The sequence below is a fragment of the Manis pentadactyla genome, chromosome 12 (genome assembly GCF_030020395.1).
Source record: "Manis pentadactyla isolate mManPen7 chromosome 12, mManPen7.hap1, whole genome shotgun sequence".
Lineage (NCBI taxonomy): Eukaryota > Metazoa > Chordata > Mammalia > Pholidota > Manidae > Manis > Manis pentadactyla.
The window spans coordinates 15,759,201-15,831,289 of record NC_080030.1 but is presented as its reverse complement, the minus strand read 5'-3'; the positions used below and the strand labels follow the sequence as shown (position 1 = coordinate 15,831,289).

Here is a 72,089-nt window from a genome sequence, read left to right as displayed (position 1 = left end):
AATGAGTTTGGGAGTATTCCCTCCTCTTCTATTTTTTGGAAAACTTTAAGGAGAATGGGTGTTATGTCTTCTCTGTGTGTTTGATAAAATTCTGAGGTAAATCTATCTGGCCAGGGGGTTTTGTTCTATGGTAGTGTTTTGATTACCGCTTCAATTTCATTGCTGGTAATTGGTCTGTTTAGATTTTCTGTTTCTTTCTGGGGCAGTCTTGGTATGTTGTACTTTTCTAGGAAGTTGTCCATTTCTCCGAGGTTTTCCAGCTTGTTAACATATAGGTTTTCATAGTACTCTCTAATAATTCTTTGTATTTCTGTGGGTTCTGTCATGATTTTTCCTTTCTTGTTTCTGATTCTGTTGCTGTGTGTTGACTCTCTTTTTCTCTTAATAAGTCTGGCTAGAGGCTTATCTGTTTTGTTTATTTTCTTGAAGAATCAGCTCTTGGTTTCATTGATTTTTTTCTATTGTTTTATTCTTCTAAATTTTATTTACATCCTCTCTGATCTTTATTATGCTCCTCTGTCTGCTGACCTTAGGCCTCATTTGTTCTTCTTTTTCCAATTTCTATAATTGTGACAGTAGACTATTCATTTGGCATTTTTCTATCTTCTTTAAATATGCCTGGATTGCTATATACTTTCCTCTTAAGACTGCTTTTGCTGCATCCCACAGAAATTGGGACTTTGTGTTGTTGTTGTCATTTGTTTCCATATATTGCTGGATCTCCATTTTAATTTGGTCGTTGATCCATGGTTTGAGGTGAGTCTCTTGTAAGCAGCATATGGATGGGTCTAGCTTTTTTATCCTTTCCATTACTCTGTGACTTTTGATTGGTGCATTCACTTCATTTACATTTAGTGTGATTATTGAAAGATATGTACTTACTGCCATTGCAGGCTTTAGATTTGTGGTTACTAAAGGTTCAAGTTTAGCTTATTTACTACCTTACTGTCTGACTTAACTCGCTTATTGAGCTGTTATAAACACAGTCTGATGATATTTTTTTTTCCCTTCCTTTTACTCCTCCTCCCTTCTCCATATTTTGGTTGTTTTGTTCTGTGCTCTTTTTCGGAGTGCTTCCATCTAGAGCAGCCCTTATAAGATACCCTGTAGAGGTGGTTGTGGGAGGCAAATTCTCTCAACTTTTGCTTGTCTGGGAATTGTTTAATCCCTTCTACATATTTAAATGTTAATCGTGCTGGATACAGTGTTCTTGGATCAAGACCCTTCTGTTTCATTGCATTAAATATATCATGCCATTCTCTTATGGCCTGTAAGGTTTCTGTTGAGAAGTCTGATGATAGCCTGATGGGTTTTCCTTTGTAGGTGACCTTTTTTCTCTCTCTTGCTTCCTTTAACACTCTGTCCTTCTCCTTGATCTTTGCCATTTTACTTATTATGTGTCTTGGTGTTGTCCTCTTTGGTCCCGTCTCTCAGGAGTTCTGTGTGCCTCTGTAGTGTGAGCAACTATTTCCTTCCCAGTTTGGGGATGTTATCAGCAATTATTTCTTCAAAGACACTTTCTACCCTTTTTCGCTCTCTTCTTTCCCTGGTACCCCTATAATGCAGATATTGTTCCTTTTGGATTGGTCCCACAGTTCTCTTAATATTGTTTCATTCCTGGAGATTCTTTTTTCTCTCTATATCAGCTTCTATGTGTTTCTGTTCTCTAGTTTCTATTCCATCAATGGCCTCTTGCATCTTATCCTTTCTGCTTATAAATCCTTATAGAGTTTGTTTCACTTCTGTAATATTCCTCTGGACGTCTGTAATCTCCCTCCAGACTTCATCTGTTAGCTCCTGCATATATCTCTGTAGCTCTGTCAGCATCTTTATGATTTTATTTTGAATTCTTTTTTAGGGAGACAGGTTAGGTCTGCCTCTGCACATCTTTTCTCAGGTGTTGTTTGAACTATCTTGGACTATACTAAATTTTTTGCCTTTTCATGGTGATAGCAGTGGCTGTAGGCAGGTTGCAGGTGTGTCAGCTGGGAGAAGAAAGTCCTTTCCTGCTTGCTGGATGCCTTTCCCTTCTCCGCTGCCTGTGACAGTAACCCACATTCCTGCAGCAGCCACCAGGTTAGTCCACTAAGCTGCTTTGTGCATGGTCTCCATCAGAGCAGCATGGAGCCCTGCGGGGAGTGGCAGGCATGCCAGGTGCGCTCCTCCATGCTAGAAGCACTTCTGCCAGGAAGCTGTGTAGCAGCAGCGGCCACTGGGTCTGTCTCAGGTGGCTGTGCGTTGGGCTGGGATTCCAGTCGGGTGCTGCGTGTGTGACTGCTCCCTCTGGCTCCACTGCAGGTGCACACGGGGCTCTTCCACACAGGCCTCTACTGGGCTCCTATGGCTTCACTGCCAGCAGTGCATGCGAGCTGCACCTGGGCTGTTCGCTTGTGCTGCTGCGGGCTCACACATGCCTCTCCTGGTCCTGTCTGGCGCTGTTGGTGCATAGATCTGCTCCGGTCCCTTACGGCTACTCCACCCCGGGTGCGCGCTGTCATGAGGGGCTTCAGAGTTGTACTGCCTCACCGGGGTTTAGGGTGCCTAAGTTTCCACATTATTACCAGCTGCTGGCTAAGTGTGCTGGCACAACTTCATCCAGTTATGGGGTCCCAGTCTGTTTAAGACTTGCAGAAAGCACTTGCTTTTCTTTTGTCTCAGGGTCGCTGGTTGCAGGGACCTGCCCACAGGTTTTGCTTTTCCGTTTCTCTAAAATTCAGCACTCCGTGCACCTTGTGTCTGCGTTCAGGGTGCGGAATCCTAGAACTGGTTGTTTAGCAGTCCTGGGCTTTCACTCCTTCCCCATTCAGACTCCTTTCTTCCCGTCGGATATTGGGGTGGGGGAGCGTTCGGTTCCCACCTGGCCACAGCTTGTATATTACCCCTTTTTTGTGATGTTATGTTCTCACAGATGTAGATATATCCTGACAGTTGTACTGCATCCACTGGTGTCTCTTTTAGGAATAGTTCTACTTATTGTATTTTCATAAATATATATGTTTTGGGGAGGAGATTTCCTTCCCGTGATCACTCCTATCAGATTCTTGATACTCTACATCAAGACCAAATTCCCCTTAAATTATTTGGTCCTTTGAATGCATTTGATGATGATAAACTCACATTTTAACGTATGTTAACTAAAAGGTTTTAATTTTTAATTAAGACATATGAAATTTAAAAGTCAGTGTAGGGGAAATTAAAGTTCCTATGGCCAGTCCTCACTTGAACCTAAACTACTTATGATATACTTGACCAACTGCCTAGCTACTGGTTCCACACCTGTAGGCAATAAGTCATACTGACTGAGTCACCATAGAAAGAGGTCTGCCCAGTGCCCTGGCAAGATACAGAGGTGGAGAAGCATTGCAGACCTGCACACTGTTGGAAGAAGTTTCTCAATCTATTGCCAGGAGAATAAAGCTGAGTAATAAATGCTTTTACCCCAACAATGTTCCACTGTCATTTCTCGGTCTTGCGGAAGTCCTAGGGAAACTTCCCATGGCTGAATCCCCATGAGGGACAGCCAGAAAGAGGAGTACATAACTTGGTTCAGCCACTATGAAAAACAGTTTGGATATTTCTCAAAAAAATAAAAATAAAAATAACATATGCCCCAGTCAATTCTACTTCTGGGAGTTTATCCAAAAAAACAAAATCACCAATTCAAAAAGGTACATGTGTTCTTATGTTTATCACAGCATCACTTACAATAGGTAAAATATGGAAGCAACATATGTGTCCATTGATAGATGAATGGCTAAAGAAGTGGTGGTACTACATGTACACAATGGAATGTTACTCAACCATGAGAATGAATGAAATCTTGCAATTTGCAACAACACAGGTAAACCTAGAGCATATTATGCTACATGAAAAAATTCAGACACTGACAGAGAAATGCCATATGATTTCACTTATCTGTGGAATCTAAAAACTAGAACAAATGAACAAATAAAACAGAAATGGACTCTATAAATACAGAGAACAATCTGGTGATTGTCATGGGGACAGTTAGTGTGAGGACAGTCAAAACAGGTTAAGGGGATAAAAAGGTACAAACTTTCAGTTATAAAATAAAAAAGTCATGGGATAAATAGTACAGCATAAGGAATATAGTCAACAATATTGTTATATCTTTGTATGTTTACAGACGGTAGCTACACTGCTCGTGGCGACCACTTAGTAATGCATATAATTCTCAATGTGCTGCTGTACACCTGAAACCAATGTGATACATTGTATATCAAGTATATTTTAATAAAGAAAAGAAAATAATTACAGGTGCGATTCCACTCAAAAAGTAGAAGTCTCAGACCCTGCAAAGGACACCTACTTTTCCTATGACTCTGTTCCATTACTACTAACAAATAGTCAGAGATGGGGAACACACGGACTCATTTGGCTAATTGTGAGTTCTGAGTATTGAGCCTGAAAACCCACATAGCTGTAAATAACCTTTCAGGTTGCTGGTCCCAGGACAGGTCTGCATGTGTGACTTCTCTCCTCAGAGTCACTGTCTGAATCAAGGGGTCCCTGCCAGTCCTGAAAACAGAGCACCAGCCACCAGCTACACCCAGGCACCAGAAGGGCCTTGGTTCATCTCTCCTTTGTCATGTCCCAGCACAGAGGCAGTTCTGTCCACTGAGTGCCACTGGGGGTACTGGCTACACGGGGGTGGGGTGGGGACGCATGTACGTGTCATCAGGAGAAGCAGGCAGCTGGAGCGGCCAGATGGGAGGGTGCCAGTATGCAGCCTCAGCGCAGACAGTCATGACGTGTATGTCCTTGCCTCTGCTCCTGGGCATCAGCTTGCATTCGGTGTCCTGCCTCACTCCCACACTGTTCCCAGCCCTTACAGGCATCTCTCTCACCATACTGAGAAATCAGTCCCTCTCAGCTCTCTCCTAAGGATGCCGGTGTGATCATGAGGGTGATGACAAAGGAGAACGAGGCCAGGTGAGCGTGGATGTGACACCGTAGCTCTTGAGAAGATTCCCAAGGGCCAGGCTGTGAATGGAGTGCTCTGTGTTATCTGTGTACTCACCCCTAAGGTATATGTGCCCTGTTATTATTCTTCCAGAGAGGATGAAGGGATGACAGACTGTCAGTGTAACTGTTGCTGATCATGAGAGAGAATGGGATGAAGCCGGGCTGGAGTCAAAGAGTCGGGCTGGAGATGCAGGGCGCCCAGCCAGTGGCCATCCCTTGCCAATGAAACCCGCCATTTCACTTCTCTGCTTACTCCACAAAGACGACCTCTGCCCACCATGCTCTTCTCTTTGGAGGTCACTGGCAGGCCTCTGTGGGTTTAGAAGGTGGCACTTGCTGCATATAGTATAGGAAAGATCACTGAGATGGCCAGGCGGGATTGCAGGCGGGATTGGCTCATGAATTTAGGGCAGATCTCTCTCATGCACACCTGCTCCTGGATTTCGCCTAGGCTGTCCACTTCCTCCTCTGTTCTCTCAGTTAGCACTCCACCATGTCAAAGGGAAACAGAGGTCAGTTTGTCCAGTTCACTGCACACTCAGGAAACCACAACCTATGGGAAAATGCCCATAATTGGGTTACTGGTTAACAGCTGTGAACCTCGGGTTTAATCTTTCTAAATTTAACACAGTAAAGAAGTTAACTGCATGCGCCTCTGTTATATAATTTTTAGTGCTATCTACCATGCTTATTAACTACTTACACGAAGCAAGTTCTTATTATCACTGTCTCCACATTGTCTTCTCAGTTGATTCCTAGTTGATACCATTGAGGAAGGACTAAATAGATGATTAATAGTACCTATGTGATTAAATAAGTGACGGATGCATACACCAGGCAAAAAATATAGGGATTATTATTCTTAATAGTGAATACACATATCTTTATCGCATTCATCCAAAGTATATGGTGATCAGATGGGGGGCTTCATTTTTAATGGACATCTGACAAAACATTTTCTTTTTTTCCCTGGACAAATGGTTACTGAGTACTTGGAGGGAAATGACTGAGTCACATTCATTTCTGATTCCCCAGAGCTCACATCATCTTTGGAACAACTCTGGCAACAACAATAACAAAAAGTTAAATACTGAATAAATCCTTCCTTGGTTCACAGAAACAGAACATAGTACTTACGGATTGCATACACTGCTTCTCTCCTGCTTTTCTCTTTATTTCAGGGGTGACCCTCAGGACAAGAGCAGCAGTGAAATGGTACTGGTTTGTGTCTATGCCAGGAAACCAAAGACTAATGACAACTCGTGAGGGTAACTCGTACATCAAATAAACACCTTCGGATTATAAACATGTTACTTTAATTGAGAATGCAGATAATATAGTTCCATTGTATTTGAATGACAGAAGGCTGCTTCTTTCATTAAAACATCCTTTAACTGGAATGATTCTTTATCCTTGAGGGGGAAGAACACTTAGGTGTTTCCTTAAAAATGCAGGCTTGTACTTTTATGGTATTCTTATGGATTGCTCATTTATCCCTAAATGTCCTCTTTTCTTCTGATATTCTACATCTCAGTTTCTCTAACATAAGTGTGTATAAAAGGGGTGAGTAAACTCAGAAACCAGTAAGGAAACAGGGCTAGAAAAATTGTATTTCATACACTGAGCAATACTGCTGAAGGGACCGGAGAATGTGCCCACGCGTGTGGACAATTTACTTGTGAACTGCTGGCACCCGAGCCATGGACACAGGCCCAGGTACCCACTTACCTGTTTCTTTTTTACCAGCACTCTTCTTTTTCAAAAGGTGTCCAAGCTCCACAGAACCACAAAACCTAACACATGTCTCAGAATTCCTCCTCCTGGGCCTCTCAGATGATTGGGAATGGCAGCCTGTGCTCTTCGGGCTGTTCCTGTCCATGTACCTGGTCACCGTGCTTGGAAACCTGCTCATCATCCTGGCTCACGGCTCTGACCCCCACCTCCACACCCCCATGTACTTCTTCCTCTGCAACCTGTCCTTGGCTGACCTCGGTTTCACCTTCACCACGATCCCCAAGTTGATAGTGGACATTCGAACTCACAGTGGAGTCATCTCCTATGCAGGCTGCCTGATGCAGATGTCTTTTAAATGTTTTTTGGATGTTTGGACAGTCTTCTCTAGGCCGTGATGGCCTAAGACCAGCTGGTGGCCATCTGCCATGCCCTGCACTACATGGCCATCATGAACCCCTGCCTCTGTGGCTTGTTGGTGTCGGTATCATTTTTCACCAGCCTTCTGGTCTCCCAGATGCACAATTCGATCATCTCCCAGCTCACCTATTTCAAGGATGTGGAAATTGCTCATTTCTTCTGTGACCCTTCTCAACTCCTCAAATTCACCTGTGCCGACACCTCCACCAATAACATAGTCATGTATCTTGTTGGTGCCATCTCTGGGTTTCTCCCTATCTCCGGGATCCTGTTTTCTTACTACAAAATTGTCTCCTCCGTTCTGAGAGTCCCCTCAGCAGGTGGGAAGCACAAAGCCTTCTCCACCTGTGGCTCTCACCTGTCAGTCGTGTGCTTATTTTACAGCACTGGTCTTGGCATGTACCTCAATTCGGCTGTTTCACTTTCTCCCAGGAACGATGCGGTGGCCTCAGTGGTGTACACTGTGGTCACCCCCGTGCTGAACCCCTTCATCTACAGCCTGAGGAATACGGATATCAAAGTGGCTATGTGGAAGCCCTTCAGCAAAAGGGTCTAATCTCAGCCCTCATGCCATTAATTTGGAACATGCATTTTAAAATGCAGAAAGCCAAAAACCTACACCTGCCAGTTATTTCTCACTCATCACATCATTCTGGCAGAGCATGTGGTTTCCACCTCATCTTGCTTAAAATCTGAACATTGCTTCCATTGGTATATCTTAAATGGGACTGGGGCTGTTTCAAAATTCCTGCGTGATGGAATCCCATTATTTGCGTGGGTACTTTGGTGGATTTTCACTGGTGATCCAAGCATCCCGGGAAGATGAATGACTGTCTTTTCATATGTTTAAAGTCTGCACCTGTCCAGCAGCTCTTGTATATTTTCCATACATGTTGCTCCTTCATAAATCTCGGTATGGAGGTTACGTGTGAAGATGCATTTGCTTGTTTCAGCCTTGGTTCTTCCTGGAATCATTTGGGAAACTTCTCGGTACTGGTAGCTGAACTTCACCACCAGAGGTTCCTGATTTCATTGGACTGGAGTGTGGCCTGAGCATGAGGAGTTTTAAAAGCATCCAAATGGTTCCAGTGTGGAACTGACTTTGAGACCTACTGATTGATGTAAGTCTGATCATTTCTGCAATGGTGGCTTGGATGCCTTAGGATACCAAGCAGTGTCCCAACTGCCCAGGGACAAATGCTGAAGAACTGAACAAGATCAGAGCTCTCAGGGGGAAGACATGAAGGGCCTAATCAACAGTGTGTTTTTCCCATTATTCCTGATAATGATTTTCAACTATCTTCTATTTAATCCATACAGCAGGAAATAGGTTCTGGTTATGAATCTACAGTCTCTACAAGGAGGCGGAGCCAAGATGGTGGCGTGAGTAGAGCAGCGGAAATCTCCTTCCAAAACCACATATATCGATGAAAATATAACAAAGACAACTCTTCCTAGAATAAAGACCAGAGGACACAGGACAACATCCAGACCACATCCACGCCTGTGAGAACCCAGTGCCTCGCAAAGGGGGTAAGATACAAGCCCCAGCCGGCGGGACTGAGCGCCCCTCCCCCTAGCTCCTGGCGGGAGAAGAGCAGGCAGAGCGGGAGGGAGAGGGTGCCCAGGGCTGCTGAACACCCAGCCCCAGCCATCCAGACCAGAGCACAGACACAGTGTGTGCGCAGGGCCCTGGATACTAGGGAAACAGGGCAGCAAGAATGGTGAGAGGGTACCGGAGGCCTGGCACCGGAGAACAAAAGAAAAGTGAGCAGCCAATTTTTTTTTGTTGTTGTTGTTGTTTTGTTTTGGCGAGCACTTTTTGGTAGTCTTAAAGGGATAGGGACCCCAATACTAGGGAAACAGGGCAGCAAGATTGGTGAGCAGATGCCTGAGGATGGTGCCGGAGAATAAAGAAAAATGAGCGCCATTTATTATTTATTTAGTTATTTCTGTTTTTTAATTTTTTTTTTTGTGATCGTTGATTTGTTTTGTTTGGTGCTTTCTGGAAGTCTTAAAGGAGCAGGGCAGGACACTTGATCCAGAGGTAGGGAATCTGGGGATCTCTGGGCAACCTAAACCCCAGGGCTGCAGGGAGCATGGAAACCGCTTATGGAGATAGATAACCTCCCGGATTCTCCCCCTCCAACACAACTCCACCACTTTGGAGCAGCAGACCTAGCCAGGCCACGCCCACAGCAACAGCGGAGATAAACTCCATAGCAGCCGGGCAGGAAGCAGGAACCCTGTCTGCGCGCAGCTGCCCAGCACAAGCCACTAGAGGTCGCTGTTCTCCCAGGAGAGGAGGGCCACAAACCAACAAGAAGGGAAGTTCTTCCAGCCGTCACTCGTCCCAGCTCTGCAAACCATTCCTATAACCATGAAAAGACAAAATTACAGGCAAACCAAGATAACAGAGACTACAGAGAAGGAGACAGACCTAACCAGTCTTCCTGATGAAGAATTCAAAATAAAAATAATAAACATGCTGACAGAGATACAGAGAAATATGCAAGAGATATGGGATGAAGTCCGGACGGAGATCACAGATGACAGAAAGGAGATTACAGAAATAAAACAAACTCTGGAAGGGTTTATAAGCAGAATGGATAAGATGCAAGAGGCCATTGATGGAATTGAAACCAGAGAACAGGAACGCATATAAGCTGACATAGAGAGAGATGAAAGGATCTCCAGGAATGAAACAATATTAAGAGAACTGTGTGACTAATCCAAAAGGAACAATATCCGTATTATAGGGGTACCAGAAGAAGAAGAGAGAGGAAAAGGGATAGAAAGTGTCTTTGAAGAAATAATTGCTGAAAACATCCACAAATTTGGGGAGGAAATAATCGAACAGACCACGGGAATACACAGAACTCCCAACAGAAAGGATCCAAGGAGGACAACACCAAGATACGTAATATTTAAAATGACAAAGAACAAGGACAAGGAAAGAGTTTTAAAGGCAGCTAGAGAGAAAAAGGTCGCCTTTAAAGGAAAACCCATCAGGCTAACATCAGCCTTCTCAACAGAAACCCTACAGGCCACAAGAGAATGCCATGATATATTCAATGCAATGAAACAGAAGGGCCTTGAACCAAGGATACTGTATCCAGCACGAACAGCATTTAAATATGATATCAGGATTAAACAATTTCCAGACAAACAAAAGCTGAGGGAATTTGCTTCCCACAAACCACCTTTACAGGACATCTTACAGGGACTGATCTAGATGGGAGCACTCCTAGAAAGAGCACAGAACAAAACACCCAACATATGAAGAATGGAGGAGGAGGAATAAGAAGGGAGAGAAGAAAAGAATCTCCAGACAGTGTATATAACAGCTCAATAAGCGAGCTAAGTTAGGCAGTAAGATACTAAAGAGGCTAACCTTGAACCTTCGGTAACCACGAATTTAAAAGCCTGCAATGGCAATAAGTACATAACTTTCAATAGTCACCCTAAATGTAAATGAACTGAATGCACCAAACAAAAGACACAGAGTAACAGAATGGATAAAAAAGCAAGACCCATGTACATGCTGCTTACAAGAAACTCACCTCAAACCCAAAGACATGTACAGATTAAAGGTCAAGGGATGGAATACATATTTCAGGCAAACAACAGCGAGAAGAAAGCAGGGGTTGCAGTACTAATATCAGACAAAATAGACTTCAAAACAAAGAAAGTAACAAGAGATAAAGAAGGACACTACATAATGATAAAGGGCTTAGTCCTCAAGAGTATATAACCATTCTAAATATATATGTACCCAACGCAGGAGCACCAGCATATGTGAAACAAATACTAACAGAACTAAAGGGGGAAATAGACTGCAATGCATTCATTCTAGGAGACTTCAACACACCACTCACCCCAAAGGATAGATCCCCCGGGCAGAAACTAAGTAAGGACACGGAAGCACTGAACAACACAGTAGAGCAGATGGACCTATTAGACATCTATAGAACTCTACATCCAAAAGCAGCGGGATATACATTCTTCTCAAGTGCACATGGAACATTCTCCAGAATAGAGCACATACTAGGCCACAAAAAGAGCCTCAGCAAAATTCAAAATATTGAAATCCTACCAACCAACTTTTCAGACCACAAAGGTATAAAACAAGAAATAAATTCAAAAAGAAAACAAAAAGAATCACAAACACATGGAGGCTTAACAACATGCTCCTAAATAATAAATGGATCAACGAACAAACTAAAATTGAGAACAAGGAATATATAGAAACAAATGACAACAATGACACAAAGCCCCATCTTCTGTGGGACGCAGTGAAAGCAGTCTTAATTGGAAATGATATGGCGATCCAGGTACACTTGAAGAAACAAGAACAATCCCAAATGAATAGTCTAACATCACAATTATCGAAATTGGAAAAATAAGAACAAATGAGGCCTAAAGTCAGCAGAAGGAGGGAAATAAAGATCAGAGATGAAATAAATAAAATTGAAAAGAATAAAACAATAGCAAAAATCAATGAAACCTAGAGCTGATTCTTTGAAAAAATAAACTAAATATATAAGCCTCTAGCCAAACTTATTAAGAGAAAAAGAGAATCAAGACAAATCAACAGAATCCCAAATGAGAATGGAAAAATCACGACAGACTCCACATAAATACAAAGAATTACTAAAGACTACTATGAAAACCTATATGCTAACAAGCTGGAAAACCTAGAAGAAATGGACAACTTCCTAGAAAAATAAAACCTTTCAAGACTGACCAAGGAAGAAACACAAAAGTTAAACAAACCAATTACGAGCAAAGAAATTGAAACGGTAATCAAAAACCTACCCAAGAACAAAACACCCGGGCCAGATGTATTTACCACGGAATTTTATCAGACATACAGAGAAGACATAATACCCATCCTCCTTAAAGTTTACTGAAAAACAGAAGAGGAGGGAATACTCCCAAACTCATTCTATGAAGCCAACTTCACCCTAATAACAAAACCAGGCAAAGACCCCAGCCAAAAAAGAAAATTACAGACCAATATAACTGATATTGAATGAAGATGCAAAAATACTTAATAAAATATTAGCAAACCGAATACAAAAGTATATCAAAAGGATCATACACCATGATCAAGTGGGATTCATCCCAGGGATGCAAGGATGGTACAACATTCGAAAATCCATCAACATAATCCTCCACATCAACAAAAAGAAAGTCAAAAAACACATGATTATCTCCATAGATGCTGAAAAACCATTTGACAAAATTCAACATCCATTTATGATAAAAACTCTCAGCAAAATGGGAATAGAGGGCAAGTACCTCAACATAATAAATGCCATATATCATAAACCCTCAGCCAACATTATACTGAACAGCGAGAAGCTGAAAGCTTTTCCTTTGAGATCGGGTACTAGACAGGGATGCCCATTCTCCCTACTGCTATTTAACGTAGTACTGGAGATCCTAGCCAGGGCAATCGACAAAACAAAGAAATACAAGGAATCCAGATTGGTAAAGTAGAAGTTAAACTGTGACTATTTGCAGATGGCATGATATTGTACATAAAAAACCCTAAAGACTCCACCCCAAAACTACTAGAAATGATATCAGAATACATCAAGCTTGCAGGATACAAAATTAACACTTAGAAATCTGTAGCTTTCCTATACACTAACAATGAACCAACAGAAAGAGAAATCAGGAAAACAATTACATACACAATTGCATCAAAAAGAATAAAATACCTAGGAATAAATCTAACCAAAGAAGTGAATGACCTATACTCTGAAAACTACAAGTCACTCTTAAGAGAAATTAAAGGGGACACCAGCAAATGGAAACTCATCCCATGCTCATGGCTAGGAAGAATTAATATCGTCAAAACGGCATCCTGCCCAAAGCAATATACAGATTTGATGCAATCCCTATCAAATTACCAGCAACATTCTTCAATGAACTGGAACAAATAATTCAAAAATTCATATGGAAACACCAAAGGCGCCGAATAGCCAAAGCAATCCTGAAAAAGAAGAATGAAGTAGGGGGGATCTCACTCCCCAGTTTCAAGCTCTACTGTAAAGCCATAGTAATCAAGACAGTTTGGTACTGGCACAAGAACAGAGCCACAGACCAGTGGAACAGACTAGAGACTCCAGACATTAACCCAAACATATATGGTCAATTAATATTTGATAAAGGAACCATGGATATACAGTGGCAAAATGACAGTCTATTCAACAGACGGTGCTGGCAAAATTGGACAGCTACATGTAGCAGAATGAAACTGGACCATTGTATAACCCCATATACAAAAGTAAATTCAAAATGTATCAAAGACCTGAATGTAAGCCAGGAAACCATTAAACTTGTGGGGAAAAAAACATAGGCAAAAACCTCCTAGACATAAACATGAGTGACCTCTTCATGAACATATCTCCCCGGGCAAGGAAAACTACAGCAAAAATGAACAAGTGGGACTATATTAAGCTGAAAAGCTTCTGTACAGCAAAAGATACCATCAATAGATCAAAAAAATATCCTACAGTATGGGAGAATATATTTTTAAATGACAGATATGTTAGGCTTGACGTCCAAAATATATAAAGAGCTCACACGCCTCAACAAACAAAAATCAAAAAACCCAATTAAAAAATGGGCAGAGGAACTGAACAGACAGTTCTCCAAAAAAGAAATACAGATGGCCAACAGACACATGAAAAGATGCTCCACATCTCTAATTATCAGAGAAATGCAAATTAAAACTACAATAAGGTATCACCTCACACCAGTAAGAATGGCTGCCATCCAAAAGACAAACAACAACAGATGTTGGCGAGGCTGTAGAGAAAGGGGTACCCTTCTACACTGCTGGTGGGAATGTAAACTAGTTCATCCATTGTGGAAAGCAGTATGGAGGTTCACCAAAATGCTCAAAACAGACTTACCATTTGACCCAGGAATTCCACCTCTAGGAATTTTCCCTAAGAACACAGCAATCAAGTTTGAGAAAGACCAATGCACCCCTATGTTTATTGCAGCACTATTTACAATAGCCAAGAATTGGAAAAATCCTAAATGTCCATCAGTAGATTAATGGATAAAGAAGATGTGGTACATATACACAATGGAATACTACTCAGCCAAAAGAAGTGAGCAAATCCAACCATTTGCAGCAACATGGATGGAGCTGGAGGGTATTATTCTCAGAGAAATAAGCCAAGTGGAGAAAGAGAATTACCAAATAATTTCACTCATCTGTGGAGTATAAGAACAAAGGAAAAACTGAAGGAACAAAACAGCAGCGGAATCTCAGAACCCAAGAATGGACTAACAGGTACCAAAGGGAAAGGGACTGGGGAGGATGGGTGGGTAGGGAGGGATAAGGTGTGGGAGGAATAAGGGGGTTATTAATATCAGCATGCATAAGGGTGGTGGGAGAAAGGGGAGGGCTGTACAACACAGAGAAGACAAGTAGTGATTCTACAATATTTAGCTATGCTGATGGACAGTGACTTTAAAGGGGTTTATAATGAGGACCTGGTATAGGGGAGAGCCTAGTAAACATAATATTCTTCATGTAAGTGTAGATTAAAGATAACAGAAAAGAAAGAAAGAAAGAAAAGGGGGATTACTCCATGATAGGTAAAACTAACTGTAAATCAACGATTAATGCATGCTTTAAATATCCTTAACATTGATCACTTAAAGGGTGTCAGATGATCGGCTATGGAGGTACACTTTCTGATAATATTCCTTTCTCTTAAAAAAGAAAAAAGCAGTTCCTGTGTGGTGACCTCCAATGATTTCTACACAATGGTATAAAGGGCATATCAAAGTGTGGGCAAAGGGTCTGTTTGTGTTTATACAGAGGATCAAAGCCTAATTTGGCTACACAGAAAATGAACTAAGATACGATATGAAGAAGAACTTCCAACATCAACACTCTCTGGAAGAGTCATACCAGAAGATGATCATGAAAAAACCTCAACAAAGATCCACACGATGCTGCAGTTGTAGCTGCTTTCATTCCACCGGTTCCTGGACTTGCCATGGGAATGAAGAAGGAGATATCTAAGCTGGCCTGTGCATACAGTAAAACAACAAATTTGACTGTATCTACACTGTTGGAACTCAACCAAGAATTAGGAGAAGTGCAAGTTGTAGCGCTCCAAAATCTTGCATCTACAGACTATCTACTGTTAAAAGAACATATGGGATGTGAACAGTTCCCAGGAATGGGCTGTTTTAATTTGTCTGATTTCTCTCAGACTGTTCATGTACAATTGGACAATATTCATCATATCACAGACAAATTTTCACAAATGCTTAGGGTGCCTAACTGATTTTCTTGGCCTCACTGGTGATGGCTGGTAACTATAGATCTGCTTTGGTTATGTAACTTTATTCCTATGATGTTAATGTGTGTGTGCAATTTAATTAGTAGCTTAAAAGCTATACATGCTTAAATTACTCTACAACAAGATATGTCAAAGAAATAATCAGTCTTCCCATGTTTTCTTCCGTGTGCTACTTCTGTAGCTTTTCTTCTTCCTTCCTAATTACAACCCTTAAATAGAATTCGTGCCTCATATCGAATTTACCAGGTATCATAATTTCTCCAAGTGCTAAAGATACCTCAAGACAAATGCTGGGCATCGAAGCCACAGGGCATAAATCTGCAAAGAAGTAAAAAGCTAACCTTTTCAAACAATATGGCTTATCTCTCACTTACCAACTTTACATCTCCCTGTATGGCCCCAGAAGATGACTGGTTAGCCAGAGACGGGTAAGATTCCTCAAGGGAGGAACAACCTAACACAGGCACAGTTACAGGCGGTCCATCAGGTGAGAAATTGGGGATCAACAGAGGTGAAGCTTAGAACCTCTCCCCCCCTGTTTTGATAGAAATCTTCTGCATCTGTGGATGTTTTATTGCCCTTGTATAGCTTGGATTAACACATAGTCTACAGGCACACACCTGATCATCTACATTTGCTCTCTTACAACACTAAACTAAGTTTTCTACCTTTACCTTACATCTACCTACCACTTCAGCATTTTATTAAAAATAATAATAATAATAATAATAAAGGGAGAAATGTGGGATCCACATATAAATCAAGTATAAAAATCAAATGAATATTCATATTTGACCTGATTGTTTATAGTTCATAATGTGTGATCAAAACCGAAAGTTTCTGTGATAACTGCCCTTGCACTGTTCACCATGTAAGAACTTGTTCGTTATACTTTAGAAGATTGGAGACTGTTGAGAATTAGGCTTGGGGTTGATTAATGATTGCGCATTGAGTCCCCTATACAGAATTTTATTGTTGTTAACAACGATTTGATCAATAAATATAAGATATGCTCTCTCAAAAAAGAAAACCTCACATTCTATACTTTGATTTCTGGTGCTGGGGTGAGGCTCTTGAAATCACTGCTGTATTTTCCATCTTGATTCATCTTAGGTACTTTCAAAAGTGGTCAGTAAAATCGCGATGCCTTAAGAGAATACAGTCAATGGTTCTGTAATATCTTTATATGTTGATGGAGATTAATTACACTAGTGGGTGATTTTTTACTAATGTAGGAAACTATCATATCACTATGTTGTATATTTGAAACCAACATAATAGTATATTAAGTATACTTTAATGAAAAATATATTTAAAAACTCACTATGTCCTAAAAGCTCAAGTTATCCCTTAACATCATTTAAGCTCTTGGCATGGCAGAATGCTTAACGACATCTTGGATTTAACAGATCATATGTGTACATGGTAAGAAAACTGTAAATATCAATACAATTCTTATCATCTATTCTGAGTCTGACATACTTTAGATAAATTATTTGAACACCGTGAATACTTTATCTCGAATGCCTGCCTGGCCATTACATTTCATGTGTACATGATGAGGCCATGGCCAGGTCAAGGGCAGGGACTATCATTTATCCATATATTAAAAATAGCACAGTAAGGGGTAGAGATTACGCACATTGCTACTCTATACAACACTGAATAAATCATTCACCTTATCATAAGAAAAAGTGGAAACAATTTGACGTCTTTTCATATTTTTTTTTCTAATTCTCCAAATCCCTTCCCTTCATAGGCCTTTCTAAGAAATTCATGGTTTGTCTGTGTTTATTACCAGGACCCTCAAATTGAATCTGTTTTTCCTTAATAGAAACGGCAAGATGAAGCCTCAGAATAAAAGGTGGGCTTTGAAAACTTCCACATACAATAAAGGAATATAAAAGTGAGGACAGTAATTTCTGAATTACACACCACACACCAAATGTGAGAAGATTCCTATTTCCTTCAAAGATACTCATTGCTTAAGGAGGAACTGGGAAAAGCAAAAGTAATATATGAATTTTACTACATGAACATAAGTATCTTTATTATCTGTACACGATGTCCTGTATGCTCATCTTAGGTGATGAGTCTAATATCTGAGCCCCTCTTTCCAGTGTGTGATGACTTCAGTTTCATATTTTTTTATTATTGCCCAAATATTTTAAAGGGCTCCAACCTTCACCTTCTTCCCTTCCCAGCCCATTTCTGCTCACTTGCCATTTGGCCAAGGACACTCACGTTGGCAGGGGAATTGGAAATTTGGACGAGAACAAGGAGAATATGTCACATTTTACTGCACAAGCATAACTACCTTTGGTTTTCATAGTCCATGTCCTGCGAATTCCTGTTCATCTTTGTCATCTACAACAAAATAACTACAGTTTAATAATACATTTTTCTGGACTAATCATTCTAAACATCTCCCACCCAGTCTCTCCTCATGCCCACCTCTGCATACCTGCCATGTGCTAACCCATAAAGATACCCTCTCGTCATTTATCCGCACACAGGAAAAATAGCATCCTTCCCTACATGTCCAATCTGACGATTGTATATAATCTGGCTATTGTACATAATGTATATAATGGGTACACATTAACATTTTCATCCCATCATTTAATGACAAATGAATCTCCACGTTCCTCAGCAGAGAGGTGTCTGGGTCAGGAAGGCTGCACGGAATGGATTTAGAAAGTTACAAGTGCCCGCTATCCACATAACATCCCACTTTCATACACTAGGGGAAAAAACCGTTAAACCAAAAACTACATTTTATTAACATTCTCATTAGCTGAAAACACGAAGAAACCTAAAGACAACGCATTCTCGAGTGTGTTGATTCCTCTCTGGTTAGCAGAAATCAGAACCTCTGGGGACATTTGTTCAACGTGGCCATGCAATCACTGCAGATTGGCCTGATGATGGAGGGCCCTCCTGCTGTCACAGAAAACAGGGAGTCAACTTGAGCCAGCATGACCAGAAGCTGTATAGTAGGGTCTGCAGAAGTACCCAATGCAGAGGAAATTCTACCCATTTGGCAGGTTGTCTCCAAGGAAATTTTGTTGTGCAGTGAATTTGAGACACGACCTGAGTCTCTCTAGATGATGGGGTCTGTGTGGTGTGCCGTATCCAAGATGCTCCCAATGACCCCTAACTCCTGACTTCATGCCTGACCATTAAATATAAGAAAATAGAAATGCTTATAAATATTCTAAATGCAGGGAATATCTAGCATTGTATTTGAATAAAATAAGTTATATATAACCAATTCTTAAGTTCTTTAAATTTGAATAATTTTTTTTCTTAATGGGTGTAGAATAATTCTTACTGTATATTTTTTCTTAAAGAGGTAGGATGTGTTTTTACTGTGATCATGGATATGTTATCTCAGTGTTTTAGTTCCTCTGATCCTCTTCGGTTGAGTATTCTCTAAATTTCATGTGTGTAGAAAGGTAAATAACAGGAGCCAACAAGGGAAGAGTTCTAGGCAGGTAGAATTCATCAAACTGATAAATATTGCAAGTCACTGGGGTGTATGGCTCCAGGCTTGTATACTGGTTGGCAATTGCTTGAACCCAACATATAGACACAGTAATAGGTGCATTTTTACTATATTTTTTCCTTTTATTGAACACACCCCACTGTATTTCAAAAGCATCAAAGCTACACCAGACCACAAAACTTAACACATATCTCAGAATTCCTCCTTCTACATCTCTTGGATGACCTGGAACTGCAGCCCATCCTCTTAGGGCTGTTCCTGTCCATGTACCTGGTCACCAAGCTTGGGAACATGCTTATTTCCTGGCTGTCAACTCTGACCCCCACCTGCACACACCCATGCATTTCTTCTTTTCCAACTTATACTTGGCTGACATCAGTTTCACCTCCACCATGATACCCAAGATGATAGTGGACATCAAAACTCACAGCATAGTCATCTCCTAGGTGGGCTGCCTGACTTAGATGTCTATATTTTCATTCTTGGATGTATGGATGGTATGCTCCTGATCGTGATGGCCTATCATCTGTGAAGGGCCATCTGCCACCCCGTGCACTACCTGCTCATATGAACACAAGCCTCTGTGGCTTAGCTGAAGTGTTTTTTTCATCAGCCTCTGTTCTCCCAGCTGCATACTTTGAGGATGTGAAAACCCACATGCTTCAAGGATGTAGAAATACCTCATTTCTTCTGTGCCCCTTCTCGATTCCTCAACCTCACCTGTTCAGATACCTGCACCAATAACATAGTCATATATTTCTTTGGTGAAGTCTCTGGGTGTCTCCCTAATTCATGGAACCTGTTCTCTTACTGTAAATTTTCCCGCTCCATTCAGAGCATCCCCTCAGCAGGTGGGAAGTACAAAGCCTTCTCCCCCTGTGGCTCTCCACTGTCAATTGTTTGTTTACTTTGTGGAACAGCTGTTGGGGTGTCTTGGATCAGTGTTGTCACACTTTCCCAGGAAGGGTGTGATTGCCTTATGGATACACCCAGTGGTCTTCTCCATGGTGAAACTCTTCATCTGGGCATGAGGAACAGGGACACCCAGAGCTCCATGTGGAGGTTCCTCAGCAAAACAGGCTCATCTCGGTAGGTATAGTCCTTTTTGGTGTGTAAGTTGAAAAAATCAGCAAAGCCAACAGTATATACCAGTGAATTCTCTTCCTTGGTCGTGCATTTTCCATTGTCATGGCTTTCACTCCAGTCCAGGTTTCACAGATGAGCGTTAGTTCTTTTAATTTGTCTTTAATTGTATTGGGTAATATTTTGGGATCCCTGGTCATCAGAAGGAATGCACGAGAGACTCTTCTCAAAAACCTGCTATCCAGGTAAAATAACCTCTTTTCATATGATTGAAATTTACATCCTTTCCCACAGTTGCTCATGTATTTTCCATACAAATTTTTCGTCTGTCAAATGTATTCATTTATGTACTGTTTGAGGATGCAGTTACCTGGTCCTCAATCATGGATTTTATTGGCATCCCCTGGGGAGTCTTGTAAATCCTGATGGATGGGTCTCATTCCCAGAGATTATTTTATAAATTTTTTTTTGTTTAAGTATTATTGATACACCATCTTATATTGGTTTCAACTACACAACACAGTAGTTCAACAGTTACCCATATAATTATATCCTCATGTCCACTAGTGCAGTTATTATCTGCCAACATTGGGAGATGTTGCAGAATCACTGACTATATTCTCCACGCTGCACTACTATCCCTGTGACCATCTTATATTGTGATTGAGAATTTTTGAGCTCCTTTTGATTCATTTGGACTAGTGTGGGCCTAGGAATGAGGATAGTTTTAAAAGCACCTAAGATCATTAAATTGTGAGTTACTGAAGAGATCAACCTTAAAGGGTTAAATTATGAAGGAGCTTATTGTAGCTCCAGGTAATGTCATTTTCTTACAATATTATCCTCAAATACATTGTCCGTCAGCACTGTGGTTTTTCGTTTATGTTGGTTATTAAATTATTGTCTTTCTCCTCCAAACTCACCCTTCTGTACTTATCTTGTGATGCTAGGATGAGTCTCTTGAAATCACTGCTCTATTTTCCATCTGGCTTTCTTGTTGCATACTTCCAATAGTGGTAAATAATTTCACTACACTCTAAAGTTAAGTCCACTACTCGCTGTACACCCCTAAGCCCTTGGTATTTCTCGGCTTCCATCTGTGACCACGTTGCTCCATTTTTGTCTTTGTCCTTTGGTAGCCATTTGACCAGCTCCTTAAACTCGGTTACTGCTATTAAAATAATTGGCTTTTGTTTCTTTTCTTATGGCCTGACTCCTGAATGGTAAATCATAACACGAGGAGAAAGATATGAGTTGAGTGCAATTGGAATATTGCAAAATAAGCTCATAAAATGAAGGTGGTTTTAAATATATGTCTCTGTAAAGACTGCACAACTGCGACTCAAGTACTGATGTCATATTCCCAGTTTACATGTGGTTCTGATAATTAAGGATGTGTCGAGGATATTAAGTCACAAATTTCATCATGAAGAAGTTGTACTTTGTCTTCCTGTCCCTTATCCTGCACAGCAAAGGTCCATGTTGTGGGCAAAGGGGGACTCCTTTCTTTCACTAGTAACAACCTGTTTGGTATTTACTTGGTTGCCATGGTTCCCTGTCTTTGGTCATGACAAATCTGTCTTTGGGCAACATATTTGTTATTCAAAATATGTATCCTCCTATCCTCAGAGGTGTCACACATGGCTTTTTGGTAGTGGTCTTCGTTCTCTGAAAACCCATTCAAACATTAATTTGGTTTACCGTGACTTTTCCCTCTAGATTATGTCTCCTACCAACTACATTGATAAGGAACTCTGATATGAATGAAAGGAATGCTCCTGACCAGTGATGAGGCCATAGCTGTCAGTGAGAAGACACCCAGTAAAAATGACTGTGTTACAAGATTTCTATATTTGCGCATCCATTTAAGCAAACCTAAATGATACACAAAGAACCCTGGTATGAGGGAAAGTAATTCTGCCTTTTTAACCAGGGATGATGCAGACAAATGAAGCTGTTCTTGCTTCCCTTTTGTGTCACAATTCTGGTTATTCCCAGGTGTTTTGTCCTGATGTGTTGCTGGAATTTCCTGAGTGACTCCCGAGCTGCCCCAGAGCTGTTGTGCTCTTGGATAGCTGTCTAATTGCTGATGTTTGTTGGTGGGATAAGGCTGGGGACTCCTACTTCACCACCAAGGTTTTGTCAAATTTTCTTTGTATCAGTTAATGACAGATGAATCCCCAGATTCCTCACCCAGAGTCCTGTGGGGCAGGAGGGCTGCAGGGGTGGGACGCGGCAGCTTGCAAAGGTCCATCACTAACACAAAACCCACTTTTTCAACTCGAGAAATTCCAAACGGGCAGAAGAACATTCATTTAAAATTTAGGGTCTGTCCACCCAAAGTAATTTAAGGAAAATATATTCTGGAGCAAATGAACTCTTCTGAATTGACAGAAATTGGAAGCTATTAAGGATATTTGCTGAATTTGAGCCAGAACAGCTGCAATTAGATGCTATGTCAGTGGAGGGGCGCTGTTGGCAGAAGGGAAACCACACTGGCGTCTTCTGGCTGTGTGTCCACAAAGAACGTGGAATCTGCAGAAATACCAAGTCAGAGGCGATTTCTACCCAGCTGCCAGTTACACTGCAGGAAATTTCGCTGAGAGCACTGGGGTGTGATGGGTTTGTGTTACCATGGGAAGCATGGAGACAGCCCCAGAATCTTCTGATGCCTAGAGCCCAGTGCTCTGAGGGTGGGTGAGGAGGATTCCACTGTGATTCCTGTGCCTCCACCCCTTGAATTCGCACCTTTGTGGAGACCCATCCCCTCAGGTGTGTCCTGGGCCTGCTGACTGGCTCCCAACCAGCACACATGGCAGAACTGATGGGATGTCATTTCCCAGATTAGGGCACAAAACAGACTGGCTTTCGTCTTCCAGGCCCTTCTTTCTGACACCACTTTGCGTGCTCTGAGAGAAACCAGCTGACGTGTGGTTGCTTCCCTATGACAGACCCATTGGTCCGACACTGAGGAAGATCCCGGGACAGCGGTGAACAGCACCTGTGTCCTCCCAGCACCGACAAGGTGGGCCCGGAAACTGGTCCTCGCCCAGGCAGACCTGGAGGCGTCTCCACCCTAGCGGCCCTCCTAACGGTAGTCCTGTTCAACACTCTGGGCTATTCAAGAGGAGTGGGGAGTTATGAGTCAATGTGTAAAAATAAGTAGTTTTCTAATAAGCCAGCATACATCAGTGAAAGGGAAAAATTAGAACTTGGGCGGTCCTTTAAATAAAAGGACAAAAACCCTAAGAAAGAGAAATAGTTTCTCTTAGAGACAGATCTTAAGTCAGGAGACAGAAAGTTTTTGATTTTGTTATGGAGGACCTAATTCCCCCCTAGTTCACACGATTAATACAATGGACTTGCAAATATCAAGCTCAGGAAGTCATCAATTAAACTGAAAAAAGGTATGCATTATGTGAAGATCCTTAAAACTGGGAATCAGAAGGGAAATGTACACGAGTCTTCTCCTGAGAAGAGGTAGGGCCCAGAACCTTTTAAACACATTCACTTTATCCTTTCCTTCTGTTAAGATCAGGATGTCCTCTGCGTTTGGGAGAACAGGGACCAGTTTCACTTAATGATGAGCTCTGTGCACTGAGCTCCCAGGGCCAAGGAGCAGAAAACAATTTGCCAGCGCCTCCAGACTTATCTGGGTGCCAGTCTCGGTCACGCGTCATCCATGTCTCATCATCTGCACACCGGGATTCATGCCTGAGTCTGTCTTCCTGTCAGTCCTGAGGACAGAGCCTCAGCCCCATCACTGACCACGCAGGAGAAGGCACTGGATACGAGTTCTTAAGTCATGACACAGCTGAGGTACAGCACAGACCAGGGAGTGCCCGGGCAGGTGGTGGGTGTGGCAGGGGCTTCGGGAGCTGTTTCCTGATCAAGAAGACAAGCAGAGACAGGTTGAGGTGGCCAGATGGGAGCGCTCCCATGTGCAATATTTCAGCTTAGAAGCTGATGAGGTTCCTGCACTTGTCTTTCTTGTTGGGGATTTCAGAACCTCATTCAGAATCCCGCTCTCCTGCATTACCACGTTTCTCTCCCATGAGCATCGCCCAGGACAGAGCAGGAAATGGACCTGTGCATACCAGTTCTGAGCACCTTCAAATGAGCACGATTAGGATCATGATAGAGTACCCCACTATCACCAAACATTAGTTAGGGTTTCTTTTGCCAGGCTCCGAGCTTTGTGCCATGGAGCTTCAATTTCCATCCGACTTATCATTTCTAAGATGCAGGTGCACACATTGCTGTAGAGCTGACAAAATGAGCATAACAACATTTTTTAATCAGTACCATGATCCAGAGTAAAAATGGGAGAAGTCAGGTTTGGATCTGAGTGGCCAGGCTTTAGTCACAGCACATAAGGCATGTTAATGTCTTCACACAATTTAGTTTGCAGTGGCTATTGAGGCCTTGAAATGTGGCTAGTCCAAACTGAGTTGTGCTGTTAGCATAAATTTTGTGTCTTGCTGAAATCATCATATTCTTGTTATAGTGGCTTCAATGAAATGTTGAAACTACAAACCAACCAACTTATTCAACCCTTTCCTTCCTCCTTTCAGGTGTACTCCAAGCAGAAACCCCACAGGGAAACTACTGGGTTTCATTCATTTCTTATTCCCCAGCATGTACAGAGTGGCCGGCACTGAGTAGTCCCTGAAAAAAAAATGTATATATATGGGTTACCCTTCTCCTTCACAGGAACGCAATGCAGTCCATACAGCTTGCACACACTGGGGGCTTAGGAAAGCCCTGTGCTTTTCTTTTTCTCTTGTTATTATTTGTCTTTTAATAACTGGGTTTATTTCAAGGGATGGCTTCTTAATCCTGCTCATATTTAGAAATATCCTACTCCAGGAAGCCTCCAATCAGTATGTTTAGGACTAGTGACTTTCTCCAAGATAATGGTTGTTCTATGGGGATTCTATACCCTGTGTTTAAATCAGGTTTGTATGAGCCCCTGCACTGTGCAACCAGGGCATCGTGTGTGTTTCTCCTTTTAACTCGGAGGACCCGGGTCTTTGCTCTGACAGAGTAATGGGTAACAATAGTTGCACGGATATTTAAAGATCCTGCTCCACTGATGGACATTTTTAATCTCTAAATATCCTTCTGCCTCTAATTTCTTTGGCCCAATCTTTCCAAAGTGGACACACATAGAAACAGGAGATTTGAACAAATACCACTGAGAAAGGAGTTCTAAAAAGTATGTGTTTGCTACAAATGAGATATTTTGTTAACGGGGTGTGGTCCATACATGTGCATATTTAATTTGTGAATCATTTGAATTCAAAATATAGACAGACTGTTGGGTACCTGGAAACTAGTTCCATTAATATCAGCTTCCATCTTTATTTCATAAGGTGTCTCTGCTATGCGGAACCACAAAATCTAAAAGTGTCGTGGAATTCCTCCTCCTGGGATTGACAGAGGATCCAGAGCTGCAGCCCCTCCTCTTCGGGCTGTTCCTGTCCATGTACCTGGTCACCGTCCTGGGGAACCTGCTCCTCACCCTGGCCGTCATCTCTGACCCCCACCTCCACACCCCCATCTACTTCTGTCTCTCCATTCTGTCCATGGCAGACCTCGGTTTTACTTCTACCACAGTCCCAGAGATGATTTTTGACATTCAAACTCACAGAAGAATCATCTCTTCGGTGGGCTGCCTGATTCAGTTGTCTTTTTAAAATATTATTGGACGTTTGGACAGTGTAGTCCTGACTGTCATGTCCTATGACCGGTTTGTGGCTATCTGTCACCCCCTGCACCATGTGATCATCATGAACCCCACCTCTGTAGCCTGCTGGTCCTGCTGTACCTTTCAATCAGCCTTTTGGACTCCCAGCTGCACTGCCTGATGGTGTCACAACTTACTTTCTGCACAAAAGTGGAAATTCCTCAATTCTTCTGTGACCCTCCACAACTCCTCATGCAGAGCTGTGATGATATCTCCACCAATAATATATTCATCTATCTTATTGGTGACATCTTTGGGGGTGTTCCAATCTCAGGGATCCTTTACTCTTACTACAAAATTGTTTCCTCCATTCTGAAAGTCCCATCAACAAGTGGGAAGTATAAAGTCTTCTCCGCCTGTGGCTCTCACCTGTCAGTGATTTGCTTGTTTTATGGCACAGGCCTTGGGGTGTACTTTATCTCAAGGGTCTCACATGCTCCAGGAAGGGTGCAGGGGCCTCAGTGGTGTACACTATGGTCAAACCCATGCTGAACCCCTTCATCTACAGCCTGAGGAACAGGGACTTCAAGGGGGCCATGCAGAAGCTCCTCAACAGAATAGCCCCATCTTAAACTTCGACCATTTTTTCTTTGGTCTGGAGGTTAGAAAAGACAGTAAAATCAAACATCTGGAATTGGCAAACATGCCTGCTTGGTCACACGGTTTTTGTAGCTCATGTTCTTCATTCCTTTGGTTTTTCATATCTGAAAATTGTATATTTGACACATATTTGATGGGATTAAGGTAGTATTCTGGGATCCCGTGTATGCCCAAATCACTGCCTATTACACGTATGGAATCTTTTGCTTTTGTCAACCATGACCCAGGCACCCTGCAGAAGTTCACGACTCTCTTTTTAAATATATATCCAATTTATCTCAACCACTTTCACTCTACGTCTATTTTCCATAAAACTTTGGCTTCAGTCAAATCTATTGATGCAGGTTGCATGGGTGAGACTATATGTTAGAAGTGACTGATGAACTTTAAAGCATTTTCCTGAGTCCCACCACCAAGGATTAAGATTTAATTAGACTGGAGAATGGAAAAAGTGTGGACGTTTTTAACAGCAACCCCGTTGGGTCAAAGGTATAGCCAAGGTGCAGGACTCTTGGATTTTCTCAGACGTTTCATTCAAACATGATGTCTGTTTGGGTTCTTTACTGGTCACAGTCTCATCCTAAAGACCATGATGTGGTAAGACCTCATAAAGGAGAAGATGTAAAAGCATTTGCCTTAACAACAGCCGAGGTGATTTTTCTCAACAGTCCTGGTGTCATGTTTTCACATCTTCCTCCAAGCTCTGCAGCGGATCATGTCTACATACGGGTTTATAAAGCTATTGTGATTGTGCTCCAAACTTACTTTTCAATACTTAAAGTTGTGATGCTGTGGTGGGACTTGGAGCCTTCAGACTACTGCTCTGATTTTCCTGGCTTCTTATCAGGTTCTTCCAATTTTGGTCAATAAAGGACACCACACCCTAATGCCCAACCACTTCCCTATACCCCTTAGCCGATGGGGCTGTCACTACATCCTTCAGTGATGACTCTGTGTGACCACATTTTTTCTTACGTGCCTTTCATATTACAGTAACTATTTAGCCGTACTTATATTAAATTACCTTCATTAAAATAACCAGTATGGCTCTCCTTTCTCTTGATTGAACCCTGACTAATAAATCAGAACATAGGGAATAAAACTACATTGTGAGATGCAATTGGAAGGTTACAAATTGTGCTCAGGATAAAAAAAGTGAGTTAATGATAGGTCTTGGTCAAGGGTATACAACTGAGGTCATAGTAGTGGTGTACGTATCCAGTGGCTGTGTGGCTCTAACTGTGGCTGTGGGCTGTTGTCATCCAAGCCATTATGAAAAAATTACACTCTATCTTCATTTTTGTTACTCAAGGATAGCAAAGGACCATGACCTCAGCAAAGGGAACATCTTCCCTGACATTGTCACTGTCTCATTAGGATTCCAGTTCGTACTTGCTTCTTTTACTTCTATTAAGACCAATATGTCTTTGAGCTCCTTCTGTTTTCTGCTGCACACCCAGGCACCCATATACACATCAACCTTTCCTTTAGAGATGCTGCACACAGTTTCTGAGGGAGCAATCTGGCTTTCTGAGAAGCTGTCACATAACTGTTTGAATGAACTTTGCCTTTTACCATGAAACTAAATTGCCTACAACTTCACTAACTAAGAACTTAGTATCTAATTGGCTCCTCCCATTATGAAATGACTTCAGTTAAATATTGTGAAAATTTAATATTAGATTTTTCTTCCTATCTGTGCATTGTAGAATGTCTTGACACTCACACCTCCTTCTCAAATTGTTTTCTATTTTCCTGACACTGGGTCATGTAAGCTTCCTAAATTTTCTTTTGTCATTTACACACACAGAGGGAGCACACGTTGGACCATTTGCAAGTTAATTGGGTGAATATTCAAGTTTTCTTCCTATCAGCTAATGAGAAATAAGTCTCTGAGCACCTCAAACAGAGAAATCTGAGCAGAAGGACTGCAAAGGTAGGTAATAGATAAGATAAATCATACATCACCTTTATTTCACTAGATGAGCCAAAATCACATATTGGAAAAGACCTTGAGAGTTTAAGTACAAAGGTTCTTAAGAAAGTATATTTGGAGATAGATGAGCCTAATCACAATCCTCTAGAGACGCTTATGGAACTGGTCCTGAACTAGCGGTGGCTTCTCCTGGCAAAGTTGAAAGCACCTGTTTGTATAAGAGAAACCAGGGGGACTTCCTATGGCAGGGCCAGGAGCACCATGGCAGGGCTTGCAGAAATACTGAAAGAGTAAGTTCTTCCGTGTGCCACTTCTTCCCTAGGAAATTCTGTTGAGAAGATGGTGACATGAAGGTTAGTGTCTGTTAGAAAGAGAGAATCTCTGGGGTCTTGTGCTCAGAGTTGAAATTCCTGATAGCAGGTCATGGCTTGTTGGTGCAGAGCATCTCGGATGCTCCCTATGAGTGCTACCATCCATATTCAAAGCCATGTGTGCACCCAGTGATTGGAGTGTCCGCTAGATCTAGAGACTTGCATCCAATGAATAATACTTGGGAAAATATTGCAGTGTCACTCCAACCGTAATGAGTAAAAAGGCTCAGATTTTCAACTTGCCAGCCTCTATTACTCTGTCACAACTCACTCAGATGGGAGGCAGCTGCCATACTGTCAGCTGCCCAGTGGAGAAGCCCTTGTGACAAGAAGCCGAGGGATGTCTAGTGCCCACTGCCCAAGAGTAACAGAATCCTGCCATTGTCACGTGAGCAAGCCCGGAATCAGAACCTCTTAAAAAAAAAAGCCATGAGGTGACTACTGCCCTAGAATACATTTTGACTGCTGACATCTGTGACTTCCACTTGAGTACATAGATAGTTGTCTAATATAACCATGCATCAATTTGCAAGAAAAATGAAAACTTATGTTTTTCTCCAATATGCATTGTTTCACAACAAAGGCTAAAATATTCAAAACAGCAAAAATATTTTAAAAATTGAAAAAATCCATCTCCAGTTCTAACAGGTACACCACAAACCAGGACTGCACAAAAGAAAATAGAAGGTATTATTTGAGGAATAAATCTCAGGAGACAAACAGGAAATATAGTAGATTCCTAGGATAAGAGATCAAAGTCTCTCTAAATCTCATGATTATTTCAATGGAGTTGCAGATTCAGGTGACATATTGTTCCCTTTTTATTGAAAAAGTATGATTGTTATAAGACCCCTGTAACTTGGAAGACAGAATTGCAGAGGACAGGTGAGCTTTCTCCTGGGAGAAGGGTCCAGACTCTCCCAAGCACACCCACTTTTCTCCATTCCTCCTCCATTAATACCTGCAAGTCCTCAGAGATTGAGAGAACAGGGACCCATCGGGGTGGTTATGAGCTCTGTGCACTGAGCCCTCGAGGTCACACAATGGTAGAGAATAACCCTTGTCTTCCTGCACATCAGGTTGCTGGATACAGTCTTGTGGGCCGCACAGCCATGTCTTATCCTCCCAGAATCCTTTTCTGCGTGAGCATGTCCATGCCTGGGTTGGTCTCCCTGCTGTTCCTGAGGACAGGGCGTACGTTTCCATTGACTTCCAGGCAGGAGAGGGATTGTTGACTCATCAGCCCTTGGTCATGCCCAGCAGAGATTCAGAGCAGCCCAGTGAGTACTTGGGGAGCACTGGATGGAGAGGGCCTAGAGGAGCATCCTTTTCTTTATCAGGAAAAGCATTTGGAACAGCCATAAGGAAGGGCACCAATATGCCACCTTCCAGTTCAGAGGCCAGGGAGATTGAAATCCCTGGTTCTTTTGGGGGTACAAGAACTCATGAATGCTTTTGCTTTCCTCGCACACTAGTTGTAGCTAAGGCAGACATCTCTCCCCCGCCCCACCCCAGATCAGGAACTACTGCCCACTAAGCACTGAAATCATTGTGAAGGTAGGGATCATGATGGTGGAAATGATGATATTAAGCACACTATGCTGAATCTTTCTTTTACCAGGGTTTCCAAGTGTCAAGCTCTGAGCTGGTTTTTAAAATGTAGCTTCTTACCTTTAACCTGCATAACCACGTCCAAAAAAGACTGGAACAGGAGTATTATCATGTTACAGTGAATGACAGGAACATAACTGTTTGTCTTGGCTAGAAAGGAGTGAAGTCAGGTTTGAATCCAAGTGTCAGACTCCATTCACAGGACATGTGATATTCTCGGCTATTCACTCAGCCTGGCATTTCTCTTTTTTGTCTTTTATAGACAGAGACCCACTCATCACTGTTCTCTTCCTTTGGGTGTCGTTCCCTGTTAGACCGCATCAGAGAGCAGTGTGTCATCCCTGATGTATCAGCCAAGGTAGGTCACCTGAGGTCATACGTGGAGGCCACAGAAAGTGCTGGAACATGATAATTTGGGAAAGCCCCTTTTGCTCTGCTCCTTCGGTTTGTTCCAAATGTCTCCCTACTGTATTCTTGTAATTTAACTGCTGACAATCTCTATGGGAGACATGAAGCTAGAGTGCCAGGTTATATTCTTAGGAAACAATGAAAAGGCAACCTCAAGGAATTTAGAGCTCTGGGCCTCTGCTTAAACCTTCTGATGTACATATGGGCACAAAGTGATCAAACTCAGTACATGGGCCTCAGAGATCCATGTAATTTTAAGTCTGTCTGATATGTTTATTACTCACTGTGACACAGGGCATGTTTTTCTTGAGATATCAAGTATCTCTGAGCATCAGCATTGTCATCTGAATTGATCTTCGGTTGATACACCAGCACTTTTTAGGAATTAAGCATAGTGACTACGGAATATGTGAGCAAATGCATGGTGGGTCCATGCAGTAAGGGTAAATTCTGTTTTAGACATGATTATTATTATCACTACATGCCATATACTCAAGTAAAATATGCTATATCATGAAGGTTTGGTTTTCTTCAGATCCCCAAGAAAACATTTTAGTTTTGTGAGCTTTATGCAAGTGCATTCTGAGCACCTGGATTGAAACAACTGAATCTCATTCATTTCTGATTCCTCAGAGTATACACCTTGTCTGGCACTGTGTAGGCTACAAGGACAATAATCTCTACTATATATTTAGTAGATGCATCCCTGGTTCTTTGGAACAGAGCCTCAATACGGCCTCTACACACTGTGTGTTTTTTTTCCTTCCAGTGATGGTCCCACAGCACTAGACGTAAGATAACACCGTGCTGCATGTATCTCTGTCACAGATGTCCTAGGAGCCCTGTCACTTTCCATTAAATAGAATCAACTGTAGTCCATTAAAATATGTGGCTATTTTCTTAAAAATGAAAGTGTCAAAAAGAGTGAGAGAGAGAGGGAATAAATCTTATTGCAGGGCTGAGATACATTTTAGGACTTCTGGTCAATCCATGAATGAATTCCCTGGGACAGAATAGACTTTTACTTCTCTGCCATGTAATTTGAATAAAAGACCATTAAACCGTTCTTGGGATTGTGTTTTAGCAATAAGCCTACTTCTCCAGTAACGATTCAAATTGTGATTTGAAAACCATGACTGAATTTTTACCAAGTGCTAACCTCTGCTAGGTGCTGCCGATGTCCCAGAGTTGGGAGTCAGCCTCTGGGTGTCCGGGTAAGGGACACCAGCACAGGGAGCTGGAGAGAGTTACCCACACTCCGCATTTAGTATGTGAAAGATGTAGGACTCCGCGAAAGACCTCCTGATTCCCATCTGAGAGCTCTGTGCCCCTCACCAAAGCAGAGTGATTATCTTCTTTTCAAACCTGCCTTACTTGTAAATGAGCAAATTCAATCAGAACCATTGATTCTTTCCCTTGGGACCTGTAGGGGAATGGGCCAAGGGTTCATGGGGGCCTTTATTGCCTGATTACTGTAGATCACAGAGTTTCTATGCACAGCCATGCATCTTGTAAACCATTTTTGGAAATATGAGGTGTGGAAATGTTATTCCTTGTACAATATGTGAATTTTCATGAAGATCTTTGATGGAAAGATAGATTTATTGCTGGACAGATCTTTCTGTTTCTATTCCGTGACAACAAGAGCATATAGTGGAATCTGTCTGACTTTTCTATTGGAAAAATACATGTTGTTAATTCATAGTGAAGTTGCACATTGCCAGTTTTGAAAATCAATTCTCTTTCATGCATATATCTTACAGAAATCGTCACTATGTGATAAAGAAGGAGGCACAAGAATTTTCTTACATGTATCATAATAAGGATTTGATTAATTAAATTTAGTTTTCAAATAATATTATGTATCATTCAAACTGAAATATATATATACACTTCACAGAGAGTCTTAAAACACTATGTTGCAGAAAATCAGAACTCAGGAAAAATATATGTACAATGATAATATTTAGGTAAGGTTGAAGACAACATTTGATGGACACATAAAACAATTATGCATTCTAGCAGTATTGAAAAGAAAATACATCTACCAAATTCATGATAAGTGTTTGCTTTTGGCAACTGGAGTACCTAAAAGTTGAATCATGTAGCGATGGGTTTTGTATATATATATATATATATATATATATATATATATATATGTAATATGGCATTCAATGGAATATAATTCAGCCTTTCATGTGATACATGAATGAACTTGGAGGATATTATGATAAATGAAATTAACCAGACATGGAAAGACAAACACAGCATGATTTTACTTATATGTAGAATCTAAGCAAGTTGAACTCATAAAAGGAGAGGTCAAATGATGGTTACCAGGGTCTTGGGTGTGGGGAAATGAGATATTGGGCAAAGAACACAAAGTTTCAGTTATGTATTTTTCCCCCTACCTGGGAAGACATATCAAGACAAAAAATTGCTAATGCTGATATTCCAGTTTACTGCCAATATATACACAATGCAATATTATTCAGTCATGCAAAAGAATGAAAACTTGCCAATCACAAAGCATGGATGGACCTAGAGAGTACTATGCTAAGTGAAATAAGTCAGGCAGAGAAAGACAAATACCATATGATACCACTTACATGCAGAATGTAAAATATAAACAGAATGGAAAGAGAGTCATAAAAACAGAGAATGAACTGGTGGTTACCATAGGGGCTGAAGAGGGGAGATGGGCAAAACAGTTGAAGGGGATAAGGAGGGACAGACTTCCAATTACAAAGTAAATTAGCATAGGGATGAAAGTACTGTGTACAAAATATAGTCAGTAAAATCATAATGTCTTTGTATGTTGACAGATGGTGATAACACTTACTATGGTGTGCATCTAGTATAAAGAAATTTATAGGTTTTATTAATACTGTCAAGAAAACAATTTTTAGATTTATTGACACTTTTTACAGTACTCTTCTTTATTTAATTGATATTTGTCATTATCTTCATTATTTCCATCAACTTGCTTTGGATTTACTGTAGTACTATTTTCCTGACTTAGATGCAATGTTCAGCTCATTATTTGTAAGCCTTTATAATTCTTAAGGAAACACAATGACATACCTTGTAGTTATATTAAGTGACTTGTTTATTATATATGTATAAATATGTATATTGTTTCACATATTAATACATATATATTGCTAATATATAATTAGTATATATTAACACATAATTAGCATATATGCATGCTAATACAAGTATATGTATACATGTGTGCTGATATATACATATCCTAACATATAGGTATATGTGAACTTTAATCACGTATGAAATATGATTGGGGAAAGTGCATGAAATGGGAAAGATCATTATCAGAAAAACGGGGGGATATATCTGTGCTCTGAAAAGTCCTTGTCCTGCCAATGGGTTTCAGCCCCCGGCAAGTTTGCTATGGATTCAGTGTGACCAAATAAATGACAATAAAACGCTCTTGGGGGTGAAAGGGTTATAATCAACTTTATTTCCATGGTGGCAGGACAGTCACTAAAATCCTGTCCACTCAGAGCGAGTCTGCATGCAGAAAGCCAGTCTCTGCCTCTGGGCCCCTCTGCCCTCACAGCCGTCCTCTGCACCTCTGTCCCTGGTGCTGCCATGACTCCAGCCTCTGCTCTGCTCTCCTACAGCCGTGTCACCGTGTCACACAGAGAACTGGGCAGAGCTCTCTATATAGTGTCAATAGAAACATATTGCCCACACGTGTGTAGTGAGCCAGCCGACCAGGGCCAGGTGAGAATCCTGGCAACAAGAACCTTCATTTTATACACAGTTCTCTCCATCTTTCCTTGGAAATATGCATCCAATTTTCTCTAGAAAATTCCCAACTGATAGCAGTTTGTTTTAAATATTAAAAGTGTCCCTTTCAATTAAAAAAAAACCCTCTTTGGACAGGAAATTAAATACTCATCCTATCTGCTCAGAATGCAGTCAAGATCATTAAGGGGAAAGATATTACCGTTTTTTCCAGGTTTTAAAGGTATGGTTTAGACCCTCCTAACAAGTCTAAGCAAACGAGGGGAACAGGGAAGAAGCGGTGAGTGACAAGCAGGAGAGGGCTATGGGGGGTTGGTTTCTCAGGGACACAGTGAGACTGCTCCTGACCCAGAGCCCTGGGGCTGAGGGGGTGAGAGGGATGCGCTGAGGGATGACAGACAACCCCGGAGGGCCGGGTCCTGGGTGTGGGGGGGCAAAATGATGTTCCATTTCCTTCAGAGGCATGCTGAGGGGAGCACCTGTGAGAGTGGAACGCGGGCGTGCACATAAACCATGGGACCGCTGATTCAGGCGTTTGGGTGGCATGCTGGGGTTTTGCTGCCTTTTCCAGTCCACTGAGCAGAAAGGGCAGCACGAGCCTCGCCATCAGGCTGCCGTACGGACAATCCTCCATAGTGCCCCCTCGAGGTCCCTGTTCCTCAGGCTGTAGATGAAGGGGTTCAGCATTGGGGTGACCACCGCATATGCCACCGAGGCCACCATATTCCTCCCTGGGGAAGACGAGGAAGCCGAAGTGAGGTACACACCTAGGTCCGTGCCATAAAACAAGCAAACCATGGCCAGGTGAGAGCCACAGGTGGAGAAGGCTTTGGACTTCCCCCCTGCTGAGGGGACTCTCAGAATGGAGGAAACAATTCTATAGTAGGAGAAAATGATTCCTGAGATGGGGAGAAACCCGGAGATCGTCCCAACAAGAAATATGACTATGTTACTGGTGGAGGTGTCAGAACAGGCAAGTCTGAGGAGCTTAGGGATGTCACAGAAGTAATGAGGGATTTCCACATCTGTGCAGAAACCAAGTTTGGACACCATCAAGCAGTGAGTCTGGGATTCCAAAAGGCTGATGAGAAAGGACAGCAGGACTAGCAAGCCACAGAGGTGGGGCCTCATGATGGCTGGGTAGTGCAGGGGGTGGCAGATGGCCACGAACCAGTCATAGGCAATCACAGCCAGGAGTAGGCTGTCCAAACACCCAAAAAGAAAAAAGAAGGACACCTGAGTGAGGCAGCCGGCATAGGAGATGTACTTTCTGTGGGTCTGGATGTTCACCAGCATCTTGAAGACGGTGGTGCTGCTGAAACCAGTGTCAGCCAGTGACAGACAAGAGAGGAAGAAGTACATGGGGGTGTGGAGGTGGGGGTGGGAGCCGACGGCCAGGATGATGAGCAGGTTCCCCAGGACGGTGACCAGGTACATGTACAGGAACAGCCCGAAGAGGAGGGGCTGCAGCTCTGGGTCACCTGAGAGGCCCAGGAGGAGGAATTCTGAGACACCTGTAAGATTCAGGAGTTCCATGTAGCTGAAATACCTTTAGGAAAAGAAAAAAAAGTGTTGGAATAAATAACTACCACTAGCCATGAACAAACTAATAAAGTTCTGCTTGCTTTTTCTTATGATGCCTTTTGTCCATGAAGTTTACAGAGCCCCAGCCAGAGAACCTAAGATGGGTAAAAGAAATAGATTATTTTCCTCCCATGAATTATGTTACAGAGTTGCTGTAAGAAATCAAATTAAATAACAAATATGAAGGGGTTAGACAGTAGTTCTCAATGCTGTTTGATCATTATAATTAGTTGTTGGTCTTTAACAATTTACAGATGTGCTGGCCACAGTCTAGAACCAATCAAATCAGGATCTCTACACATAAGATTCTGTCATTAACACAGTCAGGATAGAGAACCATTGCCCTGAATATCTCCAGGAACTTTGTAAATGTTCCATTAATATTACCTATTATACTTATTATCATTATAACCCTGAGTTGTACTGAAAAATTCATATTTAGTAACAGTAGCTACAGAACTCATATTTTTTACCAGTAAAACCTGAGTTATTCTTGGTATCCCTGCATGATCCTATTTCTCTCTACTTCAATGGCCCAAAAGCAGACACTGTCATGAATTTGGTAGATGTGATTTCCATTAAGTATTTCCGTAATATTAATAGATATTCCAAATATTCTATTATGTATACCATATATATATATATAAATCTACAACATATTCCAAAATATGCCAAATATTGACTCATGGACCCACAGTTTTCCTGAAAGTTTACCAAAATATTATCATACTACACATATGGTTTCCTGAGATGGTCCTATTTACCACAGTATTGTGGTTTAATATTGTCTCTGCCAAGCACACATACTTCAAACATTGCAAATGATGCCTGCTCTTACCTGAGGGCTGGAACTCACTTTCATTTTCCATCTCTAACAACTCTCTTAATACAATGTTTGTGCCTATCTCGGTAACACAAGTAAGAATTTCTCTAAGGTACATTCAAGAAAGATAGTTGTTTCAGTTGAAAAAACAGATACATTAAATTTTACTCTTAATTGCCTACATTTTTTCCCAAAGGAAAAATCAGGAATAATCAAGTAATTACTTTTATGTCAAGGTATAGAGCAGAAATATCCCTGAAGTCTGTCTAGCTATGGTCTTCCCATAATAGAACCACTTGAAAATTCCCATCTTTTACAGGGAATAATATTTCAACAGCTCAGATTTCCACAATGGTCTACAAAGTACAATACTGTTCACAGGAAACCATATGGCCCACAGCATTTAGGTAATAAAGACTCCTGTAAGCCATGTGGCCCATTCCCCTAATTCACAGATGAACTGAGCAAATCCTGAGAAGGAATGAATGGTTTTACCTCCATTTGCTCATCTAAGAGTAAAGCAGGTTTCAAAAAAAGTAGTTCTGCTTTGGAAAAGGGCACAGAGCCCCCAAATGGGAATCAGGAGACCTTTGGCTGAGTCCTTCATCTGTCATGTACTGAATATGATGGGTGTGTAACGCTGAGCCTCCCTGATCTGATTGGTGTCCTTTCCTGAGAAACAGGGAGGCTAACTCCCAGCTCTAGGACATGGGCAACACCCAAAAGAGGTCATCACTTGGTCAATATTCACTCATGGATTTTAAGTCAGAATTTGGATTGTTGTTAGCATAGTGGACTGAGTGGATCATGTGCATTCCCAAGAAAGGGTTCATGGCCTTTTATTCTGTTATGTGCCAGAGAATTACAAGTGTATCGTGTACCCAGGGAACTTGTTCCTGGGATAAGCAAAAATCATAAAGTGAACCTCAACCTATACAAAAATATTTCTTTCTCATACTCTTTCCTTTGTCTTTTATTCATTTTCATGGAGATTTTTCTCCACAGCTTTTCACAATTAAGACTCTAATGGAAAACAATGGGCCTTTTGAAAATTAGGGACCTGGATACAAACACTGAATTGTCTTTTAACTCACACTGCAGAATGACTCTGGAAGGAAGGAGATTAAATGCAGAAGGTATCCTGTGTGCGGAACACATAGGGCATGTGCTTGGTTTCTGAGAACCAGGGAATAATCTATTGAATATTTAACACAAATTATTGTTCTCATACCCTACATTGTGCCAAACAAAGTGCAGGCTCTGAGGAGTCAGGAATGAATGAGATTCAGTTGTTTCCCTCCAGGTACTCAGACTCAACTTGCATAAGGACAAAATTAAAATATCTTCTCAGAATCAAGGGAAACCAGGTCTACAGATCACAGGATATCCGAGCTGGGTCTCCGGTGTGTAGCCTTGATAATAATAAAAGTGTCTATTTTAATTTGTTCTTACTCTACTCATACATCATGTATGTTATCCCAGATTCAGGACCCATTATGTTGAAATCTTATTGCATGGAGTTGTGTCCACTAGACAGCAGATGAGAACACTGAGGATCAGAGATACTAAAATCTTCACTGGTGTCACACAGGTAACAAATAGGACAGGTTAGATTCAAAGTTAAACATTGGGTCTCTGATTAATACACTGAAACTGTTCACTATTTACAATGAGAGTCTAAGCAGACACCCAGAGCCTGTGAGCTCCCTGAGGTTACCGGGGAGCCATGTCCTGGTGGGAAGGGGGCCAAACCCTCGGCCTTTAGGTCTCCCTCAGAGCAACAGGGGATAAGGCACCGAATGCAGGCAGGAGTGGCCTTGGCAGCAAAATCAAAGAGCAGGGACAGGAGAGAGGTCTGGCAGGCATTCTTAGGGCAGCACTCTGCGATTCTGCCTGTGCCTCAGCCGTAACCACTGCTGCTGGCTCCACAGGGGTGACTCCCTGCTCTGCACTGTGGTTCAGCAGGAGCCCAAGGAGAGTGCAGTGCCCAGTGGTCCCTGCCTGGAATGCCAGGGAGAGAAGTGCCAGCATGGGCTGGGAGGAGAGACGTGTCTAGGTTCTCTGGGAACGGATGGACTCCTTCCTGCTCCGACGGGTGGGTCAGGGGAATTCCTGTGATGGCAGGACCATGTGGGAGAATGGCAAAGCTGTGAATAAGAGCTTTCGGGTCCCCCAGAACCAAGAACATGAACTAGTATATTATCCAAGAACGTGAGCTGAGCTCTGCATATGGGTGACTCCCATCTATTTGTCCTGAATATCCTGCTGATTTTCATGGTGAAAAACCAATACTCCTGACGGTCCCTCCTCCCTCCACTGTCTCCATGGGACCCAATGTATTTGCAGGGGTGTCACCAAGGAATGAGCATCCACTGCCCCTGATCTGCCTGGCACGGGCTGACAGTTCAGTCTCTGTCCTCGTGACCGGCAGGAAGGCAGAGTCAGCCGTGGGCCTCCTGATGCCGACAGCGGTTCTGGGAGAGGACAGAGCTGCAAAGCCCCTCAACTAGGGCTGAAACGGGAAAGGGCTGGAGGCACAGGCAGATTACTTACTCTTATACAGCCTCGGGAATCCAGTGCACAGAGCTCCTAATTAGCCAAACTTGTCCATGTTCCCCCATCTCTGATGACTTGGTATTATTAGAGGAGGAGGAAAAGGGAATGTATTCGGAAGTGCGGACCCTCCTGTTTTCAGAAGCAAGTCCCCTGTGCTACTCCTAGCATACACCACACAGAGTTTTTAAATTTAGACAACTTTTCTTTGTCAGTTAGAAGAAGTAATGGCTGACTTGTATGTCTGCAAATTCATTGAATTGGTCATGCTCTCTGGGGACAATTATTTCTCTAATACCAAGAATCTCTTACAGTTTCCATTTTCTCTTAAAGATTTATGTCTCTAAGGAGAACCTCCCATTTTTCTCTCTGTAGTACTGCTTTTGGGTTTTGGATGGTATGTTTTTGCTATCTTGAATGAAAGCCAAAGTTTTAATCTTTCTGCTTGCATGTTTTACATGAAATAATAGTCTACTTCATTGTATTTCCTAATGAAAAATTTGCTTAAATATTATAGTGGGTTGCACAGATGTCTGAAGTCTCAATGGAGACTGTGGTCGTTTCAAGGCACGACTAACAGGGGATCTGATGCCAAGCTCAGTCCTCTGGCAAGGCCAGGATTCAGTGCTTCTTGCGCAGTCAGCTTTGGTCATCTTTGTGTTCCCTGCCATGTGGGGGAACTTCACCCAGAAGCCCTAGCCAGAGCTTCCCCACTGCTCACTGAAAATGTGGTGGCTGTCTTCTAGCAGAGTGAGCAGGTGGCAGAGGAGAAGAGGCTGGCAGGATGGGAGTTTGAGTCTATGTACACATTAATGTTGGAGCATGACCCAGATATTTTTGACATTTTACTCATGGCATGCAAATCCCAGGATGCAGCTCAATGAGAGATGGCATACACAAGGCATGAAAACAGAAGGCAGGGGATGTCAGGAGCAGCTTGAAAGCTGCCCACTCTCAAAACTTCCCCCCAAAAAAGATTCAGGCTCTATGCCCAAGACTGGAGATGTCTCTCTGGCTACCATAGTCTCCAGCTCTCCATATCAGCATCTTCTCAGCAAAACTTTGCTGGATAAGAACTGGCACATGGAATAAATTACGCTGTTTTTACTGTTTCTGCAGACTGCACCCTGTTTCTCTTGGCCATGTGGTCAGAAGTCTCTCTTGCTTCTCTTGCACCAGCAGGAGCCCTCCGCTGATTTAAAGGTGAACTGAAGTCGTTCCATGTTGAAGGTCATTCAGCAAAGATGCTTAGAGGCTTCTGATTTCTGCTCAAGTAGAAAGGGTTCATCTCTCTCCCAATGCATTGTCTGTCAAATCTCTGTTTTGGAACCCCTGAATAAAATGTGCTTTGGGCTACTACGGAGGGCTAGAGTGGGATGTATGGGAATGAGGACCTGATGCATCTTTCTAAATCTTAGCTCTGCAGCCCACCTGGGCCAGATTTCTTGTGATGAGGAACTCAGAGATTGATTTCTTATTAACTGATCATGTGGAAAACCTGAATATAAAATCAATTATTTTGGAAAACCACTAGATGCTGTGGTGACCATTTTTTGAAATACACAAATAATGAATCACTATGTTGTATACCTGTGTCTAATAATAGGCATCGTCATGATCATTTTGTGATATACACAAATATTGAATCATGTTGCTGTACACCTGAAATGAATTTTCTGTTGCAATTATATCTCAGTGATAGAAAAGAGGAAATTCACACAGAGCCAACATTTAAAACACACACACACACAATAAAGACCTAGCTCCAGGATTTAGTGATCACACTGAAAGCTAAGAGTTATAGGGGAAATGGTGGGTTAGTTCCCTTTGGTGAGAAGAGGAATCAGCCATTGTGTGCCATGCTCAGGTCTGCAACCCTAAGAATGGGCTACTGCCCAGACCCCTGTTTACTTCTGCTGTTGCTCTTTCAAAACAAAGATTCGTGGACATATATGGTGCCTCTGAAGGTATTAATGTAACCTGACTTAAGCCTGGGTCCATAAACTGGATAATGCTACTGCCAGCATGGAGGAGGCCCCTGACTGTGAAGACACTGACTGGGGGAAGAAATTAATAAATATGAACAGGATAGAGAAGACGTGCCTTGACGTATATCCAGTGGTATAGAAAGAAGGAAGAGAGACACAGTGAGGAGAAACCAAGAAAAATGAGGGAGAGAAGGTGGAATGAAGGGAGAAAAGAAACCAGGCTGTAGCAGAGGAAACAAGAAGCTGAAGCAGAAGTCCACAGTTGACCCAATCAGACCTCCAAACTTCACTAAAAGGTTTGTACAAAAAAGGGTACTATTGGCCTTTCTATTTCCACAACATAGGTTCTGAATTAACTTTAACATCTGCGCTTAGGCTCCAGTGTGCACAACTTTCCATTTCAAAAGTGTCCAGTTTGGACAGGAAAGTAAATATTCACCCTATCTTCTCAGAATGTTCACAAGATCATTAAGGGGCAAAATTTCGAACACGTCTTTATCTGAAAGGTAGGATTGAGATTGAACAAACAAAAAATAATTAATAGAAGAATAAAGAAGCAATATGTACCAAGAAAGAGGGAGCTCTGTTTATTTTGCAATGATAGAAGGGAAACTGCTCCTCTCCAAGAGACGTGGGTGATGCATGAGGACAGTGAGAAGGGTGGACTGATGGACGACTGCACGTCATTCTGGAGAGATTGTGATTTCAGTGGTAAATCCGGAACCATCTTCTGATTCCATCAGTTACACTAAGAGGAAGAATTTTGTAAACAAAGGCAGAGACCTAAATGACTACATATAAACTATGTGCCTGGAGACTCAATTTCTTGGAGTGCATGTTGGATTTTGCTGCATTTTCCAGTCCTATGAACCAAAAAGGATAAAACATTGAGATCAGGCTGTTCTGCTGATAATCCTCTGCAGTGCCCTCTTGATGTCCCTGTTCCTCAGGCTGTAGATGAAGGGGTTCAGCATGGGGATGACCACCGTGTACATGACGGAGGCTGCTGCACCTTTCCTGGGGGAGTGGGACACAGATGAGCTGAGGTACACCCCAAGGCCTGTGCCATAAAACAGGCAAACCATGGCCAGGTGACAGCCGCAGGTGGAGAAGGCTTTGGACTTCCCCCCTGCCGAGGGGACTCTCAGAATGAAGGAGACAATTCAAGTATAAGAGTAAAGGATCCCCGAGACTGGGATGCCCCCAAAGATGGCACAAAGAGAATAAATTAATATGGTATTTCTTAGGGTGTCAGAGCAGGCGAGGCAGATAAGCTGAGGGGCTTCACTGAAGAAATGTGGGATTTCCACATGTGTGAAGAAGCCAAGTTTGGACACCATCAAGCAGTGAGTCAAGGAGTCCAAAAAGCTGATGACAAATGACAGCATGACCAGCAGGCTACCTAGGTGGGGCCTCATGATGGCCAGGTAGTGCAGGGGGTGGCATATGGCCACAAACCAGTTATAGGCCATCAAAGTCAGGAGTAGACTGTCCAAACACCCAAATAGAGAAAAAAAGGACACCTGAGTGATTCAGCCTGCATGGGAGATGGACTTTCTGTGGGTCTGCATGTTCACCTGCATCTTGGGGACGGTGGTGGTGCTGAAACCAGTGTCAGCCAGGGACAGACTAGAGAGGAAGAAGTACATGGGGTTGTGGAGGTGGGGGTCAGAGCCGACGGCCAGGATGATGAGCAGGTTCCCCAGGACGGTGCCCAGGTACAGGGACAGGAACAACCTGAAGAGGAGGGGCTGCAGCTCTGGATCCTCTGAGAGGCCCTGTAGGAGGAATTCTGAGACCTGTAAGATTCTGAGGTTCCATGTAGGTGGGACACCTGTTGGAGGAGAAGATATAGTTAGAATAAAAAAAACAAGAATACAGGCACTGAGTCAAATTTGTATTGCTTTTATTTTGTATAAAAATATATGTATTATTTAAAGTGTGCAATACATATTTATAAATATATATTGTAATACATATTAGTATTAACATACATTGTATATTGTGTGAAACGCAATGTGTAATAAATATTTTTAATTTGTGGAAAGTTTAGTTTTTTTAATTTTCTTTTTTTATTGAAATATATTTGATCTGGTTTCAGGTGGACACCATAGTGATTAGACAATTCTATACTTTAGTAAATGCACACCATCATAAGTGTGATCACTATCTGTCAACATACAAATATATTATGATATTATTGCCTATATTCCCTATGCAGTACGTTTAGCCCTGTGACTAATTTACTTTATAATTGGAAGTTTGTCCCTCATTATCCCCCACACCTCTTTTTCCCGTCTCCCCTCTTCAGCCTCACCAGTTTGTTCTCTGTTTTTATGACTCTATTTCTGTTCTGTTTACATGTTACATTCTACATGTAAGTGGTATCATATGGTATTTGTTCTCCTCTGCCTGACTTATTTCACCTAGCACAATACCCTCTAGGTCCATCCATGCTGTTGCAAACTGCAAGTTTTCACTCTTTTGCATGGCTGAATAATATCTCATTGTGTGTATATAGGCAGTAAACTGGAATATCAGCATTAGCAATTTTTTTCTGAATATGGGGGAAAAATACAAGAATAAACGAACAGTATTCCATCAGACCAAAAAGATGCTTTCCAACAAGGGAAACCATCAACGAAACAAAAAGACCATCTACTGAATGGAGAATATACTTGGAAATGACATATTTGATAAGGGGTTAATGTCCAAAATATATAAAGAACTCATTCACCTCAATACAAAAATATATCTTATTGAAAAATGGGCAGAGGATCTGAATAGACATTTTCCCAAAGAGGATATGCAAATGGCAAGCAGGCCTGTGAAAACATGCTCAACATCACTAAACATCAGTGTATATATATATATATATATATATATTTTGTAGATAATTATTTTTTATTGAAGGGTAGTTGACACACAGTATTACATTAGTTTCAGGTGTACAACACAGTGATTCAACATTTATATACATGATAATTCAACGTACCAGCTATCACCATACCAAGCTGTTGCAATACTTTGACTATATTCCTTATGCTATACATTACATCCCGGTTACTTATTTATTTTACAATTGGAAGTGTGCACTTTTTTTCTTGTGAGGGAATCTCTCATATTTATTGATCAAATGGTTGTTAACAACAATAAAATTCTGTGTAGGGGAGTCAATGCCCAATGCACAATCATTAATCCACCCCAAGCCTAATTTTCATCAGTATCCAATCTTCTGAAGCATAACGAACAAGTTCTTACATGGAGAACAAATTCTTACATAGTGAATAAGTTACATGGTGAACAGTACAAGGGCAGCCATCACAGAAACCTTCGGTTTTGCTCATGCATTATGAACTATAAACAGTCAGTTCAAATATGAATACTCATTTGATTTTTATACTTGATTTATATGTGGATACCACATTTCTCTCTATATTATTATTATTTTTAATAAAATGCTGAAGTGATAGGTAGATACAAGATAAAGGTAGAAAACATAGTTTAGTGTTGTAAGAGAGCAAATGTAGATGATCAGGTGTGTGCCTGTAGACTATGTGTTACTCCAAGCTAGACAAGGGCAATAAAACATCCACATATGCAGAAGATTTCTCTCAGAACAGGGGGGGTGAGGTTATAACCCTCACCTCTGTTGATCCCCAATTTCTCACCTGATGACCCCCCTGCGACTGTACCTGTCTTAGGTTGTTCCTCGCTTGAGGAATCTTACCCGTCTCTGGCTAACCAGTCATCTTCCGGGACCATACAGGGAAATGTAAAGTTGGTAAGTGAGAGGGAAGCCTTACTGTTTGAAAAGGTTAGCTTTTTACTTCTTTGCATATTTATGCCCAGTGGCTTCTATGCCCAGCATTTGTCTTGAGGTATCGTTACCACTTGGAAGAATTATGATACTCGGTAAATTTGATATGAGGCACGAATTCTATTTAATGGTTGTAATTAGGAAGGAAGAAGAAAAGCTATAGAAGTAGCAGGTGGCAGAAAATATGGGAAGATTGATTATTTCTTTGACATATCTTCTTGTAGAGTAACTTCAGCATGTATAAGTTTTAAACTACTAATTAAATTGCGTGCACACATTAACATAATAGGAGTATAGTTACCTAACCAAAGCATACCTGTAATTACCAGCCATCTCCAGCAAAACCAAGAAAACCAGTTAGGCACCTTAGGCATTTGTGGAAACTTATCTATGATATGGTGGATATTATCCAACTGAACTTGAACAGCCTGAGAGAAATCAGACAAATTAAAACAACCCATTCCTGGAGACTGTTCACATCCCATATGTTCTTTTAACAGGAAATAGTCTGTATTTGTAACATTTTGGAGCGCTACAATTTGCACTTCTCCTAATTCTTGGTTGAGTTCCAACAGTATAGATCCAGTTAAATTTGTTGTTTTACTGTATGCACAGGCCAGCTTAGATATCTCCTTCTTCATTCCCATGGCAAGTCCAGTAACTGATGGGATGAGTACATCTACAGCTGTAGCAGTATGTGGATCTTTGTTGGGGATTTTTGATGATCATCTTCTGGCATGAGTCTTCCAGAGAGTGCTGATGTTGGAAGTTCTTTTTCATATCGTATCTTAGTTCATTTTCAGGGAAGCCAAATTAGGCTTTGATCCTCTGTATAAACACAAACAGACACTTTGTCTACACTTTTATATGCCCTTTACTCCCTTGTGCAGAACTCATTGGAGGTCACCACACAGGAAATGCCTTTTTTATTTTTTTGGTATCATTAATCTACACTTACATGACGAATATTATGTTTACTAGACTCTACCCTATACCAGGTCCCCCCTATAAACCCCTTTACAGTCACTGTCCATCAGCATAGCAAAATGTTGTAGAATCACTACTTGCCTTTTCTGTGTTGTACAGCCCTCCCTTTTCTCCTACCCCCCCTTGCATGTTAATCTTAATATCCCCCTTCTTCTTCCACCCCCTTATCGCTCCCTACGCACCCATCCTCCCCAGTCCCTATAACTTTGGTACCTGTTAGTCCATTCTTGAGTTCTGTGATTCTTCTGCTGTTTTGTTCCTTCAGTTTTTCCTTTGTTCTTATATTCCACAGATAAGTGAAATCATTTGGTATTTCTCTTTCTCTGCTTGGCTTGTTTCACTGAGCATAAAACACTCCAGCACCATCCATGTTGCTGCAAATGGTAGGATTTGCTCTTTTCTTATGGCTGAGTAGTATTCCATTGTGTATATGTACCAGATCTTCTTTATCCATTCACCTATCAATGGACATTTAGGTTGCTTCCAATTCTTGGCCATTGTAAATAGTGCTGCGATAAACATAGGGGTGCATTGGTCTTTCTCAAACTTGATTGCTGCATTCTTAGGGTAAAATCCTAGGAGTGCAATTCCTTGATCAAATGGTAAGTCTGTTTTGAGCATTTGGATGTACCTCCATATTGCTTTCCACAATGGTTGAACTAATTTACATTCCCACCAGCAGTGTAAGAGGGTTCCCCTTTCTCCACAGCCTCTCCAACATTTGTTGTTCTTTGTCTTTTGGAAGGCAGCCATCCTTACTGGTGTGAGGTGATACCTTATTGTAGCTTTAATTTACATTTCTCTGATAATTAGCTATATGGAGCATCTTTTCATGTGTCTGTTGGCCATCTGTATTTCTTTTTTGGAGAACTGTCTCTTCAGTTCCTATGCCCATTTTTTAATTGGGTTATTTGTTTTTTGTTTCTTGAGGCGTGTGAGCTCTTTACTTATTCTGGACATCAAGCCTTTATCGGATGTGTCAATTTCAAATATATTCTCCCATACTGTAGGGTTCCTTTTTGTTCTATTGATGGTGTCTTTTGCTGTACAGAAGCTTTTCAGCTTAATATAGTCCCACTTGTTCATTTTTGCTGTTGTTTTCCTTGCCCAGGGAGATATGTTCAAGAAGAGGTCACTCATGTTTATGTCTAAGAGGTTTTTGCCTATGTTTTCTTCCAAGAGTTTAATGGTTTCTTGACTTACATTCAGGTCTTTGATCCATTTTGAGTTTACTTTTGTATATGGGGTTAGACAATAGTCCAGTTTCATTCTCCTACATGTAGCTCTCCAGTTTTGATAGCACCATCTGTTGAAGAGACTGTCATTTCGCCATTGTATGTCCATGGATCCTTTATCAAATATTAATTGACCATATATGTCTGGGTTAACATCTGCATTCTCTAGACTGTTACATTGGTCTGTGGCTCTGTTCTTGTGCTAGGACCAAATTGTCTTGATTACTATGGCTTTATAGTAGAGCTTGAAGTTGGGGAGTGAGATCCCCCCTACTTTATTCTTCTTTCTCAGGATTGCTTTGGCTATTTGGGGTCTTTGGAGTTTCCATATGAATTTTTGAATTATTTGTTTCAGTTCATTGAAGAATGTTGCTGGTAGTTTAATAGGGATTGCATCAAATCTGTATATTGCTTTGGGCAGGATACCATTTTGATGATATTAATTCTTCCTAGCCATGAGCATGGGATGAGTTTCCATCTGTTAGTGTCCCCTTTAATTTCTCTTAAGAGTGACTTGTAGTTTTCAGAGTATAAGTCTTTCACTTCTTTGGTTAGGTTTATTCCTAGATATTTTATATTTTTTGATGCAATTTTGAATGATGTTGTTTTCCTGATTTCTCTTTCTATTGGTTCATTGTTAGTGTATAGTAGAGCTACAGTTTTCTGTATATTGATTTTGTATCCTGCAACTTTGCTGTATTCCAATATCAGTTCTAGTAGTTTTTGGGTGGAGTCTTTAAGGTTTTTTATGTACAGTATCATGTCATCTGCTAATAGTGACAGTTTAACTTCTTCTTTACCAATCTGGATTCTTGTATTTTTTTGTTTAGTCTGATTGCCGTGTCTAGGACCCCCAGTACTATGTTAAATAACAGTGGGGAGAGTGGGCATCCCTGTCTAGTTCCCAATCTCAGAGGAAATGCTTTCAGCTTCTCGCTGTTCAATATAATGTTGTCTGTGGGTTTATCATAGATGGCCTTTATTATGTTTAGGTACTTGCCCTCTATTCCCATTTTGCTGAGAGTTTTTATCATGAATGGATGTTGAACTTTGTCAAATGCTTTTTCAGGATCTATGGAGATGATCATGTGGTTTTTGTCTTTCTTTTTGTTGATGTGGTGGATGATGTTGATGGACTTTCGAATGTTGTGCCAACCTTGCATCCCTGAGATGAGTCCCACTTGGTCATGTTGTATGATCCTTTTGATGTATTTTTGAACTCGGTTTGCTAATATTTTGTTGAGTATTTTGGCATCTACGTTCATCAGTGATATTGGTCTGTAGTTTTCTTTTTTGGTGGGGTCTTTGTCGGGTTTTGGTATTAGGGTGATGTTGGCTTAACGGAATGAGTTTGGGATTATTCCCTCCTCTTCTGTTTTTTGGAAAACTTTAAGTGGAATGGGTATTATTTCTTCCCTGTGTGTCTGATAAAATTCCGAGGTAAATCCATCGGGCTCGGGGGTTTTGTTCTTGAGTAGTTTTTTGATTACCGCTTCAATTTCGTTGCTGGTAATTGGTCTGTTTAGATTTTCTGTTTCTTCCTGGGTCAATCTTGGAAGGTTGTATTTTTCTAGGAAGTTGTCCATTTCTCCTAGGTTTCCAGCTTGTTAGCATATAGGTTTTCATAGTATTCTCTAATAATTCTTTGTATTTCTGTGGCGTCCATCGTGATTTTTCCTTTCTCATTTCTGATACAGTTGATTTGTGTTGACTCTGTTTTCCTCTTAATAAGTGGCTAGAGGCTTATCTATTTTTGTTTATTTTCTCGAAGAACCAGCTCTTGGTTTCATTGATTTTTGCTATTGTTTTATTCTTCTCAATTTTATTTATTTCTTCTCTGATCTTTATTATGTCCCTCCTTCTGCTGACCTTAGGCCTCATTTGTTCTTCTTTTTCCAATTTCGATAATTGTGATATTAGACCATTCATTTGGGATTGTTCTTCCTTTTTTAAATATGCTTGGATTGCTATATACTTTCCTCTTAAGACTGCTTTTGCTGTGTCCCACAGAAGTTGGGCTTAGTGTTGTTGTTGTCATTTGTTTCCACATATTGCTGGATCTCCATTTTGATTTGTTCATTGATCCATTGATTATTTAGGAGCGTGTTGTTAAGCCTCCATGTGTTTGTGAGCCTTTTTGATTTCTTTGTGCAGTTTATTTCTACTTTTATGTCTTTGTGGTCTGAAAAGTTGGTTGGTAGGATTTCAATCTTTTTTAATTTACTGAGGCTCTTTTTGAGGCTTGGTATGTGGTCTATTCTGGAGAATGTTCCATTTGCACTTGAGAAGAATGTGTATCCTGTTGCTTTTGGATGTACAGTTCTGTAGATGTCTATTGTGTCCATCTGCTCTACTGTGTTGTTCAGTGCTTCCGTGTCCTTACTTATTTTCTGCCCGGTGGATCTATCCTTTGGGGTGAGTGGTGTGTTGAAGTCTCCTAGAATGAATGCATTGCAGTCTATTTCCCCCTTTAGTTCTGTTAGTATTTTTTCAAATATGCTGGTGCTCCTGTGTTGGGTGCATATATATTTAGAATGGTTATATCCTCTTGTTGGACTGAGCCCTTTATCATTTTGTAGTGTCCTTCTTTATCTCTTTTTACTTTCTTTATTTTGAAGTCTATTTTGTCTGATATTAGTATTGCAACCCCTGCTTTCTTCTCTCTGTTGTTTGCCTGAAATATATTTATGCATTCCTTGACTTTTAGTCTGTACATGTCTTTGGGTTAGAGGTGAGTTTCTTGTAAGCAGCATGTACATGGGTCTTGCTTTTTTATCCATTCTATTACTCTGTGTCTTTTGATTGGTGTATTCAGTCCATTAACATTTAGGGTGACTATTGAAAGATATGTACTTATTGCCATTGCAGGCTTTAAATTCGTGGATACCAAAGGTTCAAAGTTAGCCTCTTTAGTATTTTACTGCCTCACTTAGCTCACTCATTGAGCTGTTATATACACTGTCTGGAGATTATTTTCTTCTCTCCCTTCTTATTCCTCATCCTCCATTCTTACTATGTTGGGTGTTTTTTTCTGTTCTCTTTCTAGGAGTGCTCCCATCTAGAGCAGTCCCTGTAAGATGTCCTGTAGAGGTGGTTTGTGGGAAGCAAATTCCCTCATTTTTGCTTGTCTGGGAATTGTTTAATCCCACATCATATTTAAATGATAGTCGTGCTAGATACAGTATCCTTGTTTCAAGGCCCTTCTGTTTCATTGCATTAAATATATCATGCCATGTTCTTCTGGCCTGTAGGGTTTCTGTCGAGAAGTCTGATGTTAGCCTGATGTGTTTTCCTTTATAAGTGAACTTTTTCTCTCTAGCTGCCTTTAAAACTCTTTCCTTGTCCTTGATCTTTGGCATTTTAATTATTATGTGTCTTGTTGTTGTCCTCCTTGGATCCTTTCTGTTGGGGGTTCTGTGTATTTCTGTGGTCTGTTCGATTATTTCTTCCCCCAGTTTGGGGAGTTTTCTGCAATTATTTCTTCCAATATACTTTCCCTCTCTTTTCCTCTCTCTTCTTCTTCTGGTACACCTTTAATACAGATATTGTCCCTTTTGGATTGGTCACACAGTTCTCTTAATATTGTTTCATTCCTGTAGATTCTTTTATCTCTGTCTATGTCAGCTTCTATGCGTTCCTGTTCTCTGGTTTCAATTCCATCAATGGCCTCTTGAATCCTATCCACTCTGCTTATAAACCCTTCCAGAGTTTGTTTCATCTCTGTAATCTCCTTTCTGGCATCTGTGATCTCCCTCCGGACTTCATCTCATATCTCTTGCTTATTTCTCTGCATCTTTGTCAGCATGTTTATGATTTTTATTTTGAATTCTTTTTCAGGAAGACTGGTTAGGTCTGTCTCCTTCTCTGGTGTTGTCTGTGTGATCTTTGTCTGACTGTAGTTTTGCCTTTTCATGGTGATAGGAATAGTTTGCAGAGCTGGAACGAGTGACAGCTGGAAGAACTTCCCTTCTTGTTGGTTTGTGTCTCTCCTCTCCTGGAAGAACAGTGACCTCTAGTTGCTTGTGCTGAGCAGATGCGCGCAGACAGTGCTTCTGTTTCCTGCCCGGCTGCTATGGAATTTATCTCTGCTTTTGCTGTGGGCATGGCCTGGCTCGGACCGCTACTCCAAAGTGGTGGAGTCGCATTGGAGGGGGAGCTGCCGGGAGACTATTTATCTCCGTAAAGGACCTCCGTGCTCCCTGCAACCCAGGGGATTAGGGTGCCTAGAGATCCCTGGATTCCCTACCCCTGGATTAAGTGTCCCACCCTGCCCCTTTAAGACTTCCAAAAAGCACCCACCAAAACAAAACAACGACCACAAAAAAAACAAAACATTTTTAAAGTTAAAATAAAAAATTAAAGAAAAAATGGCTGCTCGTTTTTCTTTATTCTCCAGTGCCAGCCTCAGGCATCTGCTCACCAGTCTTGCTGCCCTTTTTCCCTAGTATTGGGGTCCCTATCCCTTTAAAACTTCCAAAAAGTGCTCGCCAAAACAAAACAGCAAAAAAAAAAAAAAAAAAAAATTGTCCGCTCACTTTTCTTTTGTCCTCTGGCACCTGGCCTCTGGTACCCTCTCACCGTTCTTGCTGCCCTTTTTCCCTAGTATCCAGGGCCCCGCACATGCACTGTGTCTGCGCTCTGTTCTGGATGGAGGGGGGCTAGGTGTTCAGCAGTCCTGGGCTCCGTCTCTCTCCCGCTCTGCCTGCTCTTCTCCCGCCGGGAGCTGGGGGGAGGGGCGCTCGGGTCCCGCGGGGCCGGGGCTTGTATCTTACCCCCTTCGCGAGGCGCTGGGTTCTCTCAGGTGCGGATGTGGTCTGGATGTTGTCCTGTGTTCTCTGGTCTTTATTCTAGGAAGGGTTGTCTTTGTTATATTTTCATAGATATATGTTGTTTTGGGAGGAGATTTCCGCTGCTCTACTCATGCTGCAATCTTGGCTCCACCTCCAGTGTATATATTTTTGATTCAAGAAATTCACAAATAAAGTATTCACACTTGAGAGCAACACACCCTGGTACCTTCAGCAATATTTCTCATTTGCAATCTCTTCTTAAAACTCATTACTTCTTGATATCTGTCTTGTTTATCTGATTCTGAAATGAACACAGTAAAATATCAGCCCATGATTCTAAAGAAAAATATGGAGTAATAAATATCCCTCTCTTTAGAAAAAAAAATGACTCTCCAATTAAAGTACATTAACAAGCCCTCAAATGTACTTTATCTTATCCAAAGGAAACACAAGGAATTGTACTGATTTGGGATATAGCCTTAAACTTAGGGAAGTTAAGGTTTTGAAATTAAAATTGAATGTGCATAACCTGATAGTATTTTTTATATGCCAATTTTTTCATGAACATTTATGATAATTTGGTACGACACCCATTTTCTCATGGAGCTGAGAACTCACTCACATGGGTGGGTCCTCTGGTCAGAGGCTTCTCAAATATAACTCAAATGTATTACTACTTCATCATGGTGGAGTTCATATTTGGACAAATATGTTTTTGTTATGTGCACAGAAGCCTTCAGCATCCCTAATCCTGATGATGGTGTTCATGATTAAATGGTTAAGCAACTTACAGTGAATATGCTGTATCTTTTTTTGTTGTTGTTTGATGGAATAAATTTATTTTTATTGCTATGTAATTGATATACAAAACAACATTGCTTCTAGATGTATAACAGTGATTGGACAATCATATACATTATGTAATACTTTTTGGCAGGTTATTTTCTATCAGTGTTATACCATCTCAGGGAAAGCTCTGAGGTTGAGTTTACTTTTTGCTGTTTTTATTTGTAGTGCTTGGTTAAAACTCCCTAAATACATCTCTAGTTGTACACATTTGTGAAGGGTTCATCTCTTATCAGTTCCAATCCTCTTATGCACAGTTGAGAAACTTATGACTAAGGCCCAGACTGAAACCTTATATTTGATTTCTTATGCCAGCTTGGGCATTTTTAAATCTATCCTCTCTTATGCAGAATTGCAATTCAGCTCACAGAAGGCTACTCAGGAGGGTTCATTTCTCCTGGCAGGTCAAAATACGATTTCTTTTGAGGGAAATGCAAAAAAAAAAAAGAGAGAGAGAGAGAGAGAAGAAAAGGAATAGAAAATACAAACACCTGTGTTGCTTGCTCATCTCTTAAAGTGTATTAATTCAAATGACCTTATAGGGTTGCTGTAAGAAAGAAAGTGATAACTATAAAGTGTTTAGACAAGGTATTAGTGTATCATTATCATTGCTTGTTGACCTTTGAAAAGTTCTGCTCCGCTGATCACACCCAGAACCAGTAAAATCTACACTTAACTCCTTTGGGTATATATACACATATATAAGGCCTAGGTAGAGAACCACTACCACACAGTAGCAAATCCTCCAATAACATTACCTATTATTATTACTGCCATTACTACCCTCTTACAATACTAAAAGTATAAATATGTAATAATACTTCCTTAAGAATTCATTTTTCCAGCTCAACTGAAGTATACTTGGCAAGTAAAAATTAAGTATACTTAAGATATACAACGTGATGTTTTGATATATATATATACACTGTAAAATGATTAGCATGTTCAAGTTGATTAAACAATCATCACCTCACATGGGTATGATTGTGTGTGTGTGTGTGTGTGTGTGAGTGTGCATGTGTGTTGAGAGCCACGAAGACCAACTGTCTGAGCAAATTTCAAGTATGTAACACAGTACTCTGTATAAATATAGTCACCAAACAGTAAATTATAGCTCCAGTGTTTATTCTTTCTGTGTAACTGAAACATGGTGTTCTTTGTCCAATATCTCCTTAATTCCCCCACATCCAAGCCCTTGTTAATCATCATTTGATCTCTCCTTTTATGAGTTCAACTTGTTTGGATTCTATATATAAGTAAAATGAAGCAGTATTTGTTTTTATGTCTGGCAAATTTCACAAAGCATAATATCCTCCAAGATCATTCATGTATGACATGAAATGCTAAATAATATTCCATTGTATATATATATTACATATATATATATAATATCCATCCTTACATGATTCCATGTCTCTGCACTCCAGTTGCCCAAAAAACAAACACTTTTCATGCATTTGGTGGATGTATTTCCTTGTCAATACTGCTAGATAGTAGCATTCATTTATGTGTCCATCTACTACTGTCTTGAAACTTACCTAAATATTTTCATTGTACACAATTTTCCTGAGTTCTGCTTTGCCACAATGTTGTATTTTGAGACTCTGTGAAGTACATATATGTATTTCAAACACTTTGAATGATACCTAATATTATTGAAAAATAAATTTCATTTGTGAATTCCTTATTATGACACACCTAATAAAATTCTTGTGCCTCCTTCTGTCTCACACAGTGAGAACTTCCATAAGATACATGCATAAAGGAGAAAGGATTTGTAAAAACTGGTAATATGCAACTTCACCATGAGTTCCGTACATGTGTTTTTCCAATAGAAAAGTCAGACAAATTCCACCATATGCTCTTGTTGTCAAGGCATAGAAACAGACAAATATGTCTAGCAATGAATCTGTCTTTCTATGACAGGTCTTCATGAAAATTACATATTTTACAGGGAATAATATTTCCACAGCTCAGATTTCCAAAAATGGTTTACGAAATGCACAGCTATGCATAGAAACTCTGTGACCTACAGTAGTCGGGCAATAAAGGTCCCCATGAACCCTCGGCCTATTCCCTACAGCTGAGCTCACCAAATCCGAAGAGAAGGAATGAATGGTTCTGATTGCATTTGCTCATTTACAAGTAAGGCAGGTTTGAAAAGAACATAATCACTGCTTTGGTGAGGGGCACAGAGCCCTCAGGTGGGAATCAGGATGCCTTTTGCAGAGCCCCACATCTTTCACATACTAAATGCGGAGTGTGGGCAACTCTCTCCAGCTCCCTGTGCTGGTGTCCCTTACCTGGACACCTGGAGGCTGACTCCCAGCTCTGGGACATAGGCAGCACCTAGCAGAGGATAGCACTTGGTAAAAATTCAGTCATGGTTTTCAAATCACAATTTGAATCGTTACTGGAGAAGTAGGCTTATTGCTAAAACACAATCCCAAGAATGGTTTAATGGCCTTTTATTCAAATTACATGGCAGAGAAGTAAAAGTCTATTCTGTCCCAGGGAACTCATTCATGCATTGACCAGAAGTCCTAAAATGTATTTAAACCCTGCAATAAGACTTATTCCCTTTCTCTCTCACTCTTTTTTGAACTTTCATTTTTAAGAAAATAGCCACATTATTTTAATGGAATACTGTTGATTCTATTAAATGGAAATGACAGGGCTCCTAGGACATCTGTGACAGAGATACACACAGCAGGGTGTTATATTTTGTCTTGTGCTGTGGGACATCACTGGAGGGAAGGAAGACACACAGTGTGCAGAAGCCATATTGAGGATCTGTTCCTGGAAAGCAGGGATGCATCTACTAAATATTTAATAGAGATTGATTTTCTCATAGCCTGCACTGTGCCAAGCAAGGTGTAGACTCCACAGAGTCAGTAATAAATGAGATTCAGTTGTTTCCCTCCAGTACTCAGAATACATATGTCAAAGGCTTACAAAACTGAAATGTTTTCTCAGGGATCCGGGGAAAACCAAACTTTCATATGGCAGCATATTTTACTTGATTATATGGTACTTAGTAAGAATAATAATAATGTGTAAAATATACTTTGCCCTTACTGCACACACACACCACATACTTACACCCTCACTAGTCCCTATACTTAATTCTCAATCAGTACAGGTGTGTCACTGAAGATCAATTCAGACGACATTGTTGAGGCTCAGGGACACTAAAAACTTTCCCCGTGTCACGATAAGTACTGAAGAGAACAGACAGACTTAAAATTACATGGATCTCTGAGGCCCATGTACTGACCTTGAGCACTCTGTGTCTCCATGTACATCAGATTTTAAGCAGAGGCCCAGAGCTCTAAATTTCCCAAGGTTTGCTTTTCACTGTTTCCTAAGAATATAATCAAACACTGTGGCTTTATGACTCCCGTAGGGATTGAAAGGGGTTAAACTACAAGAATACAGAAGGAAGTAGATAGCTGAAGCAAAATCAGGGAACAGTGGTGATAAAGAGCTTCCCCAAATTACCATGTTCTAACCCTTCCTGTGACCTCCACCCCCATGTTCTCAGGTAACATTCCTTGGCTGGTAACATCAGATACCACACACACCTCTCTGATGGGGTCTAACAGGAACCTCGGAGGAAAGTGCACAGCGAGGAGTGGGTCTCAGCCTAGAGAAATGCCGAGTCAAGGTGACAGCGGAACATTATCCAAATGTCCTGTGAATGGAGTCTGACTTTTGGATTCAAACCTGACTTCAACCCTTTCTAGCCAAGACACACAGTTACATTGCTGTCCTTCACTGTCAAATGATAATAATACAATGTCTGTCTCTTTGGAGGTGGTTATGCAGATTATATTTAACAAGCTACATTTTAAAATCTCAGAGCGTAAATCTCACTGGCCTCTGAAATGTAGCATATTGGCACCCTTCCTTATGGCTGTTCCAAATGGTTGTCCTGATAAAGAAAAAGAAGCTCCTCTAGGCCCTCGTCCATCCAGTGTCCCCAGTATTCACTGGGCTACTATGTGTCTCTGCTGGGCATGACCAAGGGCTGATGAGCCAACAATCCCTCCCTGCCTCGAAGGCAATGGAAATGCACGCCCTGACCTCAGGACCGGCAGGGAGACCGACACAGGCATGTACCTGCTCAAGCAGACAACGATTCTGGGAGGAGAAGACACAACTGTGAGGCCCACTGGACTGGAACCAGCAACCTGACGTGCAGGAAGACAAGGGTTATCGTCTACCATTGTGTGACTTCGGGTGCTCAGTGCAAAGATCTCATAACCACCAGGATGGGTCCCTGTTCTCACAGTCTCTAAGGACTTGCAGGTATTAATAGAAGAGAAATGGAGAAAAGTGAGTGTGCTTGGGAGAGTCTGGACCCTTCTCTCAGGAGAAAGCTCACCTGTCCTCTGCTCTTCTGTCTTCAAAATTACAGGGAACTTACAACAATCATACTTTTTTCAATTAAAAATAAATAATATGTGATTTAATCTGCAATTCCATTGAATTAATCATAAGACTTAAGGAGAATTCACTGTCTTATACTAAGGATCTAATCTATTTCCATTTCCTCAGCTGAGATTTATGCCTCCAAGGGGAACTTGTATTTTTCTTTGCATAGTCCTGGTTTGCAGTGTTCATATTAGCATCGGAGGTTGACTTTCTTTTTTCTCTTTTGAATATTTTGGCCTCTGGGCTGAAACTGTGCATATTGGAGAACAGTCCAGGTTCTCCCTTTTCTTGCAAATTGATGCATGTTGGTATATTAGTCAACTATGTATGCTGACATACTTCTCAGGAATTTGGCAGGTTAAGTACTTAAGGGGCTCTCACAGGTGTCTACAGTCAAAATGTGGGCTAGGTGTGTAGTCACCTCAAGGCTCGACTAGAAGATGATCCAGTCCCAAGCTTGCCTGTGTGACCATGCCAGGATTCTGCTTTCAAGGGCAGTTGGTCATAGGATTGGCTTAGTTTTTTGTCACAAGGGCTTGAGGCTGGCAAGTTCAAAGTCAGCCTTTTTATTCATTAAGGTTGGAGTGACACCCCAATATTTTCCTAAATATTATTCATTGGATGCAAGTCAGTAGCTCTGTCCAACAGTCCAGTCACTGGGTGCACACATGGGCTTGAACATGGATAGTAGCACTCATGGGGAGTATCTGAGATGCTCTGCACCAACAAGGCCTCATATTAGGGATTTCAGCTCTAAGCACAAGACTCCAGAATGTCTCTCTCCTTCTAACATATTCCCCCCATTCATGTCACTATCTTCTCAACAAACTCTCCTAGAGAAGAACTTACTCTGTTGGTATTTCTGCAACCCCTGCTGTGGGGCTCCTGGCCCTGCCATAGGAAGTCCCCCTGGTTTCTCTTACACAAACACAGTCCTTCCATCTTTGCCAGGAGAAGCCAGAACCATATCAGTGCCAGTTCCATAAGCATCTCTAGAGGCTTATGATTTCTACTCAACCAGTAAGAAATCATCTGTCTCCAAATTTATTTTCTTTAGACCTTTGTATTTCAATTCTCAAGATATTTTTTAAATGTGATTTTGGTTCATCTAGTGAGATAAAGGTAATGTATGGAAATCATGATTTGTCTTATCTATTGTACCATTTCTTTGCAGTCCTCCTGCTCAGATTTGTCTGTATGAGTAGCTCAGAGATTGATTTCTCTTTAGCTGATAGGAAGAAACTTGAATATTTACCCAATATGCTTGCATATAAGTGAAAGTGTGCTGATTATGTGTGTGTAAATGGCAAAATAAGTACCACCTGTGTTCCAAGGTGTCACACATGGATTTTGGTATTTGTCTTGGTTCCCTGAAAACCCATCCTGAGACTAATCTGACTTACCCCAACTTTTCCCTCTGGATTATGTCGCCTTCTGACTACATTGATAAGGAACTCCTCTGTCAGAGAAAGGAATGCACCTGACAGGTGATGAGGTCGCAGCCATCAGTGGGAGGATATCACCCAGTTAAAATGACTGCGTTACAAGATTTCTATATTTGCACATCCATTTACGCAAACCTAAATGATAGACAAAGAACCCAGCTATGAGGGAAAGTAATGCTGCCTTTTCAAGCAGGGATGATTCAGGCAAAATGAAGCTGTTCTTCCTTCCCTTTAGTGTGTCTATTCCTGTTATTCCCGGGTGTTTTGTCCCGATGTGTTGTTCACATTTCTTAAGTGACCCCTGAGATGCCCCAGAGCTGTTGTGCTCATGGATACTTGTCTAATTGTTTATATTTGTTGGTGGGATAAGGCTGGTGTCTCCTACTTCACCATCAAGGTTTTGTCAAATTTTCTTAGTATCAGTTATTGACAAATGAATCCCCAGATTCCTCACCCAGAGTCCTGTGGGGCAGGAGGGCTGCAGGGGCAGGATGCGGCAGCTTGCCAAGGACCATCACTACCACACAGCCCATATTTTCAACTCGAGAATACTTCAGGGTCTGTGATCCAATGTAATTTAAAGAAAATATATTCTGGAGCAAATAATGAGCAGAAAATGAAAACCATTGGGGACATTTGCTGAATTTGGACCAGAACAGCTGCAATTTGATGCGATGTCAGTAGAGGGACGCTGGTGACAGAAGGGAAATCACACTGGCTTCTTCTGGCTGCATGTCCACAAGGAACCTGATATCTGCAGAAATACCAAGTTACAGGCAATTTCTACCCAGCTTCCAGTTATTCTGCAGGAAATTTCACTGAGAGCACCAGGGTTTGATGAGTTTGGGGTTACCATGGGAAGCAGGGAGACAGCCCCAGCATTTTCTTTTGCCTAGAGCCCAGTGCTCTGAGGGAGGGTGAGGCAGATTCCACTTTGATTCCTGTGTCCCCACCCCTTGCATTCGCACCTTGTGGACACCCATCCCCTCAGGTGTGTCCTGGTCCTCCTGATTGGCTTCCAACAAGCACAACATGGCAGAACTGATGGCATGTCATTTCCCAGATTAAGGCACAAAACAGACTGGCTTTGGTCTTCCAGGTCCTTATATCTGTCACCTCTCTACATGCTCTGACGGAAACCAGCTGCCGTCTGGGAGCTTCCCTATGACAGACCCACGGTTCCGACACTGAGGAAGGTCCTGTGACAGCGGTGCACAGCACCTGCGTCCTACCAGCACCCACGTGGGGGACCCGGAAACCGATCCTCGCACAGGCAGACCTGGAGGGGTTTCCACCCTAGTGGTCCTCCTAAAGGCAGTCCTGTTCAACACTCTGGGCTATTCAAGAGGAATAGGGAGTTATGAGTCAATGTATAAAAATCAGTAGTTTTCTAACATGGCAACATACATCAATGAACGGGAAAAATTAGAACTTGGGCAGTCCTTTAAATAAAAGGAAAAAAACCCTAAGAAAGGGAAGTAGTTTCTCTTAGAGACATACATTTTAAGTCAGAAGACAGAAAGTTTCTGATTTTTTTATGGAAGACCTAATTCCCCCTAGTTTATCTGATCAATACAATGGTCTTGCAAATATCAAGCTCAGGAAGTCATCAATTAAACTGAAAAAAAGTCTGCATTATGTGAAGATCCTTGAAACTGGAAATCAGAAGGGAAGTGTACACTTGAGTCTTCTCCTGAGAGGAGGTAGGGCCCAGAACCTTCTAAACATATTCACTTTATCCTTTTCTTCTGTTAAGATCAGGATGTCCTCTGCGTTTGGGAGAACTGGGACCAATTGAACTTAATGATGAGCTCTGTGCTCTTATCTCCCAGGGCCAAGGAGGAGAAAACAATTAGCCAGCGCCTCCAGCCTTATCTGGGTGCCAGTCTCGGTCACACCTCATCTGTGTCTCATCATCTGCACTCCGGGATTCATGCCTGAGTCTGTCTTCCTGTCAGTTCTGAGGACAGAGCCTCAGCCCCATCACTGACCACGCATTAGAAGGCACTGGATCCGGGCTCCTAAGTCATGACCCAGCTGAGGTACAGCACAGACGAGGGAGTGCCCGGGCAGGTGGTGGGTGCGGCAGGGGCTTAGGGAGCTGTTTCCTGATAAAGAAGACAAGCAGACAGAGGTTGAGGTGGCCAGATGGGAGGGCTCCAACGTGCAAAGTTTCAGCTCAGAAGCTGATGAGGTTCCTGCACTTGTCTTTTCTGTTGCGGATTTCAGAACCTCATTCAGAATCCTGCTGTCCTCCACCACCACGTCTAACTCCCATAAGCATTGCCCAAGCCAGAGCAGGAAATGGATCTGTGAAAACTAGTTCTGAGCACTCCCAAATGAGCATGATTAGGTACATGATAGTCATGAGGAGAGTACCCCCACTATCACCAAAAGTTATTTAGGGCTTCCTTTATCAGACTTTTATGATTTTGGACATTCAGTTTCACAGCAGAGTCACTTCCTATGTGGGATGCCTGATTCTGTTATCTTTTTTAATCTTGTTGGATCTTTGGCCAGTGTAGTCCTGACTGTCATGACCTGCGATTTGTTTGTAGATATTTGTCACTCCCTGCACCATGTGGCCATCATGAGCCCCTGCCTCTGTAGCCTGCTGGTCCTGCTGTCTCTTTCGATCAGCCTTTTGGACTCCCAACTGCACTGCCTGATGGTGTCACAACTTACCTTCTGCACAAAAGTGGACATTCCTCAATTCTTCTGTGAGTCTCCACAACTCCTCAAGCAGGTCTGTGATGATATCTCCACCAATAATATATTCATCTGTTTTATTGTTGCCATCTTTGGGTGTGTTCCAATCTCAGGGATTCTTTACTCTTACTACAAAATTGTTTCCTCCATTTTGAAAGTCCCATCAACAAGCGGGAAGTATAAAGCCTTCTCCACCTGTGGCTCTAACCTGTCAGTGGTTTGCTTGTTTTATGGCACAGACCTTGGGGTGTACTTGAGCTCAAGTGTCTCACATGCTCCCAGGAAGGGTGCAGGGGCCTCAGTGTTGTACACTGTGGTCGTCCCCATGCTGTACCCCTTCATCTACAGCCTGGGGAACAGAGATGTCAAGAGGGCTGTGCAGTAGCTCCTCAACAGAATAGACTCATTTTAATACTTGGGCCATTTTTTTTTTAGTTTGGTATTACAAAAGATCGTAAAGCCAAACATCTGTAATTGGCAAACATGACTGTCCACATAATTCTTGTAGTTCATGATTTTCATTCCTTTGTTTTATTATATATGAAAATTGTTTATTTTGGCACATCTTTGATGGGATTAAGGTAGTGCTCTAGGATCCCATGTATGTCAATATCACTGCCCAGTGGGATCCTATTACACCTGTGGAATCTTCTGCATTTGTCACCTAGGACCCAGGCACCCTGTAGAAATTCACAACTCTCCTTTAAAATATGTATACAATGTATCTCAATGATTTTCACTGTCTATGACTATTGTCCATAAAACTTTGGCTTCAATCAAATCTATTGATGTAGGTTGTGTGTAGGAGAGACTGTATATTGTTGGTCCTCAGTGTCGGCTTCCTATTGGGTGCATCTGATGAACTTTAAAGCATCTTCCCGAGTCCCACCAACAAGAATTAAGATTCAGTTGGACAGGAGGGTGGAAAAAGTGTGGAAAAACTTAGCAGCACCCCAGGTTGGGTTAAAGGTAAAGCCAAAACATGGGACTGTTGGATTTTGTCAGACATTTCATTCAAAGATGACTTGTGTTTGGGTTCCTTGCTGTTCACAGTCCAATCCCGAAGATCTTAATGTGGTCAGAGCGCATATAGGAGAAGAAAGAAAAATGTTTACCTTATCACAGCCAGTCCCCAGTGTGATTTTTCTCAACATTCCTGGTTACATTTTTTTCATATCTTCTCCCTCCAAACTCTACAGCTGGTCATATATATATACTGGCTATGAAACTATTGTTTGTTTGCTTCAAACTTAACTTTTTACATATTTACTAATGCTTTATGTTTAAAGTTGTGATGCTGTGGTGGCGCTTCAAGTCTTCAGACTATTGCTCTGATTTTCCATCTGCCTTCTTTTTAGGTTCTTCCAATAATGGTCAATAAAGGACACCACGCCCTAATGCCCACCCACTTCCCTGTACCCCTTAGCCTAGGGGGCTGTTACTACATCCTTCAGTGGTGACTCTGTGTTACCATATGTTTTCTCATATGCCTTTCAACTTAAAATAACTATTTAGCCATACCTATATTAAATTACCTTCATTAAAATCAGTAGTGTGGTTTTTCTTTTCTTCATAGAACCCTGACTAATAAAAAGAATACAGAAAATAAAGCTGCATTTTGAGATGCAACTGGAAGACTGCCAAGTGAGCTCAGGATAAAAAAGGGATCATCAGGGTGGGGCCAAGAATGTGGCATGAGTAGAGCAGTGGAAATCTCCTCCCAAAACCACATATATTTTTGAAAATACAACAAAAACAACTCTTACTAAAGAGAGACCAGAAGACACAGGGCAACAGCCAGACCACATCCACACCTGCGAGAACCCAGTGCCTCATGAAGGGGGTAAGATACAAGCCACGGCCTGGTATGACCCAAGCGCCCCACACCCCAGCTCCTGGCGGGAGGAGAGGAGTCGTAGCGGGGAGGGAGATGGAGCCCAGGACTGCTAAACACCGAGCCCTAGCCATCCGCACCAGAGCGCAGACAATGTGGGTGAGTTGGGTCCTGGATACAAGAGAAACAGGACAGTAAGGCTTGTGAGTGGGTCCACACAGCCGGCATCCCTGGGACAAAGAAAAGCGAGTGCTTTTTGGTAGTCTTAAAGGGACAGATACCCCACAACTGGACGGAAGCATTCTTTGACAATTAGCCCAGCAGCAGGGAACTCTGGGCACCCTAAACCCCTGGATAGAAGGGCAGCTCAGAGGCCATTTACAGAGATAAACAACCTCCCAGAAGTTTCCCCTCCAACATGGCTCCGTCATGTTGGAGCAGCTGCCCGAGCCAGGCCACGCCAACAGCAAGAGCAGAGATAAACTCCATAGCAGCCAGGCAAGAATCAGAAGCCCTGTCTGCGTGCAGCTGCCCAGCACAAGCCCCTAGAGGTCGCTGTTCTCCCAGGAGAGGAGGGCCACAAACCAACAAGAAGGGATGATCTCATAGCCGTCACTTGTTCCAGCTCCGCAAACTATCTGTAATGCGATGAAAAGGCAGAATTTGAGGCAAAGAACACAGAGACAACACCTGAGAAAGAGACAGATCTAACCAGTCTCCCTGAAAAAGAATTCAAAACAAAAATCATAAACATGCTGACGGATATGCAGAGAAATATACAAGAGCCAAGAAATGAATTCTGGAGGCAGATTACAGATGTCCAGAGGGAGATTACAGAAGTGAAACAAACTCTGGAACGATTTAAAAGCAGAATGGATAAGAAGCAAGAGGCCACAGATGGAATAGAAACCAGAGAACAGGAATGAATAGAAGCTGACACAGAGAGAGATAAAAGAATATCCAGGAATGAAACAATATTAAGAGAACTGTGTGAAAAATCCAAAAGTAACAACATCCACATTATAGGGGTACCAGAAGAAGAAGAAGAGAGAAAAATGGATGGGAAGTGTCTTTGAAGAAATGATTACTGAAAACTTCCCCAAACTGGGGGAGGAAATAATCGGTCAGACTATGGAAGTACACAGAACTCCATACAGAAAGGACCCAAGGAGGAAAACACCAAGACACATAATAATTAAATGGCAAAGATCAAGGACAAGGACAAAGTTTTAAAGGCAGCTAGAGAGAAGAAAAAGGTCACCTATAAAGGAAAACCCATCAGGCTATCAGACTTTTTAACAGAAACCTAACAGGCTAGAAGAGAATGGCATGATATATGTAATGCAATGAAACAGAAGGGCCTTGAACCAAGAATACTATATTCAGCACGATTATTATTTAAATATGAAGGAGAGATTAAACAATTCCCAGAGAGGCAAAAGTTGAGGGAATTTGCCTCCCACAAACCACCTCTACATGGTATTCTAGAGGGTCTATTCTAGACGGGAGCACTCCTAAGACTAAACAAATGTCACCAGAGAAAATAAAATCACAGCAAAGAAAGCAGACCAACCAAACACTAACTAAAGGTAAAAAATAAAATCGACTACCCACTAAAAGTAGTTAAAGTAAACAGGAAAGAGCAAAGAATAGAACAATCAACATATAAAGAATGGAGGAGGAGGAATAAGAAGGGAGAGAAGAATAGAATCTCCAGACAGTGTATATAACAGCTCAATAAGCGAGCTAAGTTACGTAGTAAGACAAAAAAGAAGCTAACCTTGAACTTTTGGTAGCCACGAATCTAAAGCCTGCAATTGCAATAAGTACATATCTTTCAATAGTCATCCTAAATGTAAATGGACTGAATGCAACAATCAAAAGACACAGAGTAATAGAAGGATAGAAAAGCAAGGCCCATCTATATGCTGCCTACAAGAAACTCACCTCAAACCCAAACACATGCACAGAATAAAAGTCAAGGGATGGAAAAACATATTTCATGCAAACAACATAGAGAAGAAAGCAGGGGTTACAGTACTAGTATCAGACAAAATAGACTTCAAAACAAAGAAAGTAAAAAGAGATAAAGAAGGACATTACATAATGATAAAGGGCTCAGTCCAACAAGAGGATATAACCATTTTAAATATATATGCACCCAACACAGGAGCACCAGCATATGTGAAACAAATACTAACAGAAATAAAGGGGGAAATAGAATACAATACATTCACTTTAGGAGACTTCAACACGCCACTCACCCCAAAGGATAGATCCATGGACAGAAAATAAGTAAGGACACGGAGGCACCGAACAACACACTAGAACAGATGGACCTACTAGACATCTATAGAACTCTACATCCAAAAGCAACCAGGTACACATTCTTGTAAAGTGCACATGGAACATTTCCGAGAATAGAGCACATACTAGGGCACAAAAAGAGCCTCAGTAAATTAAAGAAGATTTAAATTCTACCAACTAACTTTTCAGATGACAAAGGTATAAAACTAGAAATAAATTCTACAAAGAAATCAAAAAGGCTCACAAACACATGGAGGCTTAACAACATGCTCCTAAATAATCAATCGATCAACGAACAAATTAAAATAGAGATTAAAAGAATATATGGAAACAAATGACAACAACACAAAGCCCCAACTTCTGTGGGATGCAGCAAAAGCAGTCTTAAGAAGGAAGTATATAGCAATTCAGGCACACTTAAAGAAGGAAGAACAATCCCAAGTGAATAGTCTAACATCACAACTATCGAAACTGGAAAAAGAAGAACAAATGAGGCCTAAAGTCAGCAGAAGGAGGGACATAATGAAGATCAGAGAGGAAATAAACAAAATTGAGAAGAATAAAACAATGGAAAAAAATCAATGATACCAAGGGCTGGTTCTTTGAGAAAATAAACAAAATTGATAAGTCTCTAGCCAGACTTATTAAGAGAAAAAGAGAATCAACAGACATCAACAGAATCAGAAATAAGAAAGGAAAAATCACGACAGACTCCACAGAAATAGAAAGAATTATTACAGACTACTATGAAAACCTATATACTAACAATCTGGAAAACCTAGAAGAAATGGGAAAATTTCTAGAAAAAAAAAATCTTCCAAGACTGACCAAGGAAGAAACACAAAAGTTAAACAAACCAATTACAAGCAGAGAAGTTGAAGCAGTAATCAAAAAACTACAAAAGAACAAAACCCCTGGGCCAGACAGATTTACCTCGGAATATTAACATACATACAGAGCAGACATAATACCTATTCTCCTGAAAGTTTTCCAAAAAATAGAGGAGCAGGGAATACTCCCAAACTCATTCTATGAAGCCAACATCAAGCTAATAATAAAACCAGGCAAGGACCCCACCAAAAAAGAAAATTACAGACCAATATCCCTGATAAATGTAGATGCAAAAATACTCAATAAAATACTAGCAAACCGAATTCAAAAATATATCAAAACAATCAAATACCATTACCAAGTGGGATTCATCCCAGGGATGCAAGGATGGTACAACATTCGAAAATCCATCAACATCATCCACCACATAAACAAGAAAAAGGACAAAACCCACATGATCATATACATAGATGCTGAAAAAGCATTTGACAAAATTCAACATCCATTCATGATAAAAACTCTCAGCAAAATGGGTATACAGGGCATGTACCTCAACATAATAAAGGCCATAATAAAGACAGGGATGCCCACTCTCCCCACTGTTATTCAACATAGTACTGGAGGGCCTACCCATGGCAACTAGACATAACAAAGAAATATAAGGAATCTAGATTGGTAAAGAAGAAGCTAAACTGCCACTATTTGCAGATGTCATGATATTGTACATAAAAAAACACAAAAGAATCCACTCCAAAACTACTAGAAATGATATTGGAATACAGCAAAGTTGCAGGATACAAAATTAACACACAGAAATCTGTGGCTTTCCTACACAATAACAATGAATTAATAGAAAGAGAAATTAGGAAAACAATTCCATTCACAATAGCATCAAAAAGAATAAAATACCTAGGAATAAACCTAATCAAAGAAGTGAAAGACCTATACCCTGAAAACAACAAGACACTCTTAAGAGTAATTAAAGAGGACACTAACAAATGGAAACTCATCCCATGCTCTTGGCTAGGAAGAATTAATATAGTCAAAATGGCCATCCTGCCCAAAGCAATATACAGATATGATGCAATCCCTATCAAATTACCAGCAACATTCTTCAACAAACTTGAACAAATACTTCAAAAATTCATATGGAAACACCAAAGACCCAGAATAGCCAAAGCAGTCCTTAGAAAGAATAATAAAGTGGGGGGGAATCTCACTCCCCAACTTCAAGCTCTACTACAAAGCCATAGTAATCAAGACGATTTGGTATTGGCACAAGAACAGAGCCACAGACCTGTGGAAAAGATTAGAGACTCCAGACACTAACCCAAACATGTATGGTCAATTAATATTCAGTAAAGGAGCCATGGATATACAATGTGGAAATGACTGTCTCTTCAACGGTTGGTGCTGGCAAAACTGGACAGCTACATGTAAGAGAATTAATCTAGATCACTGTCTAACCCCATACGCAAAAGTAAATTCGAAATGGATCAAAGACCTGAATGTAACTCATGAAACCATAAAACTCTTAGAAAAAAACGTAGGCAAAAATCTCTTGGACATAAACATTAGCGACTTCTTCATGAACATATCTCCCCGGGCAAGGGATACAAAAGCAAAAATGAACAAGTGGGACTATATTAAGCTGAAAAGCTTCTGTACAGCCAAAGACACCATCAATAGAACAAAAAGGTACCCTACAGTATGGGAGAATTTATTTCTAAATGAGAGATCCGATAAAAGCTTGACATCCAAAATATATAAAGAGCTCATGCACCACAACAAACAAAAAGCAAATAATCCAATTGAAAACTGGGCAGAGGAACTGAATGGACAGTTCTCCAAAAAAGAAAGTCAGATGGCCAACAGACATATGAAAGAGATGCTACACATCGCTAGTTATCAGAGAAATGAAAATTAAAACTACAGTGAGATATCACCTCACACCAGTAAGGATGGCTACCATCCAAAAGACAAACAAGAACAAATGTTGGTGAGGTTCTGGAGAAAGGGGAACCCTCCAACACTGCTGGTGGGAATGTAAATTAGTTCAACCATTGTGGACAGCAGTATGGAAGTTCCTCAAAATGCTCAGAATAGACTTACCATTTGACCCAGGAATTCCACTTCTAGGAATTTACCCTAAGAATACAGCACTAAAGTTTGAAAAGGCAGATGCACCCCTATGTTTATCACAGCACTATATACAATAGCCAAGAAATGGAAGCAGCCTAAGTGTTCATCAGTAGATGACTGGATAAAGAAGATGAGGTACATATACACAATGGAATACTATTCAGCTATAAGAAGAAAAGAAATCCTACCATTTGCAACAACATGGATGGAGCTAGATGGTATTATCAGTGAAATAAGCCAAGCAGAGAAAGACAAATACCAAATGATTTCACTCATCTGTGGAGTATAAGAACAAAGGAAAAACTGAAGGAACAAAACAGCAGCAGAATCACAGAACCCAAGAAGGGACTAACAGTTGCCAAAGGAAAGAGACTGGGGAGAATGGGAGGGTAGGGAGGGGTAAGGACAGGGAAGAAGAAAGGGGTTATTATGATTAGCATGTATAATGTGGGGAGTGGGGGAAAGGGATGGGCTTTGCAACACAGAGAAGACAAGTAGTGATTCTACAACATTTTGCTATGCAGATTGACCGTGACTGTAATGGGGTGTGTGGGGGAGACTTGGTGCAGGGGAGAGCCTAATAAACATAATATTCTTCATGTAACTGTAGATTAATGATAACAAAAAAAGGGGGATTACTCCCTGAAAGGATAACATTAACTGCAAATCAACGATTAATGCATGCTTTACATATCCTTAATTTTGAAATTTTAAAGGGTGTCGGATGATCAGCTATGGAAGTACATTTTTCTGATATTATTTCTTTCTCTTTTAAAAAATAGCAGTTCCAGTGTGGTGGTCTCTAATAGGTTCTTCAGAATGGTATAAAGGTCATATCAAAGTGTGGGCAAAGGGTTTGTTTGTGTTTATACAGAGGATCAAAGCCTAATTTGGCTACACAGAAAACGAATTAAGATACGATATGATGAAGAACTTCCAACATCAACATCCTCTGGAAGAGTCATTCCAGGAGATGAACATCAAAAAACTTCAACAAAGATCCTGGCAATGCTGCAGTTGTAGCTGCAGTCATCCCACCGGTTCCTGGACTTGCCATTGAAATGAAGAAGGAGATGTCTAAGCTTTCCTGTGCATCCAATAAAACAACAAATTTGACTGGATCTATACTTTCAGAACTCAACCAAGAATTAGGAGAAGTGCAAGTTGCAGTGCTCCAAAATCGTGTGACCATAGACTATCTACTGTTAAAAGAACACATGGGATGTGAACAGTTCCAAGGAATGTGTTGTTTTAATTTGTCTGATTTTTCTCAAACTATTCAAATTCAGTTAGACAATATCCATCATATCATTGAAAAGTTTTCACAAATGCCTAGGGTACCTAACTGGTTTTCTTGGTTTCACTGGATATGGCTGGTATTTGTAGGTCTCCTTTTGTTATGTAGCTGTATTCCTATTATGTTAATGTATGTGCACAATTTAATTAGTAGTTTAAAACCTATACATGTTTATGTTACTCTACAAGAAGATATGTCAAAGAAATAATCAATCTTCCCATGTTTTCTTCCATCTGCTACTTCTATAGCTTTTCTTCTTCCTTCCCAATTACAACCCTTTAGTAGAATTCGTGCCTCATATCGAAAATTACCGAGTATCACAATTCTTCCAAGTGGTAAAGATACCTCAAGACAAATGCCGGGCATGGAAGCCACAGAGCATAAATCTGCAAAAAGTGAAAAGCTAACCTTTTCAAACAATAAGGCTTCTCTCTCACTTACCAATTTTACATTTCCCTGTATGGCCCCAGAGGATGACTGGTTAGCCAGAGACGGGTAAGATCCCTTAAGGGAGGAACAACCTAAGACAGGCACAGTCGCAGGGGGGCCATCAGCAGAGAAATTGGGGACCAACAGGGGGGAGGCTTAGAACCTCACTCCCCCTGTTTTGAGAGAAATCTTCTGCATCCGTGGATGTTTTGTTGCCCTTGTCTAGCTTGGATTAATACTTAGTCTATAGGCACAGACCTGATCATCTACATTTGCCCTCTTACAGCACTAAATTATGTTTTCTACCTTTATCTTGCATCTACGTACCACTTCAGCATTTTATTTAAAATAATAATAATAATAATAATAATAAGGGAGAAATGTGGGATTCACATATAAATCAAGTATAAACATCAAATAATCATAACTGACTTGATTGTTTATAGTTCATGATGCGTGATCAAAATCAAAAGTTTCTATGATATGACTTCCCTTGCACTGTTCACCATGTAAGAACTTGTTCACCATGTAAGAACTTGCTCGTTATGCATCAGAATATTGGAGATTTGAGAATCAGGCTTGAGGTTGATTAATGATTTTGCATTGAGTCCCCTATAGAGAATTTTATTGTTGTTAACAAACATTTGATCAAAAAATATAAGAGATTCCCTCTCAAAAAAAAAAGGGATCATAATGATATGTCTTGATCAAGGGTATAGCACGGACATTTCGAGGACTGGTGTATATTTCCAAAGGCCATTTAGTTCTAATTATGTCTGGACTGCTGTCATCCAAGTCATTATGAATAGGTTAAAATCTGTCTTCATTTTTGTTAGTCAAGGATAGCAACAGAACACGTCCTCAGCAAACGGAGCGTCTTTCCTGTCATTGTCACTGCCTCTTTAGGATTCCAGTTTGTACCTGCTTTCTTTTCTGCTATTGTGGTCAGTCAATCTTTGGGTTCCTTCTGTCTTCTGCTACATACCCAGGCACCCATGTACATATCAACCTTTCCTTTAAAGATGCTGCACATAGTTTCTGAGGTAACAATCTAGGCCTTCTGAAAAGATGTCACATGATTGGTACTTCATTATTGGTTCTTTCATAGTACTTTGATTTTACTATGAAATTCAATTGCCTACAATTGCCCTAACTATGAATTTAGTATCTGATTGTCTCCTCTCATTAAAAAATGACTTCAGTTTAATATAACAATTTAATATTAGATTTTTCCGCCTACATATGCATTGTAGAATGTCTCAACACTCACACGTCTTTCTCTAATTCTTTTGTGTTATCCTGATGTGCGGTCATTTGAGCTCCCTAAAATTTCTTTTGCCAGTTGGCATACTTTCTCCAATATGCAAGTGTATTGGGTAAATATTCAAGTTTTCTTCCTACCAGCTGAAAATAAATCCATCGCTGAGCTCCCTAAACAGACATATCTGATCCGGGAGAACTTCAAAGAAAAGGTAAGATAGATAAGAGAAACCATGATACACGCACATCACTT

General features: G+C 41.1%; 1 protein-coding gene and 3 pseudogenes across 1 annotated transcript; 2 read left to right on the top strand and 2 right to left on the bottom strand.

Annotated features, from left to right (window-relative positions):
* The first annotated feature begins 4,609 nt into the window (after positions 1-4,609).
* Positions 4,610-7,693, top strand: LOC130680081 (olfactory receptor 18-like; annotated as a pseudogene).
* Positions 7,694-24,376: 16,683 nt separating this feature from the next.
* LOC118921050 (olfactory receptor 18-like) lies at positions 24,377-26,391 on the top strand (annotated as a pseudogene).
* An 8,734-nt stretch (positions 26,392-35,125) lies between these two features.
* Positions 35,126-36,055, bottom strand: LOC118921131 (olfactory receptor 18-like). The gene has a single exon (XM_057490104.1). The coding sequence runs from the start codon at positions 36,053-36,055 to the stop codon at positions 35,126-35,128; it is 930 nt and encodes a 309-aa protein (XP_057346087.1).
* A 6,305-nt stretch (positions 36,056-42,360) lies between these two features.
* LOC130680105 (olfactory receptor 18-like) lies at positions 42,361-43,288 on the bottom strand (annotated as a pseudogene).
* Positions 43,289-72,089: the final 28,801 nt, after the last annotated feature.

Coding starts and splice junctions, on each gene's coding strand:
- LOC118921131 (XM_057490104.1), bottom strand. CDS start 36,055: ATGGAACTCCTGAATCTTACAGGTGTCTCAGAATTCCTCCTCCTGGGC.